This window comes from Coptis chinensis, chromosome 7 (genome assembly GCF_015680905.1).
Source record: "Coptis chinensis isolate HL-2020 chromosome 7, ASM1568090v1, whole genome shotgun sequence".
NCBI lineage: Eukaryota > Viridiplantae > Streptophyta > Magnoliopsida > Ranunculales > Ranunculaceae > Coptis > Coptis chinensis.
This window is the reverse complement of record NC_141462.1, coordinates 29,663,341-29,733,678: the sequence shown is the minus strand read 5'-3', so window position 1 is coordinate 29,733,678 and position 70,338 is coordinate 29,663,341. Positions and strand designations below refer to the sequence as shown.

The 70,338-nt window shown below is 37.6% G+C and overlaps 4 protein-coding genes and 1 pseudogene across 15 annotated transcripts; 3 read left to right on the top strand and 2 right to left on the bottom strand.

Annotated features, from left to right (window-relative positions):
* Window positions 1-7,255: 7,255 nt before the first annotated feature.
* LOC147487045 (zinc finger BED domain-containing protein RICESLEEPER 2-like) lies at window positions 7,256-8,320 on the bottom strand. The gene has a single exon (XM_086573921.1). The coding sequence runs from the start codon at window positions 8,318-8,320 to the stop codon at window positions 7,256-7,258; it is 1,065 nt and encodes a 354-aa protein (XP_086430047.1).
* Window positions 8,321-16,503: 8,183 nt separating this feature from the next.
* Window positions 16,504-17,079, bottom strand: LOC147487044 (4-hydroxyphenylpyruvate dioxygenase pseudogene; annotated as a pseudogene).
* Window positions 17,080-20,848: 3,769 nt separating this feature from the next.
* On the top strand, window positions 20,849-33,723 carry MGT10 (magnesium (Mg) transporter 10). 2 transcript variants are annotated; one of them, XM_086570297.1, is made up of 15 exons: window positions 20,849-21,074; window positions 21,193-21,720; window positions 21,783-21,855; window positions 25,135-25,205; window positions 26,481-26,566; window positions 26,672-26,762; window positions 29,125-29,193; window positions 29,392-29,472; window positions 29,601-29,766; window positions 29,946-29,991; window positions 31,316-31,396; window positions 31,840-31,922; window positions 33,029-33,072; window positions 33,277-33,392; window positions 33,473-33,723. In XM_086570297.1, exons 2-14 carry the CDS (start codon window positions 21,388-21,390, stop codon window positions 33,370-33,372), a joined length of 1,320 nt encoding a protein of 439 aa, XP_086426423.1. In that variant the 5' UTR covers window positions 20,849-21,074; window positions 21,193-21,387; the 3' UTR covers window positions 33,373-33,392; window positions 33,473-33,723. The 2 variants fall into 2 exon arrangements, with proteins under 2 accessions (XP_086426423.1, XP_086426424.1); XM_086570298.1 differs by lacking the exons at window positions 20,849-21,074; window positions 31,840-31,922; window positions 33,029-33,072; window positions 33,277-33,392; window positions 33,473-33,723 and adding an exon at window positions 31,535-31,659 and having other exon boundaries at window positions 21,254-21,720.
* A 976-nt stretch (window positions 33,724-34,699) lies between these two features.
* On the top strand, window positions 34,700-37,648 carry VTE5 (phytol kinase 1 VTE5). Of its 2 annotated transcripts, XM_086570301.1 has the most exons (6): window positions 34,700-35,221; window positions 36,500-36,567; window positions 36,662-36,793; window positions 36,926-37,041; window positions 37,114-37,228; window positions 37,311-37,648. In XM_086570301.1, exons 1-6 carry the CDS (start codon window positions 34,913-34,915, stop codon window positions 37,492-37,494), a joined length of 924 nt encoding a protein of 307 aa, XP_086426427.1. In that variant the 5' UTR covers window positions 34,700-34,912; the 3' UTR covers window positions 37,495-37,648. The 2 variants fall into 2 exon arrangements, with proteins under 2 accessions (XP_086426427.1, XP_086426425.1); XM_086570299.1 differs by lacking the exon at window positions 36,662-36,793 and having other exon boundaries at window positions 34,773-35,221.
* A 2,622-nt stretch (window positions 37,649-40,270) lies between these two features.
* On the top strand, window positions 40,271-46,846 carry LOC147487041 (trans-alpha-bergamotene synthase-like). 10 transcript variants are annotated; one of them, XM_086571168.1, is made up of 10 exons: window positions 40,271-40,599; window positions 40,673-40,868; window positions 40,996-41,067; window positions 41,472-41,984; window positions 42,085-42,447; window positions 42,601-42,792; window positions 44,441-44,532; window positions 44,614-44,655; window positions 44,745-45,005; window positions 45,325-46,846. In XM_086571168.1, the coding sequence occupies exons 7-10, from the start codon at window positions 44,509-44,511 to the stop codon at window positions 45,364-45,366; spliced, it is 369 nt and encodes a 122-aa protein (XP_086427294.1). In that variant the 5' UTR covers window positions 40,271-40,599; window positions 40,673-40,868; window positions 40,996-41,067; window positions 41,472-41,984; window positions 42,085-42,447; window positions 42,601-42,792; window positions 44,441-44,508; the 3' UTR covers window positions 45,367-46,846. The 10 variants fall into 10 exon arrangements, with proteins under 10 accessions (XP_086427294.1, XP_086427293.1, XP_086427292.1 ...); XM_086571167.1 differs by having other exon boundaries at window positions 42,075-42,447; XM_086571166.1 differs by having other exon boundaries at window positions 42,071-42,447.
* The last annotated feature ends 23,492 nt before the right edge of the window (window positions 46,847-70,338 follow it).

The following is a 70,338-nucleotide window of genomic DNA, read 5'->3' as shown; positions in this document are numbered from 1 at the left end:
TCCTTTACTTATTGAGGGATAATTAGGTTTTGATACGCTTCTCTTTTGTTCAACGACCATCATCTATCTACACCATACCACATCTACACACACAAAAAGAGAAAGTGTCAGCTTGGGCCAAAATTTCAAGTTCTTTAAAGAGGCACGTGCCATCAACTATTTAACCCATGCGACCGCCCACCTTCCCTTCTTCCTCCTCGCAAAATCCCCAACCCTAGCCACCCAATTCAACTCACGATCGCCCCTATCCAACTCGCGACCGCGACCTCACCTTAACATACCTCTACCCAATTTTTTTTTTACAGCTTGCTCCATTTTCAACCCCCATTCCAACAAGAAACCCCAATTTCATCAATTCCTACTCCAAATGGCTCGAGTTCTTCAAATCGTGCCGGAGTAAAATTTTCAAGACCTCTTCTATTCCAATCTGTTTGAAGTGCACTTCAAAGCTGAGATTAAAAGAAGAGGATGGGAACCCTTGGTTTTGTTGGAAGGTACGACGTATTCTCCCTCTCTTACTCTGTCGTTTTATAACTGCATGCTTAAAGGGGAAGATGACCGCATCACAGTTGTCAAGGATGGCTGCTCGCTGGAGCTCACCAAGGAAGGGGTGAGTGGTGTTCTAGGGATTTCTCTGAAGGCTTATGTTCAGATGGAACAGTCCCCAGACGGATAGACCATCGACATGATGATGGTAGAGATACTTCCTGAGGGGGTTAAAAACCCCAAGTCTCACTGCGCCTTTCAAAGTTCACTACGAAGGAACCAGCTGGCAGTATCTCAGTGGACACCTTACAACCTGCTAGGCTCAGCCAAGCCTTCGGATATAGGTAAGGCGATGCTTCATCTTTTATGGATTCTTCAAGAGTAAAAGAACAGCTTCTGTATCGTCTTTTTTATCTTTGAGCAACTCTGCAAACCGAAGAAGTCAACCGCCCCTCTGCCAGTGATGGTCACCAAGATCATGCAGCACTGGGGATTCCAAGCCACAGACGCCCTAATGGAGGTCAAGGACGCTACCACAGGTCCTATCTATGCCCACTATGCCCGATTGAGAAGGTGGATTACTTCGCTGAAGATGTCACTCGACAGTTGACTCAGCCCATGGGTGGAATTCACTTTCTCCATGGTGGCCAAAGGATTCTGCATTCGTATCTCCACCAAGTACCAGCTCAGGGAAACTCAGGGTAACATTATAGCAGAACAACAGACCCTCAGAGAGGAGCAGCAACGTTTTCAACACAGTGTCACTAGAACACTGCAGAGCATCAGAGACGCGCTCCCACATTGTGATAGACATGCCAGGTGCCGACGTCAGCAAGGAGAAGGATCTTTTAGATGTCGAGACAAGTCACACATGGATTCTGACTAGGATTCCTAGTGTCCGTATAGTTGGATCTATTTATTTTTCTGTTTTTTTTTTTCTTCCGTGTATGACGTAGTATAAGTTTAATTTTATGCTTAATATTATTTGCTTGTTTTATTTTGTGTTTTCTTGTGGAATTTGGTATATGAGTAGAAGGTAAAACAGATACATCATGCCAAAATTTTCCATTTTTCTTTCATGCATTTCATATATGTTTTCAAAAATACAAAAACCCAAAAGATTTTATAGTAGAATAAATATCCCTAGTATAATAAATCATGTATTTCTCATTCTATATCAAATAACCCACACCCCAAACTTATTTGGGGGTGGCGTATTTTCATCATGAAGAACTGAATATATGTGTATTGCCGTTTTTGCTCATGTTTCAATGGTAATCTCTTTCTTTATCTCTTCATACTTTGAGGAAAAAACATAGTTCTATTTAGGGGTGGTATAGTAACATTTTGCAAAAACTAAGCATTTTCTATGTATTATATATAATAGTATATTTCTTTCTAGAAAAAAAATCGAAAAAGAAGAAAAATATTTTTCCATTTAGTATTAAAAAGTCTTATTCTTTTTTCTAGGATGAATAAAAAGTTTAGAAGTCTCATCATAGCAATAGAGTAAGGACTTGTTCTTCGTACTTAGACTAATATATGTACAATAATTTCTGCATCTTTTCATGAATGGCATGCATCAGCATTTATTTGTATATAACAGTGAGTTTCAGAAGCCAATGTTAGAACAATTAAGTTCCATATCTTATGAGAATCTAGTCAAAAGCTAAGCCTCATCTGAATGATTATTAAGTGATGACACAAAAGATGTCCGGATAGAAAAACCACACGTCCACTTGCTTGATCACCACACCATATCCTAATAGAGAATTTAGACCCTTTTTGGATTGATATAGCCAAATAAACGTTAAAACCCCAAAAAGATAGTTTTCCTCTATTTACCCCTCTTGAGCTATAACCCTTCTAAAAGCCTTTTTATTCTTCACCAAAAATTCCTAACCCGTTATAACACACAATAAAAAGCTTACCCAGCTGACAAGTTGAGAACTTGATGGATATCAAAATAAAATAAAATAAATAAATAAAAAATAGCATTCCTCCTATAGCTGTGGGCATGGTTTGGCACCGTTTGGTCTCCAAGATTGCAATGAAAAGAGTTTCCAAAGATGTGGTAGGGTATTTACAAGATTTTCAGTATGGGGTTTGTGTTTCTGGTGGAGCGGAAGCGATTTTGCACGCTGTCAACCATATAGTTTATACTAACAGTGACAGTACCTCTCTTTCGATGCTACTGGTAGATTTTCAGAATGCTTTTAGCATGGTTGATCGGACTACCATTTTAAGAGAGGTTCATATCCATTGCCCAGCTATTGTCCCTTGGGTCGAGTACTTGTATTGTCAACCTGCACGGTTATATTTGGGGGACGGCTACATATGGTCTGCTACTGTGATCCAACAAGGCGATCCTTTGGGTCCCCTTCTCTTTGCAATAGTGTTACATCCCCTGATTCTACGAATCCATTCTAGTTGTCAATTATTACTATAGACTTGGTACCTAGATGATGGGACTCTGATCGGAGATACAAAACATGTGGGGACAGCTTTGGGTATGATTTAGGAAGAAGGACCTTCTTATGGGATGGTTCTTAATGTGGTTAAAACTGAGATATTTTGGCCATCACCGAATCCACGTCACTCCACTCCTGGTCTCTTTCCTTCAGATTTGTCTCATCCTCAGCAAAGGGTCAAGTTGCTTGGAGGTGCGGCCAGCACTGATTCATCCTTTGTCATGGGCCTTGTTCGCAAGCGTGTTGAAAAGGATATGAGTTTGATAGACCGTTTAGCTATTTTGGAAGATCCATAGTGTGAGTTAGCGCTCTTACGAGCTTGTGCTGGGCTCTCTAAGTTAGTCTTTGCGATTCATACTTGTCCACCATATCTTTTTAGAGAGGCAGTTAAGACTTTTGATCGACATCTCCGCAGTGTTCTCCAGGGTATTGTGGTTTCTGATGGTCCTGGCTTCGGTGACTTGCAGTGGCGTCTATCGACACTCCCATTACGTCTGGGTGTGTTAGGTATTTATTGTGCCACTGATGTCTCTACTTTTGCTTTTGTGGCCTCCCGTTGTCAGACTACTGAGCTTCAGAACCACATTCTTAGGAGTTATGGCACAGTGCCTTTGGATGAGATTCTTAATGTTGTTAGCAGTGCATTGAGTCTCTGTCTACCCGATTTTGACGTTAACTTTCTGGCTGTGAATGCTACCGTCCTCTCAAAACCACAAAAAGTTTTGGCGGAAGCATTTTACGGTAAGATTGTTGCTGGTCTTGAGAGGGAGTTTGTGTTATCTACTCGCCAGAAAGCAGTTATTGGATGCTTGCAGTCAGAATATGCAAAGGATTTTCTACTATCTATTCCAATGGAGGGACTTGGACAGCGTATGTCGTCGGTGGAGTATCGTTCTATTCTTCGGTACTGTCTCATGATTCCTTTGTACTCTGATGGTGGTCTATGCCCTGTTTGCAAAAAGAGTAGACTAGATGCTTTCGGGGACCATACAGCACATTGTAGGTATTTCCCAGGTTTCAAATACCGACATGATCATGTCAGAGATATTTTATGTGATGCATTTTGGAGGGCTGGGGTACAAGTGAAGAAGGAAGCTCCTGTAAATTTTCTCACTGATCCGAATGAGGGAAGATCGACACTTCGACCTGCGGATGTATTGGTCTACAGTTGGTCTGAGGGGAGGCATGCGTGTGTTGATGTAACTGGAGCCTCTCCGTTGGTAGGGCTTAGGAATGGAGTCTTTGAGGTGGGAGAATCAGCTAATAGAGCAGCGGCAGGGAAAATTGAGAAACACGAGGAGGCTTGTAGAGCTAACCAGCATTGTTTCATTCCTTTCAGTTTGACACCTTTGGTTTCTTGGCACAATAGTTTGTTGAGCTCCTTAAGAGATTGTAGAAAGTTATGGACTGCAACGTAATGACAGCTGGTTCCAACGAGTTTGCATTTAGGAGAATAGGATTTGCCATTCAAAAAGGACTTGCGGTGCAGCTTGTTGCGCGCTTGTCCTAATTATTTGTAAAACTCGTTATCTTTATCAATAAAATTTCCACTTAAAAAAAAAAAAAAAAAATTACAAAAACAGAACAGTTATTTGTTTCAAAAAGAAAGTAAAATAAAGACCCATCAAAAACCAAAAACTCCAAAAAAATCAATGGAGTCAAATATTGAATCTCCCAAAAGTTCAAAAATCAAAAGGAGGCGATATCATAAACAAAAAGAAACAAAAGCAAAGTTAGAACTCCCAAAATTCAAAATCATATGGAGTCACAAAGCCAAAGGGCTAAAAGAATGTATCACAATTCGGAAGCAAAAGAACAAAACGAGGTTCTTCTCTGGTTACAAGTATCTTGAAGACCTAGTTTCTCGACTTATTAGATTTTATTTTTCCCTTCCTTTTTCTTTCTAAACCATCACCCTAGCCCCGTAACTCCTAATAAAATACATCTAGCTCGATTAGGAATAGGATGGTGTGATAGTAAGTGGCAAGCGTGATCAATTGACCCCGGTTTCTTTGGACGTCATTTGAGTATACGAGGAATATAAGTGCCCGCTGCACTTGAGAGAACGAACCTTGAGTGAATCTATTAGAGAGTTGTGATTGCAACACACCCCTGTGAGAACCCACCTTAAGGAAGCTCTCCAAAAGCCTCTGAAACAACTCTGCTTTTGCATTTCATTGCTCATATTTTGCACATTTATCTTTAGATGATTAAATTACTGTATATATGTTATTCTAAATTCAAAGGAGCTTGTCCTTATTCACTGCTAATGAGATGTATGAACTTCTGAGAATAAATAAGAAAACAAGACCCTTTGTACTAAATAAAAGAAGTTTGTGAGTACTTCACTCAAAAACTCTCACGAGGCTTAAAGCTCGTCTACTAGGGAATTCCTAGTGGTTTAAGGCCTTGTTGTATACGGTCAATGCAATCGCACTCTGTGAAATGAGATTAGTATAACTTATAATAAATCACTCATTTGTGATCTTATTTTTTTCTCTCATCCTTGCTTGAAGACAAGCAAGATGCTATTTGGGGGGTAGTGATCAGCTCCTAAATGTGCATTTTATTACCCGTATATTGCCGCATTACAGCCTTTCTTACGTTTCACGAAAAGACAACTCATAGTTTTTATCATATCGTCTTTTTCAGGTTATAGAGTATTTCATACCACTTATCATAAAAGTTGCATCTTAACGCCAAAAGGAGCATTAATCACGCTTATTATGAATACCAGAAGCTGCTATGGAAAATTGTCAAAAAAAGTCAAAGTCAACTCAAAGTCAAAAGTCAAAGGTCAAAAGTCAAAACCCTCAAATGAGAAGACCAAAGATGGAGGCCCTTATCTCAAAATATGATGACTTTCTCCCTAAACATATCTTGGTCAAGAAGGCACCAAAAAGCAAAAGCAAAAGTGAAGTGTGAGGTGTCTAGTTTGTAATGGAGAAGGACAAATCTATAAAAGGCAAAAGTAGGGGTATATAATCAAAAAGCAATGGAGAGAGAAACCATCTATTGTCTTAGGATCCAAACTATTTGGTTTGTTTAATTTCTTGTCTTGTTTTTCAATTCATGTTTTTACTTTATATTGTTGTCTTTTTCCTTTCAATCAATCTTGTTTACTTGTTCTTATTTCCTTTCAATCAATCTTGTTTACTTGTTCTTATTTCAAGTTTTAATCAATCTTCCTTCCATGTTTTCAAGTCATTTCAATACGAACAATCAAAGCTTTTAAGTTTGCATTAACTTAGAACTATTCTAAATCCATACAAGAGTCTACCTTTCTTCTTCACATCTCCCTCACTCAAACTCTAAACAATTTAGGATAAACCTCACTTCTAAAAACAAACTCTTTTGAAGTTACTACCACTATCTAAAGCTTCACGCATCTCAACTCATAATATTTGGTCATTCGTCCATCCCTCCAATCCTCCATGACGATTTGATTGTGATCAATTGATCATGAAATGATGAAAAAAAAAGTAAATTTCTACGGAGGTAGTGAAGTATGTAAGATAAACATTTGAGGCCAGTAAAAGACACCGATACCGTTCAACAAAGCCCAACCTGACATAAGTCATAGAGGTCCACCTTTTTGATAATCTACTTTTAACTGTCCAAAAAAGCGAAAATGTGCCCCAATTAGGGGTGTGTTTTGGCCTGATCGGATCGGATTAGGACAATGCCGATCCGATTTTTTTTCAAAATGCTATTATGCCATGCCGATCCGATTTGATTTTTGTTCGGAATGCTATTATTTTTTCCGAAATCAGAAATTCAGAAAATTCGGCTAAATTCGGCAATCGGATTTTTTCGGATGAAATTCGAAAATTTTCAAAAATAAGGAAATCTTGATATTCAGTGTAGTTACTCTAGTCTGTAACTATTTCATAACTCGTACAAATACCAAAACAAAAAATAATTCACATCAACAATTTAGTAAGCTTTTTCATCAACAATCCACATCAAGAACAAAAATTAATTAGTAAGATATATTCCACATCCAACAACTAACTACGAAAAGTTCCAGGCACACAATATAAATGTTCCAGACTTCCAGTAGCTAAAAAAAGAAACATGAAGTAGAATGGCCTTGTCCACTACTCCATTAGCCAATATCAGCAATCTCCCATAGCCAGCAAGTCATTTTAATCTACATTTAGTAGAGTTAGTAACTAACAACAAAAAAAATGTTCAGCATAGAGTCATGGGCACAAAAAACTTAAATGATAGCAAGATTAGTGGTGCCATCATTTGAAGTGTTTGATTCATCAAGTGCATCAAGATATAAGCATATTCTATCTTGTAATGGTCATAAAGACGTTCCACAAATCCTTCAATTTTTTAGTAAAAGCTTCCACTTCTTTTTCCCTTTGCTCTTTGGTAAGTATGCCAACTCTTTCCAAGTATGAAGAATACCAAAACTCCATGTATTGTAATTTGTACCGAGGATCCAAAACAATTGCAAATATGGTTGATGGACTCAAACTTGCAATACTTATCAAACTTTGAATCCATCTTTCGGGCCATATCACGAAAAAATGCATCATATCATCACTCTCTAAAAGATCCATAATAAGGTCTTTCACTTGTGTTAACTCATCGAAATAAGTATTGGAAATAACATACTTAGAACCGGACACACGCTTTGTGAGCTCATAAAATTCCTCCAAAAACAAGTGCAAAGCTTTAAGTTTCTTCCAATCAATTTCCCCCATTACACCCTTGTTCTTCACATTACACTCGAACACAAAATTTATGTCATGCTCACTAAACTTATCAAAAGCCTTTTCAAACTTCATCGCAGCATCTATCATTAGGTAAGTTGAGTTCCACCTAGTCTTGATATCTAAGCATAAACTCTTCTTAGATTTTATCATCTCTTCCAAAGCACATTTTTTAAACATTTGCAAATGTGATGGACTACTCCTCACATTCTTGACACTTGGACATAGGCGTTTAACTGTGCCCTTAACCTCAGCAATTTCATCTCCCACAATAAGATTAATGACATGTGCAAAACATCTAACATAAAAATACTCACCTCCTAACAACACCCCATTTCTTCTGTTCATTCTTCTTGTCAAATCTTCAACACACTTGTCATTATTCTTTGCATTGTCACGGGTGATAGTCATTACATTCATTAAACTCCACTCCATCAAACAACTCTCCATGGCCTTCGCAATGGCTTCACCACTATGTGGATGTGGAAGTACCCGGAAACTTATAATTTTCTGGTGAAGCTTCCACTCCTTATCAACGAAGTGAACTGTTAGAACCATGTAACCAAGATTTTGAATTAAAGTCCACAAATCCGTCGTGATGCATACATGTGAAGGCAAAACCTTAAAATATTCCATCAATTTATTTCTTCCGTTAAAATACAGTTTCAAGCAATCCTTCGTTATTTGGGTTCTACTAACCACATAAAACTTAGGTTGCACATCTTCAAAACCCTTATTTTCAACAAAACAAAACGGGAGTTCATCAATAATTATCATTTTTGCAAGAGAAAACCGACACTTTTCTTGGTCAAACCTCCAATTAAGAAGTTGACCTGCTTTGAAAGAAATTTGGGTTTGTGTCTTATCTCTTTCAAAACCAAGAAACTCACTACATTTTTTTCAGATAGTTCCATAATATATTGGTTCCACGAGCAGAAGGTGCATCGATATTTCGGTGACAATAGTTGCAAACAGCTTTCCCATAATACTTTTTTGTCCCCTCTACGACTCTACTAGTTGTTTTGCAAAATGATTCCATACCTCAGAAGCTCCATGGTGTCCCACTAGCCCAGATTTTGGACCGGTTTTATGCCTCTTTTTACTAACTTCATCAATAACTTGTGGAGTATTGTTCTCATCCATCAAAGACCATTAATACTGAGTAGTGGAAAATGCTCCCAGTGACCCACGTCAGCCCCCCTTTTTTCTCTGAGACTGACACATCAGATTTTACATAAAAAAATGAATTCTACGCCCTTTTTTGGCGATTTCAATTGTTCGTAACCCAAAATAGATAAAAATATCTTTCTATACTTTTTTTTCAATTCTACAAGACACTCCTAACTCTCCAAAACAAAATCATCTCTTCAAACCCTCTCTCTTATTCTTCTCTTCTTCCAAAATTAAACGAGGTCAAAAAGTATGATGGCGAAACGGATGCTTTCTTAATATTATTCTCAGTAGAAATAGCACTATCAGAACTTTGCCCAAATGTTTTAATCGCACTCCAAAATCTATCCCCACCCCAATGATCCCCACTATAATCTTCATCAAATCCAGGTTTCCCATTACCACAATACAATCTTTTCGCCGTCCGTAAAATCACCCCTTCACCCCAATTCCCCTCAAAGTAGTACCCTCTATCATCAATCAGAAGTATCTTAATAGAAAAAATAGATGGATCTCCATGACCCGATTACTATGAAAACAAAGCGAAACATTACCATCACTTACAAACACTATTCCTTCTGTAAATGATTGATCATCAACTTGACTCCAACCACTATTAAGTGAATAAATTTGAGTACCTTCTAACGAAATATCAAAAAGTGGCTCATTATCGAAATCAGGTAATTTTATTAAACCAAAGAAAATTCTTACTGAATACATATGACCTTGGGGCACTCTACCAATGTTGTAACAGTTTGTTGGCCCATCTGAAAGTGGGAAATAACGAAGTGTGTTCAAAGGTGGTGTTATGTAACTTGAACGGCTTGCATTTGCTGGTATTCCACTTGTATATGCAAAATCTTTAAACCAAAGTGTATTTGTTGGTGGTGTTTGGACATTTGTTCTTGCACCACAGCTTATTCTTAGTGCAAATGGCTCTGGAACAAAAAAGAAACAATCTTTAGTAAGTCTAAACAGAATGTATTGTTAAATAAAAGAGTTGGTGTTTGTTTTGTTTGTTTGTTTGTTTACCAGGTTTGGAAGATGAAGTTGAAAGAGTAGTGAGTAGAATGAGCAGTTGCAGAAGCATTGTTGTTGTGGGGTTTAATGGTTGGTGCAACTTGCAAATAGTAGTGGTCTGCTTTTCATCTTCTACAGATTTTTTTTTTCTCTCTTTCTCTTTTTAGTTTTGTTTTCTTTGTTTGTTGCTTTGTCCTTTTTAATGGTGTTTCTGTTAGTTAGAATAGAAGTTATGTCACAGCCCCATTTTCTAAACAATTAAAAAAAATGAATATTTGAAATATAAATATCTCAAACATCACTTGGTTCAATTGTCTAGAAACCCAGGCTATGACGGGGTGGATACAACACATGTCAAAACCTAAAACCCACATCATAAGAATCTTAACAACAAAAATCTCCAAATTCCTCAACTATCACTTTATTAAAAACTTTCTTCCATCCCAATACAAACATAAACAAACCCTAAGAATAACAATTTCCAACATTGTATTCTCATGTCATATAAAAATGTAACCTACGTTATTACATCCTTCCAATAATAACAGACCTAATAAAAGAACTAACGGACTGCTCCAGGCACGAATCCCAATCACACGCCGCGGTTCCACTGCCTTCCACCTATGTTCCCAAGAACACACCCACGTTGCCAAAACAAAGCAAACATGGGTCACAAATTGAATTTGTTTGGTATGAGTAGACTAAATACATATAAACATTTCAAACTTTACTTATCCAACTAACACTTTAAATCTATCATAACCTAATCATTCTCATCTTGGAAGATGTGGTTCCGCTCATCTCAACCAGCATAGTTTCTTCCCAATCAAAACTTCCATTTTATTAACTCATTCTAATAACTCCTTTTAATATCTAAATAATTGAATTACACTTACCGATGTCCGCCGCTGTATAAGGGTAGGACCGCGTCCCTACACAAAATATTATTAAGTCCTACCCTCCTGCAAAAGAAAGTTAGAACTTGTATATAACATATGTACATATCCTATATGTATTCAAAAGTAAGCCCAAACACACTCGCATAATCAAATAAATTTCTCTTATCACTTAATCAATTACTTTTCTTATACACCCACCCTTTAGTACCTACTCCACGATTTGCACTACACACATTTGCCAAATCACACATTCCCTGTGTGCCTCTCTCCCAATCAATACCACAATATCATAGCCATCTCGGGCTTTCATATACATATTTCACAGCCTCTTTGGGGGCAAAAACTCGGTCATTCATGGCACATTCAATGAATACCTTAGGTCATTCCCCCACATTCAAGGAATACCTATCATATCACTAACGGGCCATTCATGGCACATTGAATGAATGCCCCGGGTCATTCCCCCCACATTCAAGGAATACCCAATCCTACATTCCCGCATACACTCGAGGAATATAACTAACCCAAAGGCTTAATACCTTAGTTCCTCTTTTCCTCATTCATGGCACATTCAATGAATACCCGGGTCATTCATGGCACATTCAATGAATACCCTTATATAACACTAACGGGCCATTTATGGCACATTCAATAAATGCCCACCTAACATATGACTTCATCAGTCATAAATCAAATTCCAAAACTTGAGGCGTGGAGAGTTCTAAAAGAGTGAAGTAAATTGTTTACGCATTATTGAACTTTATTTCATATATTATTTCAGATAATGAAAGAGCATCTTGATTCATGTAATTTTGGTTTACGCGTTATTAATTATATGGATGTCTAAGTGTTATAACGTTGCATATCATAAAATACTACAAAAACACATAGTAGTTAATACACATACACACGTATATATAAAGGTCTTAGCCTAAAGTCAAGTATACTAATAGTCCTAGACCTATCTTAATAACTCAAATCATAATCTGAGTTAAAAGGTCAAATTGGGTCAACTGGTCAAAGTCAACCCTGGTCAAAGTCAAAGTCAACCATCATGGTCGAAGTCAAACTGTCATTTCCATGTTCAACAGGTTCGGGGTCATAGCCATGGTTCATGGCTAAGGTCAAATTGCATGGCTTATGGGCTCGTGACTAAGGTCATGGTTCGGACCCAACTGGCCAAGCCCAAACCTTAAAACCCAAAAGTCTAAACATTTAAAGACCCAAATTAGATCTATTTTAAGTCCTATGGACTGGCCCAAGCAATATTAGAAACTGGCCCAAAAACTTATACTGAACTGGCCCAAAACATAATTGGATTCGGCCCGAAAACTTTAAATTAAACTGGTCCACCAAACAAATATTAGAACTGGCCCAACAATTTAGAACATAATCGAGCCCAACTAATTACCAAGGCCCCAAAAACTGAACTCGGCCCAAGCAAACAAAACAAGGTCGTCCCATATAGCAAGTGGATTCGGCCCAAGGCCCAACCACAGCTACAGTGCATCTTCTTCCCCAAATTTTCTCCTCCACCAGCCACCAAAACGCGCCGGCCACCCACTCCCATTCCATTAAGTCGGTTAGACTCCCCATCCAAACCCAACCAACTTTAATGAAAACAAAAACTCCAATCATTCAATCCCCATTTATACATCAACCTAGATCTAAAATTCGACCTCCATTAAAGCTTGTTTCAAGCTCCAATCGACAGCCCCACACAACCCTCAACCACCACTAACCAACCAATAACCAAACCTAGTTCAAACAATTCACTAGGATTTCGTTCATGGCTGGGCGATTCTCTGGCCGCCATTAATGGTTATCCCAAGCTCCCAACAGCCCAGTAAACCAGCCACTCGATCCCCCTCACGCCTACTACACTACTCCCTCACCAACAATCCATCAAACCCACAAATTTCCAAACCAAATCAAACCACGAAGAGTTCACACAATCATCATGCTAGGCAACGCCATTAGCGCCTGTTCAAAGCTTGAACAGAGCTTCCACAGTTCAACAACAGTTCAAAGTATAACAAAATACTAAACATTCAAATAGAGAGAGACTGAGCGATTTCTTGCTGTGGACTCGCGACGCCGCCATTGACGTCTGTCGAGCTTCAACAGTTTCAAGTACAAAATCTAAACATATGGACAGAACTAAAAATTTATATAAAAACTGGTCGGAAACACTCGACAGTAAAATCCATAAATACTAAACCGACGAAAATCATAGTTTTAGTAGTGGTGAGAGATAAACTCTACTCACCTGTAGCGCTCTCCGATTATCAGCCAGCTACCAGAAAAACCTTTCCTTTTCTTCTTTCAGCAAGATCCCATTTTTCTGTGTAAAACTATCGCTGTGTTTTTCCCCCAGAACTCTCCTGAGAAAACTCTATTCTGTTTTCTTTTTGGTTAAAAACAAAACCCCCGAAATAGGGAAGAAGGTTTATCCCATAAACCCACGTCTCCTATTTCTACTAACACTTATCCTATTTTATTTAATCTATTATCTATTAATATTATTATTAGGAAAATAAACGAATAAAAACACGGGGTGTTATAAGTTATATTGACATGTGAGTGTGTGAGTGTAAGTTGACAGAGTGTTTAGTTTACTTTTATAGTTTATTTTGGTTTTGTTGAAACGAGAGTAAGTCTAAACAGAATGTATTGTTAAATAAAAGAGTTGGTGTTTGTTTTGTTTGTTTGTTTACCAAGTTTGGAAGATGGAGTTGAAAGAGTAGTGAGTAGAATGAGTAGTTGCAGAAGACTTCTGCATTTTGCGTAATGTGTTAGGTAAAAACAGGCATGCTTCCTTCTATTGGTGTGGTGAAGTTGTTATGTCACTGGACTTCCCGATTCAAGGTTTGTGCTGTTAACAAGTTGGTTGGTTGTATTGGTTCTTATCTGTTCTGATATGGTCGTGATTTGAAGGCAGCTTTAGTGGTTGATCCTGTAATGGTATCTACAAGTGGAGATATATTGGCTGATCCATCTATTCTAATTGCGTTTCGGTACGTTATTTAATTATGTGAGTATGCTTTAGTTTGGCTCCTAAGTCGGTTTGAATTATTTGTTTCTTTGAATTTAACGATGAGTTGTATTCATTACATGACGTCATCGTAATTATCAAATTGCATTATCAAGACACTGAAAGGTTAAGACAAAATTTAATAACTGCAATAATAGAATTTTTAATGAAAAATTGATGATGAACATACCTAATGGAAGAATTGGTTGTTGGGCATTACCGGAAGAAACTGGATGTACCTGGCCTTGATTGCTATTATCCGTGGGAGACGGCATTTGCAGGACTTGCTTTGAAGATGACGAGGTGAACGCAAAAACAGCTTTTGTTGTGATGAGCTTGAGGGTTGAGGAACCAATGGTTTACTCGGCTGAACAGGAGTTGAGCCTGAACCAGAAAACAAACTCTGACCTTGCAACAGATGCATGACTTGCTCACCTTTCTCACCAACTTGATTTCCAGCAGCCATAGTTTATTTATTTATTGAGGAACTAAGTTTATGTTGGACAATTGTGTTGGACAGGTTGGTGATGCTAATAAGAACCATGCTTGCTGAGAGAGACCAAAAGATATGGACACATGAAGATCAATATTCAAGATAGACAAAAATAGTCCTAGGTCAGATGTAGCTACTGAAACTGCTGCAACACTAGCAATTACTTCATTTGTCTTTAGGAAAATTGATCCCTCTTATTCCAGCCTTTTGAGCAGAATAGCTATCAGTGTAAGAAAAAATGTCTTTTCTTTCTCATTTTTTTTTTTTTTTTGGTTCTGTTTCTGACTTTCTTTAAAACTTTACTCATTATAAGTTGGATTTCAATGTGGGGTTCATAGGTATGTGGATTTGCTGATAAGTACAGAGGAGCTTATAGTAATGGTTTAAAATCATATGTCGCCCATTTCTTGCTCTTATTATGGTTACAAAGTAAGCGACTATCCATCCATAGTTTATTGAATGTAGTTTCGAAGGGTTTTGTTCTAATTAGTTTTTCAATTTATTGAAGGATGAGTTGTTATGGGGTGCTGCATGGTTGCACAAAACTAAAAATTCAACTTATTTGAATTATATTCAAGTTAATGGACAAACACTTGGTGCTGACGAGTCTGATAATATATTTAGTTTGGATAACAAACATGTTAGAGCAAGATTCTCCTCTCTAAGGTCCAAATGCCTTTTCAAAGAAGTCGATTTGTGGATTTCATGATATTCTTTTTGAAATTGGGGATTGTTATGTACATTTAGTTTTTGAATTTGGGTTTTGGGTATTGCTTACAACATGTAGTTTTTGAACTTGGGTTTTGGGATTGAATTAAGAAGTAGGCACTTTGGTAGACTGAACGCAGCCTTTTAACTTTTGAATTATCACAACACTTGGCAGGTGAACTAGAAAATATGTACCAGCAGTGTAAACTTACCTTATTCAAATTGTGACTTTCGAAGTTAGAGAAAACAAATTTTATCTGGACTGCTTCTACTGCAATCTGTAACAATCATACCAATCCAGTCCAGTTGAAGGTCTCTGTGGCACAGCTAGAATCTCTTATGCATCTTTCTCCATGGAGTTAAAGTGAACTTACGTGTTCTACTCTTCATGTAATCATTGTGTTTTTGGTTTAGCTGCTAGAGCCATGTGATTGAATGTAGTTGCCACTTTTAGTGCTAATACACCAATTTTTCTTTTGCCCCACAGTTACCATGTAGGCACAGATCTGTTTTACGTCGATGGCGGCGTCGTTGACTTCGGTTTGAAATTGCTTTGACACCATCGAGATGACATATTCTGCTATTTCTTGAAGGTACCACCGCTCTGTTCTTAAGTCAGAGAACAAATTAGGCAATGTTTTGTTTTGCAGAACATAGTAGAAGCAGTACTAGGAGGAAAAGGGATGCAAGTAGTTGCATTAAGAATAGTTGGTTAAAGATCCATGTTTTATATGGTTAACATTGTAGGTTCACAGGACACTTTGTTAGACTTGAGTGGAGCACATTACTTCTACCAGTGTTACATTCAATGATCAATTGATTTCAGTTTTTGGTAATGCAAGATCACTCTTTGAGGTAAGGTCCCAAACTCTTTGAAAAATATAATAGTTTTTGCTTGTTGCTGTTTTTCAGTTTTTTCTCGCAATTTTTTGATATAGAAGGTGGTTTCTGGAATCAGGAGTGCACGCTTAATTCAAATGCCTCTGAGGATCGGGAATCAATCGCAGCTTCGCATATGAGTTCGGTTGTGGAGAGGACACAAGGTTTTCTTTTGTAAAGTGTATAATAAACGGGACTGGGACGATATACTTGGGAACAACTTGGGGTATATTTTCAAGAGTGGTATGTTCCTTCTGTGACTTGGATGGCATTATAAACCCTTCGTTGGATGGATCGGGAGACCCTTCAAGGAGAGGGTAATGATCCTTCCCTTAATAAACTTCGGGGAGTATAATTTATTTTCCGAAATTTCGTTCAGAAATTCTTTTTATTAGAACTAATCTCTCTTAAAATCTACAGGACTGTGTGGTTAGGGGAGTACAAATGCAAGGGAAGAGGAGCCGATTTAAGGAGGCAAGTGCCATGGGCCATATCATTCAGAGATGAGGAACCGAGACCATTTCTGGACAGGAACTTTAACAGGAACTTTATTAACGGAGACCGATGGCTACAATTGTAGTCCTTTTTCATGGTGTCACATTGAAGGGGTGATTCATTAAGTCTGGAGAGCATATGGAACCTGTGGACAACTCTGGTTTGTGTTTTCGAAGCTGAGATAATGAAGAACAACATCTCCGTATAGCCAAATCTCCGAAAGAACTACGCCTTCATCGAGTTTAACCGGAGAGGACGATGGTTTCACGCCATTCGTGACACTTATATTATACGCCAACTCCGCGTCCTGGACTTCAATTACGATAGCGTGTACCGCGAGCCCATGCGTACTAGCGAACAATTGCGCGAGGTTGTGTGAATAAGTTGGAATTGAAGCAGTCTGAGTTAACGTATTTCCAGCTATTGAAGGTGAATAAGGTGCAGTGAATAGAAAATTGAGCTCACCTGACCAAAGGAGGTATGAGGCATGAACCATGTTACCTGTTGAGAGGTCTGATTTTGCGACCATAGGCATATCGAGACCCCATGAGAATCTGCGAGCAATGTTTGTAGCATCAGTAGACCAAAACTCAATGTGGTGGAATTTTTTGACATGGAATTTGTCTGATTTTGGATTATTGTGTACAAAATTTGTGTGGCCGACTAGCTTGAAATTGGAAGCTGTGGTGGTAACCATTTTTTTTTTTTTCAATCTATGTCTTTTGTGATTTCTTTTTTTTTGATAACTATCTCTTTTGTGATTTCTTCTGTACTATTTTCTCAATAAATGGGAGCATGTCAATTGTTATGATTGGTTTGTTAGCCATAGCAATCAGCATGGTTTTAACTGTTAGGGGGGCAATTGGTATGTAATCCTAAGTGTAATACTACAGTATACTGAAATTGAAGCAACGACCCTTCTTATTCAGGGGGTGTTGATGTATAATGAAAGGGTACATGACATTTGAAGAAATTAAATATTACTTTTGATGTTGTACTGTGTACATAATTTAGCTGATAGAATGGATATGATCTAAGCCATGATGAGACAAGGTAAGAATAAAATTGTTTCAGTTTAGCAATGCGGTATGAGTTTATGCATGTACCCAAAGTAACTAAGTCTAGCTACGCCAAAAATTATGAAATTCGACGAAGATGCATGACTCCTCAAAGGCTAAAAGCATTGTTAAAGTAGAATATGTTTATTTCAATGCGTCATTAAATCATTTATTATCAAACTTTTCGTTTATTCTTCTGATTCATCTATCAATTTACTCAATAATAAGTCATATAGGTAGTTTTTAGGTGGTCCTCTTGAATAATTAAAATAAATTATTTATGATTCACGCCATTCCGATATCCTTAGATATATATTATAGCTATACCATCTTGGCTTTACAAGGATCCTTTTATTTGTTTATTTTGTTCAATACCATCTATCTGCAATCTCTTTTTTCCTGCTTTAGGGTTTAAAGTCAATTGGTTTGATTTGTTGTTAGTGACTGCTTTTACAATGGTCCATGTTTGGTGTATGATAGGAAAATAGCTATATAATTGCCAAGATATAGTGATTTGTATTCCATTATTTGTAACACATTAGCAATGGCCTGATGCTTTGCTTGCAATGTTGATGGCTTCTCAGTGAGACCTCAAGCAATGGCTTGAGCTTTGCTATTATTGGTTAAATTTCAGTATTTACTCATTGATGTTTTGGATATAAAATTTCTATATATCTCAATATTCGCTTATTGACTCATAGTTAAATATGACATAGGTTATGTGCAACTCAACAACAAGATGATCATTGTGCGCAATAAATATAATTTGGTTATCGCTTAAACATATAGTATGTTTTGAGTGTTTTATTCCTTGATTGTTGCGTTATATTTTGATAGTTTCTAAAGGTGAGGATGATAAAAAATGTTATTTAGGACAATAATAACCCAAAAATAGAATCAAAACCTTTCAAAAAAAAATTATAATAACATAAACCCTTCAAACAAAGTATACATATATTATAAGCAATGAATCATTAGCTATCAATATACATATATTATTTATTCAAGTGGACTTTAGGCTTTTGAGTCATTAGCTATCTATGTAGTAAATCCGGCTATAGGCCGGGCCAAATGGCTAGTAATTAACATATGTTACAGTTAGCATGGGGTGTAAATCAAACACAATAGTACAATACAGCTCCAATTAAACCCAACGAACTAACATTATTTTGTATTCTATAATGTAATCTTATAAAGATTAAAAGCAAGAGTTGGGCTTACATAATCCACAATATGGGCCGACACAAGTGTGGGCTTAGATTACATGAAATCCACTATATCATAATTTATTTATTTTTTCGAAAACCCACTATATCATAAGTTTGAGTTTACTAAGTGTGAAAAATTGGAAATGATAAAATTCGGCACTATCGGATATAAATCGGAATTATCGGATCGAGAAAATCGGATTTTAAAATAGCATCTGATGCCGATCCGAAATTAAATCAGATATTCGGCAATCGGAACAGATATATTAGTGCTAAATCCGAATATTTTTCGGATCGGATTTCGGAATTTTGGGAAAAAGTGGCACCCCCTTAGTCACACAAACCGCCAGGTAAGGGTACCGATCTCTCTCCCAATCCGCGCTCTTACGGATTTACACCCAAATCACCCAGAAACCGCGCTCTGCATCTAAATCCGCGTTTTTAATTTTTTAGTCCGCGCTCTCCACTTTTTTGGTCATTTCTACATCTATATTGCTTTCTAGTAATAGTGTGTTGTTTCAATATTCTAACAAATTGCAATCTAGGATTCATGTTTGAACTAATTTAAAGATTTTTTTCAATTAGAAATTCTAAATTGCATCCAATTTTCAAATTTGGTATTGCAAATGCCACCTTCAAAGTTTTAACTAATATGGATGATCAATTCATTAGAAAAAGGAATAGAATTGAAATAGAAAAAATTGGCAGTTGGTTTTCATTAGCAAGGGGAATTTGAAGTTGCAAAGAGAAGAAGTACATAACATAACTTATGAGAGTTCTCCAAGAATGAAAAGGAGAAAAATAATGTATTTTGAGGTTTTTTCAAATGGAGCACACCTCTGTTTCACACTTGGCCCAAGAAATTGATTGTTATTTGTTTAAGAGCATTTGACACATCACTGTATTTTAAGGTTTTTCAAAATAAAGCAAGGGAAATAAAAATTATAAAAAAGTGGTGTAGTAACACAGAAATAAATCGTGTATGTATAATGCATATATATATTTCTATATCTTAATATTAAAGCTCCCACAAGGGGTATTTTTCGAGCTCTATTAAAATTCCACATCATCTCCTATTAAAACGGAAATTTCTTTCTTATTTGAAAAACGGTAATTTTTTTTTTTACAATGGAATTCATCTCCTATTATAACGGGAATTTCTCTTATATTAAAACAAATTCTAACACTTCTAATTAAAGCGGGAATCATTATTCTATTAAAATAAGAATTCCTCTCCTATTGAAAAGAGAAAATCTAACATATTTAATTAAAATGGGAATTATTTTCCTTATTAAAACATGATCTCTCCCCAATTGAAAAAACGGGTTTTTAAAATTTAATTAAAATTTTATTTAACACAATTTATTAGAAAATTAAAACGGGTTAGCGACTAAAACGGTGGTTCAATTTTTTTAAAAAAATCTAAATGTTTTCAAAAGAGCCGATTGAAAAATGGGAATCTTTTTTTACAACGGGAATTCCTCTCCTATTATAACGGTGATCTCCTATTAAAACAAATTCTAACAATTCTAATTAAAACTGGAATCATTCTCTTCTTAAAATGGGAATTCCTCCCCTATTGAAAAGGGAAAATCTAGCATATTTAATTAAAACGAGAATTATTCTCCTATTAAAATATGATCTCTCTCCCAATTGAAAAAAAACGGGTTTTTAAAACTTAATTAAAACTATTTGTTAGAAAATTAAAAAAGGTTAGCGACTAAAACGGTAGTCCCAATTTTCTAAAAAAAATCTAAATATTTTAAAAAAAACCGGTACGTATGCATGGCCTACAAACTAGTGTAATATGTATATCTACACATGCTCTAAAAGTGGGAGCTTTTCAAGTTAGCCGCTTTAACGCTTTCGCTCTAAGATCTGGTGACTAAGGGCACCTCTAGTCTCACTGGTCGAAAAAGAAGGACAGGTGTCACAACCTACAGTGCATGCATCAAGTAAACACTTGATAGTTGATACTCCGGCGCCAACCCATTGTCCTCATCAACAACATATCCGATTTGTCCAACTAGAACTAACACGTGTTTAAAATATTGACACGCGTCATTTACCATGTCCAACACACATCCAACGTGTCACTTGTATGAATCTCTGAATTTACCGCTTAAGCAATCTCAACTGTCTTCTTATAGTAACGAGGCAGCTCAAGAAGCATAATCCAAGTGTTTGTTTGTTGAAACTTGAAAAAAGAGATGGCATCAAGAAGAGAGGGCTGATGTGAATAAGCAGAGAGAATATGAAGACAGTGAACAACAAAGTTCAGGTGGTGGTATTCTCGTGGTAGCCTAGGCCAATCCTTTTTTCAATTTATATACCAGTTAACAAAGTGAACAACACTGGTGAGAAAGATACTACTACTGGGAAATTGACTGACATCGCAGAAAGAAGAAGCAAAGGAAAAGAGCAAGGCATGTCATGTCTACTTCATTGCTCATATTTCAAATTTAATTTAATAAATGTTTCTCAAGGAATTCCTTCTCTTGCATCTAAATTGAAAGCAGCTTAACGATCCTGGAAAGATAACAGGTGACGAAGGTGATGCAGTACGTGGAAGATTGAAGAAAAGTATTTAATCAAAATCTACTTTTCAGTGGGCCTCCACAGTAGATCAATGCGAGCCACAAATATTCTGGTTTGAACTTTGAATTACTACTAATGACGTGATCGTAACGATATCATCTCAACCAACTCTTTTGTCAGACAAACTGAAACAAACTTACTATGGTTGTTGCTTCACTTTCCTATTTCCCACCCTCCATTTCTTCTCCTTCCTTAAAAACTCCACTTCTTTCATTACCTTTCTCCACTTCTCATCACTTTCAACCATCATCATCATGGTTACAGACAACTTTTGCTATATACCCAAGTACAAACAAGTTGAGATGTGTTACAGAATCCACAGAGGAGAGATGGAGAGACGGGGAAACTCTAAGTAGTGAAGGAGAAAGCGACCTGGATGAATGGAGTGATGGTGTGGCTGTTGTCAATTCAAAGAAATCGTCTGTGTTTGCCACGGATTCTTTATCTAGTGGACTTAGAGAGCCTGTGTATGAGGTAAATATTTCAATATATGTGATGTTTAGATTTTAATTGTGTAATGAATTATGATTTTACAGGTGGTAGAAGTTAATGCTGATGGAGTTATGTCTGCAAGAAGAATTAATCGCCGTCAATTGTTGAAGTCTAGTGGTGAGTGATAAACTTTAACAAATTTGATTTGTATTGTTAGTTAGTCTGGTAATGTTCATCAGCTGTATACTATGATTATTCCAGTTGGAGATAATTTAGAACAATAAGGAGGGTGGGGATATTAGATACTGAGTAGTCTGCTTAATTCCAAACAATGGTGCAATTATATCATTTTGAAGTTCAAATCTTGGATATACGCATTGAAGTTACTCGATAAGAATTAAGAAATGTACTGAGGAACTACTCCTTGTACAATAGTCTCTTGAAGCTGTAGAATATTTGAGAAGTTTGCTGCTACCTCAGGGACTTTGCACTAGAGGTGGAAAATTTACTACATGCTGCTCCTATTGGTTAGAAACAAATGGCACCTGCACCATAAGACCTGCAACCATCAAAATATATATATATCTCTTTGTCTAACAGTGTAGATGATTCCACCATGTCACCCCATATGGCCTTGTGATGGTCAATAGAGATTAATATATGAACTTTGTGATCTGGATCATAGGCTTCTAGAGTCTTGTTGCAGTGAGTAGTAGTGGAAAGTATGATGCTATACATGCTGATTTTCCTTAAGAGTCTCAAACCGGATTTGATTCCTATTGATAATCCCAGATAGTAGCAAGCAGCAATATAGTCCTCTATAGGCCGATAGATGAGCATCTAGACTAAAGCACCATATCATATCAGATTGATTAACTCCCTGCAATTCAAACCTTGTTAGTGGTTCACTTTGACTCATATCGGTGATTTAGACCATAAACATCTGATCCAGTTGCAGTGAAGAAAAAGATGATTATGTGACTCAGACTTGATATGCATTAAATCCAGGTCTAATAGGAGTTTGAGATTGGATGGGAAAATTTATTGTATATGGAACGGAAGTCCCAAATTCCCAATTGTGGGAGCTGGGATAGACTGGGGTTTGTGATTTCTAGTGCAGTGGGTTTATTGTTTCGATATAGTCCAAGGCACCGTGTTCGGGGATATTTGAAGCATCTCCAATCTTTCATATAAGACCAGTTTAGCAAACATCCATGGCCTTCCAAATACCTTTCCACCAGAAGGACGCAATGGTGGGGGCCTGGTTAAGTGGACTTAAAAATATTTGACCGAGTGGTATGGATTCGCCAACCAAGCTTAGCTAATAGAGAAACATTCATATCGTTTCTCTATCTGAATCCTATACCTCGAACTTTTTTTGGATTATGTCCTAGACCTCCAACTGATGGTGTGAATGCTAATATAAATTGATGAGCCATTCCACCAAAATCGGCATCAAGGGTTTTGTTTCAGAGTAGATCGGTACTCATGGCATAGGAGGGGATTACTTGTGCCACATGTTTGATAAGTGGACTTCTAGCAGCTTGCCAGCTTGCGAGACCAGTTTAGCCTTCCAACCACTATTATTTCTTTGGACTTAGTCGGATAGTCAAAATTTGACCTTGACTTTCTAGGTAAAAGAACAGGAGCACCAAGGTATTTCTCTCTAAAGCAGCTTTTGATGCTTGGGATGGACATTAGTACTAAAAAGACGCTGGATTTATATGAAGCTACCTGACAGATATGAGTGAGCAATATTGATCCTAGATGGTTTTCTTTCAGTAGCTTCGTGTAGAACTCTAGATTGGCATCAGTGGCGGAGCCAGGGGGGGCCCAGGGTACGCCCTGGCTCACCCTCAATTTTCAGCCAAAAAAAAAATATATAGTTTTCCTATTTCCAAGTTAAAGACCAGGAAATAGTGATGATATTTAATAGCATGAGACTTAGTGTTGCTGCGGATTATTGGTGTCAATGAGCTGGGCCGGAGCCCCACGGGCTTATCGTGTTGGGTAAATAACTTAATATTCTCACTGATGGATATGTTAACTTGGTTTATGGTTTTTTCTTAAAACAAATAATTATGTCAAGGTATTAAATCTCAACTACGCAACTATTTTTTACAAACTAGAATTCTATAATTGCAACAAAACATGTAAATTGTTTTCATTGACATTACCACTCCAATTAGCATCAAACTAGGCGCGAAGTTGTATCGATGAGATACAAGGATAGAAGCCTGGTTAAGTTGGAACACCTATGTTCACAGAAAACTTCATATTGTAAGCATCCCGAATTTGTACCCAAAAAATACACGGGTATAGATAAACAAGAAGAAGAAACCAGTTTGGATAAAGATATATAAAAATTGCAATTCATGTTACGTGAAATTCTTTATGAGGTGGAGAAAGATGCTATTACTAAGAAAGATGAAGGTTGGGAAGAAGTCTCATTTAGGCCTAAGAAAAATAGATGATAAGGTAGCTAATAAGGAAGAACATTACACCTTTGGATGGTACTCATGCAAAAGAGAAGAGGATACAAGCTAGTGAGACAAGTCCAAGAAGGAATTGAGGTTTATGAGCACTTCTCCGGCAAGAATCCAAATCGGTAATGGCTCATGTTCCACTGGTAAGGCCGGAAGATCGAATTAAAATGTTTTATAGCTTTTCACACTGTAATGGCTCATGTTCCGCCTCTTTAAAATCTAAATTGTATTAGTCACATGATAAATGTCTTGACTTGTCGTGGACTTAAAGCAAAAGCGATATGCACTATGGATAGTTGATCCAGACACTATCTTGGACCTAATGATTGACTTGTAATTCTAGAGATGATGATTGAAGTTCCAAATTACTATTTATGACCTTCCGGTAAAAATAATTTCAATAGTCATAATTCCTGAAGAACTTGGAATAATTCTATATATAGTCCCGAAACCAAAAACAAAGCCCCTTTTAAACAATTGCATCACTCAATGTGATTAGTAAAACCTAATCATATCTAGAACACCTTTAGGAAATAAAAATTGTAGATGCACAAGAATTGTTGAAATTATTCATAAAAATCTAGACATTAGTACATAATAACATTAATGGGTCTAGAGATTTGCACTACCATTCAGTTTTGATTTTTTTCATTTCATGTGACAAATAATAATTTCAAATAAGAGTTGTGAATAATTAGTTTAAAAATTGAGTTTTTTTTTTTTTATGTTTGGTTGGGTTGGGGTTGGCTCACCCTCACTCAATTTTCTGGCTCCGCCACTGATTGGCATTAAAGAAAAGGAACATCATCAACATAGAATAAACGAGATAATAAAGATGGGGCCTGTGTAGGGAGTATTATTCTCTGTTTCACTAATAAAGTAATAAATGAAATTCAGTCCTTGGTCATATTTTATGATTTACTACTTACATAATAACATAATGAAAGTTTTTTCATGTATTCATTGGCAGGTCTTCGTCCTCGAGATATTCGGAGTGTTGATCCCTCATTATGGCTGACAAATGCAATGCCTTCTTTACTGGTATTGTAACTGCTCATCTCCATCCATGGTTTAAAACACTGGTTTTCTTTGCTGGAAAAAATGAATTTATGGGCATTAAACTATTGCCAATTTCACCGGGCAACCAATTTTTTTTTTTTTTTAACACTTTGGGCATTTAATTTTTCAATTTTAACAATGTGGGGATTTCGTCAGTTTTCCATCCAAATACACTTAACAGTTGCTTATGTGGACGCTAAATTACGTACATGGAAACAAGTTTATCATTTGCCTTATCATTATAATTTTGCCATGTAGATAAATTTCTTAATTTTTGATGATTTTTTAAAAAAAGAAATACAACTGTTAAGATGGAAAACTGATGGAATCCTCATATTGTTAAAATTGAAAAGTTTGATACCCAAAGTGTTAAAAAAAAAAATTGGTTGCACACTATGTGAAATTGGCCATAGTTTGATGCCCATAAATTCATTTTTTCCTTCTTTGCTAGTTAAGAAAGAAAATACATTAATGATAATAGAATAAAAAAGTTACAAGTGCACTAGGAAGTTGCATTTCACTCCATCTTTGTTGGTTTTAGACCTCTCTAGTATACTTCATGCCAGTCACCTCCCATGTATAAAGCCATGGCGGTCGACCTTCATACAAGACACTTTAATCTTTTTCTAACCTAGCACCAAATTTTGCAGTTGAAAAATTAGGCAATAGTCAAGTCTCCTCTTGCATTATTGCCAGCTTGCTGTAAGTCTCAATATATGTTGCCCTTAACCAAAAGCCTTCACAGCAGCTCTAGAATCCGATACCACCCAAACTGAACACCTATGCTTTGTTTATTGCTTATTCTATACTCTCTACAATCACTTAGCATTCTGCAGTGTAGTTGGTTTCGACGCCAATCCCTTTGCTGAACACCATATGAATTTGACACTGGTTTAAAACATGGGTTTGTTGTATATATAATGCGTATTCATTTGTCTTGAACATCTTTTTTACTAAATTTATTACGGAAGTGTCTCTGACTGGTATATTGGTATATTACGGAGTCCTCAAATGACTTTTTTCTCAAGTAGTTAGTTCTGCAACAGCCCCAATTACTTTATTAGCTGTATACCATCTATCTTACTTTAAAGCTATGTTACATTGACACACCATATTTCAAAAATAATCTGTGTCGGATACATATCCACGGACACGTGTCCGTATCGGACACACGGGTGTCGGATATGGACACACGTGTCCGTGTCAATGTAACTTAGCTTCAAAGTAATCTTATAATTGTGGTTTCGTGCTCTGTAGGTCAGGGAGCATGCTATTTTGTTTAATCTTGGCTCGTTACGTGCAATTGCCATGCAAGAACGTGTTCTTATATTTGACTTTAATCGGTAATTTTTATCTTTTCATCTGAAGGTTCATAATTCCATAGCCTCACATTGGTTGGTTTTATTTTGAAGAATTGTGCTAAACGTATTGTAGTTAACTATCTGCAGTAAAGGGGGGAAAGCCTTTTTGGATCATTTGTTGCCTCGCTTGAATCCAAAAAACATAAATGGAGGACCGTCAATGCCATTTGAGCTTGAGGTTTGTTTTTCTTAATTAAACCCTTTCATGTGATAGCTATAAAAAAGCTCCTGTTGTTTTGTTATTGTCTATTTCATGTAACTTTAGCTCTATGGACTACTCTGCCTTAAGGTTTAATCAAACATTTTCTTATTGTAGGCCACAAAGATTATTACGTTGTTTGCTTCAGTGCTCAAGTAAACTGGGAATAAATAAGTTTTGAAAACTAATGTAGTATATTTCCATATTGACAAAGTTGAAATATATTTAATAGGCGAACGAAAAGAACTTTTAGGACAAGATATCTTGCATTACAAAGTAAACATGACATATAGACGAGAAAATATGGAAGATAGTGGAAATACGCAGTATGTAACTCCAGCTATCTGCCCGTCAGAGACCATCCATACAGAAGTTTTCACATGCTCTGTCCCTCCACTCCCTCCTGAATCTTTACCAAATTAAAAAAAAATATGTCCTCTGTGTCCGCTGTTTCCTTGTAGGTCTATATCTATCCTCCAGGTATCTACTATTCCTCTCAAACCAGAGGTTTCGACATGATAACTATCATTGTGCTTTACAATTTTCTCGCCATAGATGAGTGAACTCTCAAAATTCAGGAGACGTATAGATCCTTAAGTGAATGGGGCGGCGCACCTGAATGACCCCTGCTATTTGACAAAATAGCACCAAACCTTCATGAATAGTGACAATGCATAAGGGTGTTATGTTTTCCCTCACGAAGAAATAGCACCAACCTCCCAGCTAACATTCAGAGGACAAAACTTCATAATCCTCTTTCTCTTCCCAGTTAGGTCATCAATGGTCAGTCGCAACACACCAAATTAAAAAGTAACCTGAGATGGGACTTCGGATTTCCAAATACAATTATTGAGAAATTCAAGGATAAGTCTAGTATGACTAGACTCTTAAAGAAGGAATCATTGAGCATTGTAAAAAGACAAAAATGAGGACTTCCATGCTTGCCAATAGCACAAATCCTACTATTTATACATGATCTTCACAGAAGGAGTAGTCCTTGGTTATTTCGGGTGGAGTAGATGGCAAAGGATGGGTCACCTTGAAAAGAAATTTGCATCTACAATTAAGCCATCTTTTAGAGTCTAGAGAGTGTATTTAGGAAAGTGAGGGAACCGAACCCCATTAATAGAACTGATGAATACTCAGCAACATTCATTTCAGGAGACAGTGAACATGACATGAGTGGTTCCATCGGCTAAGTGGATCTCTATTTGGGTTTTAAACACAGATACTTGACTCTTTCCATGTTGGCGAATTTGTGACAAGAATTTCCTGGTGCTAAAAGCATCATCCCCATCATTTCAGACCAGATTGAGTTGTTGGAAGTGGTAGAGAAATAAGGTTATGTGAGTCATTGTTCAAAGTATATGGTAGAGAATATAAGATTTTTTGTGGATATTGACCCACCGAGAGTGTTCCTTGAGATGCTTTGACAGGTTGATGATAAAGACGTGCTCAACAAACATGTGCATGATTTGACAATTTATAATCTCATGCAAAGATCCTGATTTTTGTACTTGTTCATTGTTGATTATGATCAAAACTCAAAACACATCCCCTAGATAAGAAACCAACTCCACGCAATGCATTTCCAGCAAAAGTGGTGAGGAGGGGCCCATTGTTGGAAACTAATTTTGTAATTTAGTGGATCAAATTTTAGAAAGTTCAAGGTTCAAAGAACTTCCTAGAATGTACCAAGTCAAAGTGTCTCTAGATGTTTCATGTATGGTCGGATGAGTCTAGGTGTTGTAGGAATCTCTAGGATTTCATGTGCGTTCCTAGATTCTAGAGTGTTCCATAGGCTATACATATAGCCATATGAATTGTTAGATGTGATCTGCTCCATCCACTCTATAATACAAAGTATTTGTTTATTAACTTGTTCTTACTTCATTAGTTCCCAATATGGTTGTGCATCTTTAATCCGGCTCTCTCCACCATCTAAAGTCTCTATGTTAAATACTATAATACTTCCTCTAGCACTCTCCACCATCTAAAGTCTCTATGATAAATAATATAATGCTTCCTCTAGCACTTTAACACACATGACTATCTGTAAAAAGAATGTCTCCATTTTTTCTATCGATTTTGACTCTGTCCGTAGTTGGCAGAAAAGTCTTGTATCAATGTAAACCGAACTACCTACAATTACAAAAAGGACTGTTTGTGGAATATTTAGAAGTTGGTCACACATACTATGAGCTATTATTCATTTTAAATTTTTATTTCTTTGGTATTAATTTTCTTGCTGTCTGCAATTTAAATTATTAATGGATGTGGAGCCTTGTGTGAATTCTTAGTTCTTTCAATTCAAGTTTTGTGGTTCCATATGTTCTTTTAGGTTGTTGAGGCTGCTTTGCTTTCACGAATACAGCGTCTGGAACGAAGATTAATGGATGTGGAACCTCGTGTGAGTATGTGAACATAGTGAGTATGTATTTGTTGAATTGATCTTCTTACTGTAAGATTATTACGAAGCACGGAAGCAGTGGAGTAATTTATAAATTTACTGAGGGTACTTGAAATACATGGGTAGCAACAAAATGTGTATTCATTGTGATCATCAACCACTTTGTTTGTTACAGTCATGTTATCTTTTCTGTTTTAGGTTGTAGCATTACTTGAAGTTTTGCCGAATCGTTTGACAGCTGACATATTGGAACAACTTCGTCTAAGCAAACAGACATTGGTATAGTTGTATAAATTGCGGATCCTAATCACAAGAATGATATCTCTGAACTTCTTTTTCATTGGACAGTAAACTGTTTCAATTCAGTTGACATTAATTTGGTCCTTTTTTTCGTTGTTGTATGGAAGGTTGAGTTGGGTTCACGGGCAGGTGCTCTCAAACAAATGTTACTTGATCTTTTAGAAGATCCCCACGAGATACGTCGTATATGTATCATGGGCAGAAATTGCACGCTGAGCAAAGGAAACAATGACATGGAGTGCTCTGTTCCCTTAGAAAAGCAGATTGCTGAAGGTAAAGTGGTGCCTAGATTGTTTGAAGTGTTGTCTACCTATTTTATACTCAATGATGCTATCTTCAATTGGCTGTGATAAGACTTGATTTAAATTTGTTTTCTATGCCTTTCTTAGCCGTTTCTCAAAAATCAAGTGTACTGTATATCAATTTGAAATAGCTTTTAATTTTTTTTTCAGAGGAGGAGGAAGAAATTGAAATGCTCTTAGAGAACTATCTGCAAAGGTCAGATACTTGTCTGAAGAAAAATGTTATTTTCAGTTCACTGGCTTATACTCCATTTAATAGACCCTGCATATCAAGGTCGAAAGTTTTTCTTTTTTTTTGTGCTGCTTTGGTGTGCATTTGACATTAAACTCTTTTGACGGAGATAAGACTTTGGTAAACCTTTGCCTCTTTTGCATGGCTGACGGAGAACCAATCACTCATTTCTTGCTCCATTGTTCCTTTTCCTGACCAATCTGGAATGGTTTTATATTTAACTTTGTGTTGTTTGTGTCGGGTTCTATGGACTTTCTAGCATCATGATAGACATGGACATTTTCCCAGATGGTGCTTGGTTGTGGAGCATGATCACCTTCTATCCTTGGAAGGGGCATTTGGCTATAGTTGGATAGGCAGCATACTAAGGGCGACCATTAGAAACTTAGTGACACCATTAAAGATATTATTAGGTTTCTTTTCTCGTGGGGATAAGTGTTGGGGGAGCTGCAATATACACCTTTTTAAATGGGAAGCTGGTCTGGGTGTGAGGTTTTCTTACTGTTGTGCGAGATTGGTTTTAGTTTTGGGCCTTTTAGGTTTCCACCTTTCTTCAATTTTGCTTTGTATGGTAGGTTAAATTGACCTGCCTGAGTTCCTGTTTTTCTAAGCCTGTGTACCTTGCTAAGTGCTAGTGCCTAGTGACATTCTAATTATGTAACTTTCTCTTTGACGGACTGAAGTAGTACTCCTACCAATTAAAAAAACATTAAAAAAGCTATGTTACACGGACACACCATATTTCAAAAATAATCTATGTTGGATACGTATCCAAGTGTCCGTGTCCATGTCGAACACATATTGTATTGTGATATACCTCAATTTTTTATATTTCGCCGTGCCAGACACTTTGTATCCATGTCGGATACAAACACACGTGTCCGTGTCAATGTAACTTGGTAAAAAAGAGAGGAGAGTCGTGTAGGTTAATCTTTGCAAAGTTCCCTGTCAATAACATTATATGAACTTAAATGGCGCCACCCGTAGGTAACATTAATTGGGTAGTAATGGCTAAAATAGTATGAATCATGTGTATATAGCATGTATTCAATGTGGTATATTGTAGCCTTTCCATTACTTTGTATTTACTATTAAAAGACAATTTTTTTTTACAGTAAGGGAATACGTTTAATTTATACTGTGAGGAATATACAAACATAGATTGCTTTACATGATGAAGATAGGCTTGACTCTACTGCACTGAAACATATCAGTATCCTTTCAAACTATGTTGAAATATATTATCTAGAGCAACTCCATACCTCATGCCTTGGTTCGTTATTGCCAGATGTGAATCTTGTCATGGTCATGCAGAAAGGCTTCTTGATTCCGCAAGGGAAATGGAGGATTCCATTGCTGTCAACTTAAGGTTAGGACTATGTATGCTTTTTTTCTTCTATTTACAAGTTTTATCTTGTGAGAACTTCGATCCTTTTGTTTATCATCTCACTTTACCAATATTTGATTGTACTCTTCCTGGTTACATGTGTGTTCCGTCGAAATGTAGGTCTGTTACGAACTGAGAATTCGTAAAGTTTTAGTTCTTCTGTTCCAGAGAAAATTATCCAACTTCGCAAAGAAATACTTACACACCTGTCATGAATGAAAATTGATCAAAGTATGGAACTCCTCAAATATTTTGTAAATCAATCTTGACCTTATGTTGGTTTTCTAACTAGTCGGTGCACGTGGAACTTTTTTTTTTCTGATTTTTGTTCTTCTTTAAATGCTCAAATCATATAGCACTTGGGAACTGTGATTGAATCCTTATTTCATAGTTTTCTTTGCTCTTTGTCTTTTCTGTATTTTCAGCTCCCGGAGGCTTGAGGTAAGCAGAGTGGAATTGCTTCTACAGGTTGGGACATTTTGTCTTGCAATGGGTGCTCTTGTAGCAGGTATTGTTTTCTTTTGGCACTTAAATGGGATTACTTGATGTTCTTTGCGCATGTTTTTAAATTTTAGCTATGGAGTCCTTTGAGTCAATTTGAGCTGTGTAATTCTGTTGGTCTTTTAAGCACCTATCCAAAAATAGATTGAGTAGTCCACGCTAAAACCTATGGTAGGATAAAGGGTGAGCCTCACTTGCAGAACGAATGGTTATTGATATATTAGGGGTTAAATGAACTTACAGAACGAATGGTCTTCGTAACTGGAGTAATGATGCATATAATTAGATTTATTGGGGAATGAGAATTGCTTGTCCTGACAAGGACCATTCCATGCTTGTCTTTTGGTGCTTATGGAACTATGCTTTAGTTATTCTTCTGCTCTGTGAGAATGTAACTAACTAATTCTTCTGTATTCCTACCCTTCGAGAATTAAGACCACCAGTGGCGGTTTATTTTTATTAGTGCTTTTTCCAATACCCACCAATGATGATTCCCTCTAGCAGTGTTTCTGAAAGCAAGTAAGGGAAACCTCTCTTTCCACACTCACTCACACAAAAGTAATAATGTTCATTTTTCTCTTTGATGAATAACTTTCTTAGCAATAGTTTATCTTTTCTTCTTCATGGTCTACTTTTTAAACTAAAATTTTTAATTCAAAAGATTTGGTCTTGAAAGTCAAGTTGCAATCCCGAAGTACTTACTGATATGCTTGCAGTTTGAGTAGGTTTGACGTAAATCCAAGTTGCATGATGTTGCACTGATGTATGATTTGGATGTAGCTCTTTCTAGATTTGCCCCAATTACCAATTACATTTTAGACAAGAAGAGCTTCTGTTACGACCAATTTTTAACATTTTTAAATGTTTTTGCTTAAAATGAAAAATGAAGGAAAGTAGGAAACTTAAGATTAACATCAATGTGTCTACATCTGTGGTTACTGGTTGAGTTGCGTCATTTGAATAAATTAACTCTTTCATGTTCTCATTCTTGTATTTACCATTGCGAAATTTCTCCCTAAGATGTGGACTATTGGTCTCCTTTGTATTGCGAAATAATATGGAAAACATCTGTGCCTGCATGTGACCACCTGACATCCTGTTTTTTTGTTTCAGGAATATTTGGGATGAACTTGAAGTCCTATCTGGAAGAACTTGTGGTATGTCCTCCTAAATATGTATTTGTCTCTTATGGTATATCTTGCTCCCAAACTATTTCAGCACGTTGGAACCTATTTCATCAACCTGCACGCTGCTTAGCTTATTGCTAGTTTTCTTCAAAGTTTTATCTTAATCTTGGTGCTTTCTTGTAAGTCGTATATGTCATGCTAAAATAGTTGCATGTGTCCTTTATGTTTGTGCAGTTTGCATTTTGGCTGACAACAGCTGGGATAATCGTCGGTTCTGTTGTCACATTCTTTCTTATGTACTCTTATCTCAAGGCAAGGAAGATATTATGATTCTGCAGGATAATTCTAAGGTAGGTCAACATTTTTTCTTGTTTACATTACTTTCGTATGCTATAAGGTGTGCCTAAATATTGTAATTGCTCTTTTCCAGATGACATAGAGTATTCAGCATCAACACCCTATATGGTAGGGGTTTTGAAGATAGTAAAATACAAATTACTGTTGATTACTGATTGTAAGGTTGGTGAATACATTGGGCTATTGGCATGGTTTGCAATTACTTGCTGGACTTTATACTGAATGCTTGAAAGTGTTTATACTTTTTGCACCGAGGCTTGTCGAGACACTGTTTGTAACATGAAATTGTTGTTATTATTCATAAATAATTTGCATTTGCGGAAATAGATGACTACTGTTTATAGCGGGATTATATTTATTTTATTTTTTGTAAAACACGATTCTCTTCAGAGACTTTAGCGTCACTCATTAGAAGCAGATAATCTCTTTTTTAATACTCCAGGTCCACATGGTCAGGACTCAGGATTCCATTTGCAAGAGTGTAACTCTACCAAAACACGAGGTTTAAGACTTGAGATAGATATCCCCATTCTGCCTCCCTCATTAGAAACCTGATGATCAATATAAAAAGTCCACTAGGCCAACCCAAGCCAACGAAGAATTTGATCTGCACTCTTTTTTACTAATCTATATCAAGGTGATGTTGTGGTGCATTACATTGTTATGTGTTGAATGTGTGGGAGCATAGGGTAGTGGGTAATATTTGTTGTAAATGGGTTGTGGTCATTATATGTTAGTGGGTAGTTAGTGGCAGTTGCAAATTAGTATGCAAATCTTATAAATAATTGTAACCCAAAAGAAAAATATTATTATAGTTTGCACTTGTGTGTGGATGTAGAGGTCAAAAGGTCTTTAATAAACTTTAATATTATGTGTTTTTAATACAATCACTTCAAGATTGTATCATACATCCACATCCAAAAATGAATTTATAAATCGTTTATGATTTTACAAAACGGACGCACAGCATTGGTTCAATCTCATTCAGCCTTTTTTTCTCGATAATGTACAGTTATTGGTGGTTTCATCTTTCAATTGCCCATTTTGTACAACTACAAAGACTTTTTACTTTTTTAGCGCCCAACTTGTCGCACACAAAAGTGAGCAACTGCAGCGAATGTTTGGACAAAGTGATGGAGACTACCCCTCCTGAACTTTGTTTACTCAGTTATTGCAGACTTGCAGTGGAGTATTAGTAGAGGGCACACGTGACTGCACCACTCAAGTGATTAATAGTCCTGAAATTCTTTACCGCCCAAAAGAGGCTGTAGATATCGGCTTGTTTTGAAAATTTTAACTTGCCCAATATATTACAGACAGAGGAAACTTCAAAATTTTGTAGCCCCCAATTTTAGATAAAATCTACAGCCTCTTTTCTTTTATCTTTTGGAATGTAAAGAATTTCAGGACTATTAATCACTTGAGTGGTAAGTATGTGGTCAGTGATGCAGTCACGTGTGCCCTCTACCATACTCCACTGCAAGTCTGCAATAACCTGATTCAATCACTATCAATGAGCTTTGGAGCATCAACACTCTTCTCCTTCAAACCTTCACTCCACCCCCACCACTATTCCAGTTCAAGATTTTCATATGTTCAAAAACACACCAAACATCGACCCTTCTTTCATTTTCAAAATCTAGTTACTGCTTCATTTCCAGATTCTTTATGTTCCACTTCGTCCTTTAAACCCTTGTGTGCAATGGAAGCCGGCCATGGGGCACTTCTGCAAGATGCAGTAGCAGCTGCACTTGTTAGTGGTGGTGCGTATGTTCTAGTCCGCCTTTTCGATAGTCTCACTGAACAAAAGCTAATCAAGCAGGTTAGTACATTAGCATTTGATGGTACATTAATTATTGGCTGTACATTATTAGGCTGTTTCCGTTCGCACATTTTTAGTGAAAGAAAAGGGTACAAGCTATTGAAAAGAATAGATCCACAGATTTTTGTGCAATTCTAAAGTCTACTATCTAGAAAACTGCATTGAGATGGGAAAACAAAGACACATCTCTAAAAGTTTTAATTATGTATGTCCATCATCATAACGATAGGAATCCTTACATGGAGTAAGTCTAGTCTAACAATTCTCCATGTCCAACTGCATTAAGTGTTTTATATATTGTGCATTTCTTAAGTGTTACAGTTTAGTAGAGCTGCTGAGATGCTGTTATTTATTAGCCAGACTTCTGATTCTAAGTCCTTTTCTTTCTTTCTCCCCTCTTAAGTACTTTCCTCTTTTTCAGCATTGTTGTAGCAAAGCTATTATTGGCAATATGAATCGTTTTGTACTTTGTAATTTTCTTCACTTTTAGAAAATACATGTTATGCAGAGGGTATTCACAGGGGTTGCTGGAGAACTTGTCTGTACCAAAGCATGTGGTTCAGTTGGTAAAAATTGTGGGAGTTGTTACCACATAAGTTTTAAATCCGCCCAGCACCTGGGAGAGGGTCGGGTAAAAGAGAAAAATAATCACAAAAAAAACAAATATGCATGTGTGTCTCAGAATTGGACATTTTATCGACCATAAATAGATAGACATTTACTTGAATAGAATTTCAGGGGGAAAAAGGGAACTCATGACATAATATTTTGTTTTGCAATCTTATGCGCAAGTTTTGATTATTACAAAAAAATTGGGTCATAATAAATTATGCTGTAGCTAAACACAAAGCATGACAAACAGATGACAATTCTTACTTATGCAAGGACATCGCGTACTTGCACATGCACACATGGTGTAGAACTCAAGATTTTGAAAAACCGGTCAATTACTTTTACTTTTATATATTTTCTCACATTTACCTGAACAGTGTATATTTCTCGGTTGCCGACTAAATGGAGCTTAGACTGCTTCTAAGCTAAACTTACGTATCACAAACAAATTTGATTTACATTGATTAAGTTTAAAAGTGTTTTCTTAAGAAAAATGATTAGCTAGAAAATGACGCTGAGTTGCTCAGTCGCAAGTTAAAAAATTTGATTATTAATGGCAAAAAAAAACTGCGAGTAGAAACTTTATAGCAATATTCTCTCTCAGTCATATTCATTTAGAATGTATTTCTCACAATGATTATTTGTTGTCTCTGTTGCTTCAACCAGAATTTGAGCAGAAAAATCGTCCATATTTTATCAGGATTGCTTTTCATGCTTTCTTGGCCAATTTTCAGGTACATCCCTTTTCTGTGAAACTCTTAGTGTTTTCCTGAGGTCACTTGGTATTGTTTTTGCTTAATTCAGTTAATTATTTTAATGCTAGAGTAGTGCATCGACAGGAGCACGCTATTTTGCTGCTTTTGTTCCTCTCTTGAATTGCGTAAGGCTTATTGTAAACGGACTATCACTGGTTACTGATGAAGGTCTTGTAAAGTCAGTTACACGTGAAGGAAATCCAAAGTAATTTCTCTAGTCTTCATCCATAGTAACCCTCTTCCTGCTGTTAATTGTGTCTTCAAAGAAGGGGTCTTGTTTAATAATGTATGTGCAAACAACTATTGGTAAAAATGTTTAAATTGTTCAATTGTGCAGGGAATTGCTTGGAGGTCCTCTTTATTACGTTCTGATCTTGATTTCCAGTGCAATTCTATTCTGGCGTGATTCTCCAGTTGGAGTGATCTCATTGGCCATGATGTGTGGTGGGGATGGTAGGACCTAGGTCTTGGCCAAGTCACATATTGTAACTATTTGTTGTGCTCTTCTGACACGGTGTTTTACAGGCTTTGCCGATATCATGGGAAGGAAATATGGTTCACTAAAGATTCCTTATAATCCACAGAAGAGTTTTGCTGGGAGTATCTCCATGTTTTTATGCGGTTTCTTGATTTCCATCATGTAGGTTTTAGCTTTTGGTCCCTTTTATCAAAGATATTTGAGCACTAAAGATCTTATATTAATTTTGGCTTTCATGTTACAGGATGCTTTACTATTTTTCAGCTCTTGGTTACTTCCAATTAGATTGGACAACAGCGGTGCAAAGGGTGGCTTTAGTAGCCTTGGTAGCAACAATAGTCGAGTCTCTTCCCACTACAGAGGTGGTAGACGATAACATATCTGTTCCTATATCAAGTATGCTAATTGCATTTATGTTTTTCAGTTAGCAGGCTCTCGTACCGAAAAACTCCTTTTTAGGGTGTTTGTTTTTTGGTTTTTGTAAGTGTTTGCTACTTATTTTCATTGTAAAAAGTGGTTGACCATTTTTTTTTTTTTTGTATTTGTTTTTCAGTTACTTATACGTAGTACACTTTTTTTTTAGAGCATGTCTTCAGTGCGTGAGATGTATGGGCCTTTGGATCAGTATTTCTTTGTTGAAATACACCCTCACCTCTGTGTATGAGTGGCCCAGATTTACCCTCACTTTCTCTCTCCTGCGCACCCTAGATTTAACCTTTTTTTTATGGTATATTGTTGCTACTTGTAAGTGTCAAAAGTGTAAGTAGGAAAATTTTACTCATAGAAACATATAAGTAACAAAAAACGAACACCCCCTTGGCTCCTTAAAGCAAATCCAATGGAGAGCTGCTAAATGCTAAAATGGACTGCATAGGATTTTTACTTTTTTAGCCTGCCAACCAAATTTGGCATGTCAAAACATGAAAAACCTGTCCGATGGGTTCTTTTTTTAGCATTTTGTGGAATTGGTGGACGGACGGCAAAAATGTCGTTTGTCACTATCCACTTAAAAATGAACAGTGACCATGAACAGTAAAAAGTGAGTGACTGTTAGCAGTTATAACAGTGGTCGTCTGTTATAACTTAACGCACGGACGGCAGAGTTTCTGTTGTCTATCTCCTAAAACTTATTCTTAGCAACTGGACAATGCCACAAATTTAGTTAGGTATATCACACCAGCCAAATTTAAGACCCTTGCCCATTGGAATAGTTATTTTGTTTTTGGGGTGATATGCCACACTCCGAATTTCGACAAAATCGGAAAACAATATTTGTTCCCGACTTTTCAATTTTTTAGGTGTGCAAGCAAACCCAATTTCCAAAAATACACATATTTTATTTATTTCAATAATTTGAAACCAATAATTTTTTTAAAATTAAACAAAGTCATCTTCATTATAAAAATTCACAAATTAGGATTAAGTTACAAATTTCCCCTTAAACAACGTTTCAATTTTAATTACGACCGAAAATACAAAATATTGTCTCAACTGAAAACTTATTACACCTCAAGTGAAAACAAAACATATTTTTTAATGCAATACTAACGCAAACCACGTGCATCAAACAATCTTCTTCAATATCAATCTTGTCAAGACTTATCGACTATGTTCATATATAAACACACCTAATAAACAAACATGCAAATCGGGTCAGTATTATAAATAATCTGGTATGAGTAGCTCTCAATAAGGCAGTTAGTTCTTCTACCGAGGCGTCTTAATTTCCAACTAATCACACAACAACCATGCGTACAATAGTTAAAGCAAATACGTATTTCCTCCACTGAGGCGTCTTAGCTTCCAATTCAACAATAATAAGGCATTTAGTTCTTCCATTGAAGCGCTTTAGCTTCAAACTAGATCAACTGTATCTAACAATAACTAAATGACAAAAGTAAAATTTACTCTATACTTACACTTGTGTAGGTCTTATCACATAGTGGGTCATACCTGCATATATAATTAATTCTACCCACTTTTCTGCAAAACCAATGTGAGTGCAGATAAAATACACTAAAACATAATATGTCATATACAAAATCCCAATAATTCCATCAAACCAAGGAGAACAAACTCCACGACAAATTTCACAGTCATAGTCAATCATTTATTATTATGCCAGCATAGACTTTGACAAATAACAATTATTATTTGTTCAACAATTATTATGTCAACATATTCAAGTGTCCCTAGAATAATGTCGTCTCTATGTTTTACTTAGTTTTCTGTCTAGTACAATCGTTCTCCTCTATCGAGCCGAACATGTACATCCGCATGCCTCACTCACATAATGGACCACGCCGGCATAGTTACCCTAAGCGAGATCGATGTCGCATACAAGATAACCCCCACACGGGACGCCAAAACTATGTGAGTATGCCTTTATTAGGCATAAAATATCGCGCATCTCATACTGAATTAGTGACGAGATAAATAAAACCATCATTTGGCGCCTACAAGGGCTCCAAGTTCTCTTGAAACAAAATCACATTCCCTTCACAACGGTTAATCATATAATTAAATGAGTTGTGGTAGCTAAGAATTAAGATTTTCATTACGTAATTTATTCAGGTATCATACATTCGTATCTCATAATCATTTCACTCCATCACGTGCCAAATAAATCATTGCACTAAGCCACAACGTTTGGAATTATCATAAATTCCATTTTATCACGTGCAAATCAAATATATTGCACTATACCATGTATTTATATCATCCTCATTCTTTCACGTGATTAAATAAACTATTGTACTATACCACAATATTTGAAATTATCACAATACATCTCATGACCATAAAAATCTTTTAACTCATCAATGTAAAGGCCAACGAAACATTTCCATTTAAACATGTTTCAAATTTATTCAAAGACATTGTCATATTATTTCATAGCAACTCAATTATAAACACGATGCCAATTTTATTACGCAATCATTCATCCAAAAATATTACATAATAAACGGCCACCTTAAATATCAAATATCACAATTATATCATTCATAGATAATTACAATTATAACACCTATTAAAAGTTATAAATGAGTCATCAAAAATATTGGAAAAACAATTCTAGCAATTAATAGCACAATTATAGCTTTCACTAGATACTATAATCAGTTTTAAAAGTGCTGCAAATACTAATATAGCATATCTAACAACATTTATAGAAATGTCATTAATCAAAGACCATTAATACTGAGTAGTTGAGAATGTTCCTACGGCCTTTTTTTTTTTTTGCCGAACTCAATTGTTCCTTACCGAAAATAAATAAAAATCTCTTTCCATACTCTCTTTTCCCAATCAAAACAAGAGTTAGAGAGAAGATCTTCGTTACTCACGTTCTCTCTGTCAAACAAATTTGTTCTTATCAAATCAAATCAATTCAATCAGTAGTTTTTGTCTTCTCAACAGAAAAAATAAACCCCCGAATCAATTGCTTACCGTCTTTTTTTCATCCTACCAATTTCTCCTTTTTGAATCACTAAGAAGAAGAGGAAGAAGAAGAAGAAGAAAGTAATTAATAAGAGGTAAGAAGACTGCTTCTTTAATTACTTATTCTTATTTGATTGATTCTTTCATGTTTGTCAATTGGTCATGAAGGTGATCAAGATGACTCAAATGACGAGGATGATGCTCAGGAGATGGCAGTTGAGTATGTGAGGGAGAGGCCAAACTTTTTAAGCCAAGAGTATCGAGGAGAGGGAGACTCTTTATGATATAAAGATGGAATTGTTGCATGAGGAGGCAGAAAAGAATGATCAGCAGCTAAGCAGCTAGGTCAAGAGCAAGGAAGCAGGTGGGTTTGTCATCTGTGGAATTACTGAGTTATTCATAATCTTGCTCATTCTGAACCAAACAAGCAACGGTCTCAGCCTCTAACGCTTTTTATTTGAATTAACATCAGTATATTGTGATAATGACAGGCCTATACCAACCAACTGGAACATGAAGTAGCACAACTGAGGAAAGCCAATAAGATGCTCATGAATGAGAAGGTATGTTTGTACTTTAACTAGCAAGTTAGAAATGTCGAATTGTTCTTCCATCGAAAATGCAACCATTATTGTACTAAGTATACAATTTACTGTGGTGCAGAAGTGTGAGCTCTATTCTATATACAATATACTTGGGTAGAAAAACTCCCAAACTACAATGTCATGCACGAAAAGTTTGATTCCTCTTGATTTTAAACTAAGTTCAATCTACGTTTATAAAGTTACAATGCTTTCAGCTTCATGGTATCAGTAGTCTTCTCTAAATACAGATTGTTTTTCATCAAATGTGGTCATTATCTTTTCCAAGCTCTCTAGAAACCGAAGGAAGGATGTACGGATAGTGCCCCAGGGAGTTAGCGCACGGGATTGTACATGATTAACTTATCTTTTGATATTGTTGACAGGAGCTTGCGGCACTATTTCCTTTGGATCCGGCAAATCCTAAACACCAACTCCGTCGAACCAGCTCAGCAAAGTTTTGAAAGTATCTATTTGCTTACAGTCATTCAATTCTTTAATTCTTTTTGTTATTTCAGTCTCAAGATCTTTGCAAGAGCATTAGCTTATTGGTAAGTCGTGTCTTCCCAGGAAGCCACATCCACTCCGCATTTCCTTCATAAATCCTAAAACAAGTTTTAAAACCTACAGCTGATATATGTATAGACTCCTCTGTTAATAATAGAAATGATGTGCGACAGTGCACATTCTCCCTCTTTTTTTACTAGCCCGAACAGTTTTGATGGGCATGGAAATTGTAGCATTGGTATGCGAGATTTACTTTTGACCTTACAAAAAGGGGGGCTTCGGGATTATTGGAATTTCGGTGTTTGAATAGCTAATTGGATTTGTCACTGTTGGGGTTTTCAGCTGCTGTATAAATCTGTAAATTTGGGTAAGTTGGGGACAGTGGGTTTCAGGTATTCCTCTTTATCTTACTGGTGAATTGAAACATTTGAGGCATTCTATATGCTTACTGGTGAAACTAAAGATACTATTGCTGAAGGAAGGGTCGTTCAGGTGACAGTTCGTAAAGTGCTACCTCATAAAGCAATCTGTGAACTTGAATCTCGAGTGACTGGGATTCTTACGGCTGATGATTACTCGGATATGAGGCGGCCTGATGACTTGAGTCTAGAGTTGAATGAAGGCGATGTTCTAAATTGCATGATCAAAAACATTCAAACGAACGGCATCAGGTGTATCTATCCTATAAAGAAAGTGAAGTGAAGGGAGACCAGTATCGGAATACTATTTTGGATCCCTTCTACCATCTGGAAGGTGATCTGTATACAGAGTGAGCAAGAGAAAGCTCGCAAAGCGAAAGAGCTTGCAAAGAAGAAGCACTAAGAAGAAGAAGAAGAAGAAAGTAATTAATAAGAGGTAAGAAGACTGCTTCTTTAATTACTTATTCTTATTTGATTGACAAGATTTAGTAAAAAAAAAATCGACACAATAAAACCAATATGACGTTCCATATATATTCATTAATTGAAGGACCTATATTTGAATATTCTTAAATGTTTTTGTGTCTAGGATAACCCCTGCACTAAAAAGTTACTAAAGCTTGAGTGCAAAGATAGGACATCATCAGCCCATTCAGTAAGTATACAACTGAGGTGACCATGGGTTTACCATGATGAAGTCCAACTGAAGTGAAGTAGCAGCTTATATTCAAGAGTAAGCTATGGGTTTAAGAACTCTTCTTCTTCTTCCCCTTTCAACCAGGTATGTCTTTCAAATCGTTTTTTGTTTGCATAATGATAATACCCCTTTGGTCATATTGGCGTATTTGATCGATGATTGTTTTTGATTGATTTCTAGATATTTTAGGACACAAATTTCTAATTTTGTTGATGTAAGAGACACCTGAGTTAATAATGATAGTATCCATTTGCCTGGTAATATAGTTTTTGAAACTAAAGCAATATTGTTGAACCTAGAACAAAGAAAGTAACCCAATTTCAATTTCCCCAGCAAAAAAATCTTAAACTATCAGTGACAATTTGTTGTTGTCAGCCAGATCACCTCACAGTCCGATAAATTAGTCTCAAGTAGCTGAATGCTATCTTCGAACTTGGATTCCGTTAGAGAACTCAGCTGCCTTTTAAACATCCAACTTCCTGATGCATTTTCTTATACGATGTCCTATAACAGCAACACTACTAAGGGATTATCTTAGATGGACACCTCACTTTTTATAATGATTCGGAAAAAAAAAACAAACTCACGCCCAGTTTGGGGAACTGTTCGCGTAACAATCCAAAGTAAAAGAAAAAGAGAAATAAACCTTTCGTCAAAACAGACGAACTCTGAAGATCTGGAGAAAAAGAAAAAACTTTCCAAAAAAAACAATAATGAAAGTTGTTATTAATTTGTGCTTTAGAGTTTACAGAAACGAAAACAACAAAATTGTTATTGAGAGTTGAACTCGAGACCTGTATGCACAATGTCACAATTCAATTTCCATGCGACTGAAAGATTATGGAATCTTTTAAAAGTCCGCATTGTGGTCTGTGGATCCCTCTTTTAAAGGTTCTCCACGTCAATTTCCTCCTTTAAACTTGCCTTGAAAAGACTGGTGTGGCCCTCAATTTTGAGGGCAATGCATTGGTAACTAACTTTAAAAAAAGACGAAAACAAATGAATTTTGGGGAAAGATTTTGAGCTTGGTTAGGTTTAGTGAGGCTGAAGAATTTTGGTTCCATTTTCTATGAAGGTCAAGTCTATTGTTTGAATGGGCTTCTACTTGCTTAGAACACGAAACTACGTATCTATGCAACCACCTAAGATACAATGCTCCTCACGGCTAATGTTCATGCATCACAATACACTGGCAGCTATAGTAGTAGACATTGTAACATTGAGCCTGTTCTACTATGGGTCGTGTATTTGATTGCTTTGATGATTCAGGCTGATTCATCAACAAAAACAGGATGTTTTGATCTAATCTGCTCAGGATTTGTTCAAACTAGCCTTGAGATAGGTCTTTGTGCCAGTATTGATCCTGTTTCGTCGTAATTTGACGACCAATATAAAATATCCATTTACCTCTAGCAGGAAAGACTCTTTACTCTTTAAACCCCTATTTGATGGTTGATGGTCTCTACTCTGATATAATGGCTCAAATTCTGAAATCTGAATGAATTTTTTGTTTGTCAGCAAACTCATCCTAGAAGACCACTAAACCAGTGAGGATGCACAAGTGCTAATTAACCAAAATTTACTCGAGTACCTGCGCATAGTGAACAGTTTCTTACTTGGTTAGCGTAAGGAGAGGTTAACTAGAATAAGTAGTTTTCTAGACAACACAAATAAGTTTCAGAATCACTATGATACTTGCTGTTGATGCTAAAAATGAATTCTACGCATGCAGTTGTCGAGGCACCAGTCATTAGGCGATCTGCAAATTTCAAACCAAACTTTTGGGATTATGATACCATAATGTCACTAACAAATGATTACACGGTTGATAATTTAACAGTTTTGTTAGTCTATATTGTTTACTGTCTTGCAATGCTAATTCACTAAAAAACGGTTTGCCTGCAGGACGAGATGTACAAGACAAAAGCTGATCGTCTGAAGGAGAATGTAAGGCAACTACTCAACAATTCTGTAGGTTCAGTTATATTGTTTACTGTCTTGCAATGCTAATTCACTAAAAAACGGTTTGCCTACAGGACGAGATGTACAAGACAAAAGCTGATCGTCTGAAGGAGAATGTAAGGCAACTACTCAACAATTCTGTAGGTTCAGTTCATAATCTTGAGTTAATTGATGCCGTCCAGAGGTTAGGAGTGGGGCATCATTATAAGGAGGAAATTAAGAGAACTCTAGATAATATATATATATCGACAACGATAGCTGCTTCTATGGTGATTTATGCACGACAACACTCTGTTTCAGGTTACTTCGACAGCATGGTTATGATGTACCCCAAGGTACATGCACAAACTGTACTATACCTTTTTTTTTTTTGAAAGAGAGTAGGGGGTTCCTAGATTAGAATCTTTAATAAATCCTCCCATTCTTATCCACCTCAATTATATTCATGAGAGTTAAGCATAGGGGAGGTACAAAATAATTAGTTACATACTGATTTTCTTGGGCAGCAAGGAAGTCTGCTGCTCTGTTAGCTTCCCTAAGGACATGTAGAAAACTAACAGTTAAAAAATTGTACTATACTTGGTGTTATAATATAATGTGTAAAACTTTTTACTACAAGGTACATAATCGAAATTGTGATTGTGTATCAATCAGATGTTTTTGACAGATATAAGGATGATGAAATGGCTAGTTTGAAGATGTGCCTTTCTGAGGATGTTAAAGGAATGTTAAGTTTGTATGAAGCTTCATACTTTGGTTTAGAAGGCGAAGATTTCATGGATGCACCACACAATGCTTTGCACACTTGGGTTGGAAAGGCGTTGAATCGATACAGAGAAAATTCGGCATGGAATCAGGAGGATTTTTGCACAAAATGACTCTATGAGTGTTATTTCTTTTTAACTAAGAAGAGTCGACATCCTTGGCAACCAGAGAAGATGCTCAGAAAAGCATTGACCGCACGAAGGAATTGTTTGAACATTTTAGCTTTATCCGTGCTTTTAGGGAGTCCAATAAGATAGAAATAAGAAACTGGACGTCGGACTCCCGTGAATGTCCAATCCTTTAACAAAATCCGTATCTTTGCTTGGCATGGCAATATTCTGATTCATACCAATTAGCACAGAAACAACGAAGTTGAGACTCACAACATGCATACACTGACACTGAGAGCGTTCCAAATGCAAGGTGATTTTGTTAGGTGAGGGAGTGAAAATGCACACCTAATCGCATTGTGACCATGTTAGGTCACTGCATGGTGACAGTATTAGGCGACTGCTCCCCTAACATACCAAACGGAATGGGGATTTCAATACCGTCAGTTTTTTTCACAAATTAAACAAGCACGGTGGAATTTACAAACCGGGATCTGACATACCATCCGTGTTAGAAGTCACCTAACACATTGGAATGATTTAACATGGGTAAGCGAGCGATTTTTGCAATTGGCTGGGTTTGGGTGAGTTTCTCCAATCTGGGGCTGATCTGTAGGTTACAATCATTCAGAATGCTCGAAGAGTCTGAGTGCAACTCTTTGTGGAAGATGAAATTTCATGTAGCAGATGAGCACTTGAGCTGGAAAGACCTATGGATCTGCAGATTAGGCCATTTCATATATTCTGTTTTGTGGACTTGACTGCCTTCTGTGGTAAACAATGGCCTCTAAATTAAGAGTGAAAAACAAATACAAAGGCATTTACCCCCAAGAATAGCGCAAGTCGGCATCTTCATTAAATCATGGTCGTATACTTCAACGAAACAAAACCATATCCTATATCCATAAGCACCAATATCAGTCAGCTTATGCACCATTTGGAGCCTTTAACAATTATGATGCCAATTCAATGTGAAATGCATGCGCAATTACTCTTCACCTCAATATTGATGCGGTTTATCTGTCCTAAATACAGGTTTAACGCAGGCAACGTTCTAGATGGCAGCAGAAACAAGCGTATACTTTTTGCTGATGATTCAATAGGGGGTAGAAACTATTCAAACAACTTATGTAGAGTTGGGACCAAGTTCTTTTCTCCGAACATATAAAGAAAATTACTCTTGATGATGTAAGGGGAAAACAATATGTGTGAGAGAGCAAATGTAACAAAATTATTATTTTTATTTTCTAATGATCTTTCTCGAGTTTTGAATTGATTTGAGAATATTTTCCACTTGGATATATCGTTGTCCGTGCAAGAGATCAAGCCCAAGCCCACGCGGTTTTCGGTAAACCGCGACACATTAAAATTTGGTGTTCGAAACACTACGAGACAAAGGCCCAAACTAACACCAAAGCCCTCGCGGTGTTCGCAAAACTGCACGGTTTATCCAAAGCCGCGAGAGAGATTTGATACAGCACCAAAACCAATACCAAATTTTCGCTGATTTGGTGTTTACTTTGGTGTTTTTTCATCTTTAGGAGAGATTGTTTGATGTTAGGATAGTGTCTCTCCTAAAGATGCTCTTTACTACTCCTTGAAAGAATCATTATACTTACTCCTCAAAAGAATTAGTACAAAGGAAAACTAAAATTTTTGATGCTACTGATGCATCAATTATATTTCAGTGGAAGAAGGCCAGTCAATACTCTGTCAATGATAGGTAATGCAGCTAATGGCAGGTAACGCTAGGTAATGTTGTATTGCAGTTGTTAATAGTTTAATAAAAGTAAAAATAGTTCATTGTGAACTATCAATGTAGCATGCCCCATTACCCGCCAGCCTCTCTCTGCAAATGCACTAACTTAATGTTTTGAACTAAAAGTTCTTAATGGCTTTCATAAAATACATATATATTTAGAAAATTTATTCAACCATATTGATAAATAATAGTAGATAAATAATAGTTCAATTAATAATAATAAAAAATCGTTCTAATTCGTTGATTCATCTTCCATCACAACTTAACGTTTTGAACTAAAAGTTCTTAATGTCTTTCATAAAATACATACATATTTAGAAAATTTATTCAACCATATAGATAAATAATAGTTCAATTAATAATAATAAAATCGTTCTAATTCATTGATTCTTCTTCCATCACAACTTAACGTTTTGAACTAAAAGTTCTTAATGGATTTCATAAAATACATACATATTTAAAAAAATTTATTCAACCATATATTCAACTATCAAGTTAGCAGGCCCGACCATAGGTCGGGCTTAATGGCTAGTAAACAGTAAAGCTACAGTACCAAACATTGACACTACATACAGTACTGAACATTAATGCTACAGTACCTAACAGTGACGCTACTGATGAACAGTATGCTATAGTATATATATCTAGTCTTTTTCGGAAAACAAATCTATAGCAAATATTAAAGCAATGTAATTTACTACTAGAGAAGCAAAATTCGTTGGTCCTTAGCCATTAAGAAATTCTCACCATTTATTAAAGATTTAATAAAATCTAAGACAACAACAAAATCAAGAGTAACTCAAATTAAACTTGCACTTACAACACCTTGCATTAAATTATAAATCTAATCCGTATTCATAATTTCATTCACATACAACAAACAATAAAGTATTTCTTTCATAATATACATATAATATATTTAATATCACACACAAATATTGGCAACTCACATTTTGTATTAGTAAAAAGAATGTATGTAATAGAAACTATATCACACCACGCCAAAAATCCGAACAAAAGTCAAATAAAGAAAAAGATCCGCCCTTTTTCTTCTTTTTTTGGGTTATGTTCTACTCATTCTAAGCAAAAATCATTCTTTCCTTCATTCTTTTGTATTCTAAGCAACATTCCCCTTTTACAAGATATCCTCATTCATAAATATAGAATATTATTCTCTATTAAAAGTACTCAATCCTTGATATATGACATTTAGCAGCTCACATAGCACCCCTACTGGACTTGCTCTTAGAGTTTAGTTTGTCTTAATAAAAGGTGTTTCAGAGTTCAGACTTGCTGCCATGTATAAGTTATAATTTTGTTGTTAAAACAGGATTCATTTAGCTAAATAACGTACAGTTGGCTGCCGTATTATTGATGTAAATATTCCATGCCCTTAAATTTTATAAATTAACATATATAATCATGTTCTTGTGAAATCTTGGCGCTGGTTTATTCAAATTTTATTGAGCAAATGTTGATTCAAATTGTATCTATTGTGAATATAACACTGCGGAAACAACGTTACCCACTACAATAGATCAATCATACACAAGGATCAATCCTTCTTACTAGACAAAACTTCAACACCCTCCAAGCAATATCCCAACACTTCTCAATATCAAATAACAAGCATATAAAGTAAAACAATTAATGTAAAAGAAGAACAAACCACAAGACGAGATATATCGTGGTTCGGCAATTTGCCTACTTCCACACTGCAAGTTCCAAACTTTACTAGATGTCCGGAGTAACAGATTACAAGTCTCTCAATCCACTCACAAAGAATGAACACTCGACTCACAAAGAATTGCTCTCTTATAATCTCTCTCTTTCTTGGTTTTGGAAAAGTTAGGTTTCTACGGAAAAAACCTATATTTATACTATTTCAGAAAACTTTCGAAAAATGGCAAATTCATGCTGAAATAGGGTGGGTCGCGCCCTCGACTAGGCAAAGTTGGGCGCGGGTCGCGCTGAAGAGCCTGTAAGTCACGAAAGGTATGAGCGCGGGTCGCGCCCTTCACACCAAAATGAGAAAACATCTTTTTTCTCTACAATTCTCCACCTCGGTGAGGTTTTAACACATAAAACCAAGCCGAACACATCCATCAAGAAACTCGCAGTCCATCCGCCCCTAAGGGCCATGCCCACAAAGCGCTCTATCAAGCAAGCATGTAGGATTTAGAGCAAGTCCAAACAGTGTTGGAACTTAACTCCGGTGACAACCTTAGTCAGCATATCAGCAGGATTGTCATGGGTGTCCACTGTAACACCCGTATTTAAAATACGTATTTTATTTATTAATTTATTAATTTAATTATTATTTAAAAATCGGCTGGATTGGATTTGGGATACACGGGCCTGATTTCTGGGCCCGAGTCTGTGTTGGGCTTGGGTTTCAGACCCAAGTATATAATCACATTGTTCTAGAGAATAGGGTTCTTGGAGAATAAAAATAATAAAAAAAATGGAGGCAGAGGAAAAAAGCTGGATTGCTGGAGGGTGGAGCGCGACGACTCGGACTCCGAGGAATTCGTAGGAGCTGTTAATACAGGTGAGTCGTTATGTTTTTTTTTTCATCGAACATATATTTTAGTTTTACGGGTATACAGACCATTTTTGTCTGTCAAATGTTTTCGTCCATTTTTACTGTTCATTCTCTGGTTATTTTCGGCGTCGCATCGTATTATTAGATTAAACTCTATTGAGACTCGGAAACTCGACATTTAACTGTAGAAGCTGATAGGCCGTTAATGGCGTCACCTGTCCGGACCTTTTTTATTTGAACCCTTGTCTTTAGTTTTTTTTTCTTTGTGGATTTGAGGTTGGTTATTGATATTGGGGGTGGCTGTGAAGCTTGCACGGTTCATAAATGACGTCTGCGCGATTTGGTGGAGGGTGAGTGATCGATGGTTAAACTGTCGAGATTGAAATCGATGGTGAAACTGTCGGGGTGGATGGGTGAAGGGTGTTGATTAAACTGTGATTGGGTCGTGTACTGAAGGATGGGGGTTGCTGAACCTTGGAAGTTGTTAATGGCGGTTCGCCCAAACACTCCAGTAAAAGGTGTTGAACTGTTTTTCGGTGGTTTGTGTGGTGAATTGATGATTGGTTGAAGTGGGGGAGTGTAGTAGAGTGAGGGGGCAGCTGTTAAAGCTTGGAGAAGCCATTAATGGCGGCGGAAATTATTTCCAGATCTAGTTGTGGTGATGTTTGGATTTAAGGATTTGAGATTTTTGGCTTTATTAAAGAGGTAGGGGTTTTTGCCGGGAGTAAAACCGCTTAGTTTAATTGGGTGGTCATGTGGAAGGTGTGGTGGTCGGTTTGGTGCTGGTGGTGGAGGAGAGAAACTGTTGGAGAAGATGAACAGTAATTCGGTTTGGGCTTGGGCTTAATCGGTTGCGCCAAACACCTTATTTTATTATGTCATCGGTTCTATTTCTTCTTTGGGCCAAATTCTAATTATTTGTTAGTTGGGCCGAAATGTTTTAGTTTTGGCTGGGGCCTAGCTTGTTTAGTTGGTTGGGCCGGAATCCAATTTTCTGTTTTGGGCAAATATTAATCTTTTGAGTTGGGCCGGTTCTATTTCTTGTTGGGGACCAGTTTTAATTGCTTTTCTTTGGACCAGTTTCAAGTTAGTTTTGGGGGCCGGTCCATATAACTTAAAATAGATCTAATTGGGTCTTTAAATGTTTAGACTTTCGGGTTCTAAGGTTTGGGCTTGGCCAGTTGGGTCCGAACCATTACCTTGGTCATGAGCCCATGAGCCATGCACATTGACCTTAGCCATGAACCATGGCTATGAACCTGAACCTGTCGAACATGGAAACGACAGTTTGACTTTGACACTAACAGTTTGACTTCGACCATGATGTGTTGACTTTGACTTTGACTTTGACCGTTGACCATTGACCGTTGAATTTGACCTTTGACCGTTGACTGTGGAATGTTGACTTTTTCCAGTTTTTCACATATTTAAGAATATGGACAAATATAGTAATAAAATATTGTCGAAAATTATATAACGTTGTTTGTCATTATCTAATTAAGATTTGACGTGAGTAGTGTGTAAAGCATATATATATTGGGCTTTGATTGTGGACTGTGGACTGTTTAATTGTGCTGCAATTTTATGTTGTAAATTGTATAGACAAATCAAATGCTAAAATGTTGTGGAGGCTTGTATAAATTTGGTGGTCATTATCTAATTAAGATTTGACGTTGATATTGTGACATTATATATATATGTTGGGATATATGTATTAAATGCAATAGTTTTGGAGAAATAAATGTATAAACACTCCATTATTTTATATGTGAGATGCTACTATGAGATAGTATAGTATGTGTGGATATTTTCCCACGGGATTATGGCTTAGTGCAATAATATATTGTACGCGAAAAGAATGAAAGTGGTTATGAGATATAATTGAGATATTTCTAAATATTGTGGCTTAGTGCAATAATGTATTTAACATGCACGTAATATAGTGAAATGATTATGAGTCATAAATGTATGACACCTGAATAAATTACGTAATGAAAATCCTAGAACCTGACTACCACAACTCATGTGATTTGCCCTGTGTGGGCATGTGTAATTTGATTGGCCCTTCTGGGGTTTCAGTGAATCTGAATGGCCTTCGGGCATAAGTAATTTGATTGGCCATTCTGGCGTTTCAGTGAATCTGAATGGCCTTCGGGCGTAAGTAATGTAATTGGCCCTTATGGCGTTTCAGTAAAGCTGAATGGCCCTTCTGGCGTAGCCGAATAGTGGCTTGATTATTCCGTTTGCAAATATTGGAACGAGACGCGCGATATTTTATGCCGAATAGTGGCAGTACTTGCATAATGGCTTCCGTGTGAGGGTTACCTGGTGTGCGGTGTTTCGACCCCCACCTACGTGGCAAACGTCCATTAGTAGGGGTCTCTATTTTATTCATTTAATCAACAGGGCTAAAGCCCACTTCGCAATATCATGGATCAATGTATAGGCCCATTAACTCATGTGTCTAAAGTCAACCTTAGCCACATGGCTTGCCACCAATATACGTTGATTTATGTCCGATTCATTTCTCATCAAAGAGATAGTTATCGGTTAGCAGGTTATACTCTATCACAATTACTCAAGATACAAGATTACTTGAGCTACAAGGACTCTCTACTCTACCTCTATAAATATCAAACTATTTTTCATAAGGAACTACGTGGAAACTTGATCCCTAGAAAACAGATCTTGGAGTGCGTAAAGCCCATTATTTGGTTCGGTTTCATCTCCCCAACATCAAATTCCTCTGTTTCTTAGTGCGTTCTTTACCATTTCTCTCGTTGTGTTGAAGCAGTTTTCTGCCGAAACATAATTGGCGCCGTCTGTGGGGACAGAGAATTCATTATCACGTGAAACAATCAAGATGGTAAGCACGAAGTAGACCAAATAGTCAACATATTCCTCCTACTAACAAGAATCGCAACCCTCGAATTCAAATCGGCCGATGCATGAACCGTTGAACAATCAAGTTGCTCCTAGTAGTAGGATCAATTCTCAACATCCGATCAGAAGTAAGAATCCGCCTCCGCCTCCGCAAAAAGCGGCAAGTAGTGTGCCACCCTTAACACCTTTGCAACAAGAAAATCGACAAGTCAAGAATCCTCCATGCGGTCCGCCCGTCCATGTCGATCCTTCACCGACATGGATATGGACGTGGACATCACTCTCATGCCAACTAAGCGGAAAAGGTGATAGTAACAACCAATTCACCCCTAATACGGTTGAAGCGGGGAGTTAAGACGAGTCAAAAATTTAAATAGGAATTTGAGAAGGAAGCCGGCAAAGAGGCAAAGGCGGTGGACGATGTTGTAAATTCAACAACATCAAGGCGACCACGGGGACGCAGCCATTCCAGTGTATGGGACCGTCTTTGACGATCCACTTCGTCGTCCTCGAAACGTGCTATTTCTCAAATAAATCAACCAGTCACGCTTCTAGGAGTAATGACCCTATTACCCGTACTTATGGGAGAATCGGATTGGCGGGGATAACTACTACCCCGACATGTCCGATCTCAAAGGGAAGATTTTCCCTCTAAGAAGCAATTTCGGGAAGACCGCCATCCGAGATATGTCCGACACGACCGGAAAGGCGGGCATCCCGCATAAAGCAACAAAACATGGAGAAGTGGTATAATTATTCCAACCACCCGCCAAGGGGTGACTACCGCCTAAACAGGCTGGTTACTGAGGATAGACAAAGACAATCACCGGGTCGAGCTGATTGGGTACCGCCAAAGATCTCTAACTCCAATAAGAGATAATGGAAGGTATCCGTCTCCACATGGGCACGACCCGGGCGTCCCAAATGTTCGAGCCAATACTTTAACTCTAACGTAACAACAAATTGAAAGAGTTGATTGCAAAAAGAACTTAACGATAGAGAGTCAAGGGATGTAAGAACGAAAAACTTGATATCGATGATGGCGCGTTTGATAAGTTTTCGGTCGACATTCAAGAAGCTTACCACCATCCCGACTTCAAACAACCCGATTTTGAACTTTATGATGAGTCGGAAGGAGATCCCGGCTTGCATGTTCTATCGCTCAAAAAATAAGTTGGTGTTATGGGGTGGAGATGATCCGCTCATATGTAAGCTTTTTCCATCGACTCTAAAGGGAGAAGCATACTACCGGTTTAGTGAGTTGCCTTCAAGATCAATTCACCAATTCAATGAACTAGAAAATCAGTTTGTTAATCGTTTCCGCCACAATTGCAAGGCGCCAAAGGATGTCGACTCACTTCAACATCAAGCAACAACGTGACGAAAAGTTACGTACTTTTGTTACTAGGTTCCGAAAGGCAAAGCAGCCGGATGTTCGAAGTTTTCGATGGGATGCTTCTTTTCACCTTTAAAGAAGCATTATATTATGAAAGAGACAGAAGTTCGAACTTCATTGTAAGGGATCTTTACCACTCTCTAATTAAAGATGTCCCTAAAACTCGATCACGATCGTATGTTAGAATTTGAACAACACATCCGTGTCGAGGAGAACCTATCGGCCGAAAAGCAAAGAATGGACAAAGATATTCGAGATAAAAGATTTTTCCGAGAGCAAAAATTTTAAGCCGGGCAAGCGATACGATCGGATCAACAACATAACGATGGAAAGAATGACCGATCGAAGCAAGTCAATTTCAATCGCGGATGGAAAAACTCGACTGAGCTAAAACCCGACCCATTTCGCCAAGTACTCTGTTATATATGAGAAGTTGAAAAATGGGAATCTTCTTTCCCCGCCTTATCCACTTTCGAAGATACCAAAGCGACAAAGGGACAAAGCTTTGTGGTGTAAATTCCATAATGACTATGGCCATGAGACGAAACTTTGTCGCTCTCTCCGGTCGGATTCAGAAATTAGTGGAGAAAGGACTTTTAAATGAATATCTTATTAAAAACTCTCAACAGTTCTTTGCAACTTATGAGCATGTCATTAATGTTTCCCATTCTCATGTTGAGTCTCTTTCCAAAAATCGAGTAAGAATCAAAAGCGTTTGAAAGTTAGTTATGTTGGTGAGTTTAACCGTATCAACAAAGTCGATTTTGTCAAAGGAATCCGACACCGAAACTTCGAAGAAGAGCCCTCCGATTCATCGATGATGATCTCCGTGGTGTATATCACCCTCACTATGACGCAGTTATAATTTCTGTGTCTATAAGTGCTTCTCGTGTTCAACGGATAATGATCGACACAGGGGCCACTTCCAGCGTCATTTTCAGTGGATGTTATTCTCAGATGCAACTTCGCGAGGGTATGATCATCGCCGAAGACAATCCTATCATCGGTTTTGACGGTACAACATCTTCAGCGGTTGGAAGAATTACCTTACCAATCAAATTAATGAACAAAGAAGTTGAGCTCGATTTCTTATTGATGGACTGTCGATCCCACTATAACGCAATTTTGGGTAGAGATTGGATACATTCCATGGGGGCTGTAGTCTCCACATTTCATCAGTGTGTCAAGTTCCCATTCTCTGGGCATATTTGCAAGGTTCGTAGTGACCAAGTATCTGCCCATTCCTGTCATGACAAAGCAATGGATGACTATAAAAAATCTGAAGTTCGAGGTAATACGATCCTTGCAAGTGCCCTACCCAAGTTACAGTTACCAAGCGGCGTGCCCTCCATCTATAATATTGAGGCTCATGTGCAAGGGCCGCCGACAGTGGATCGACTTTTGGAAGTGCAAGTAGGAGATTCAGCAGAAGAAACCACCTTTATTTCCGCTGAACTTTCGAGCATAGAACAACAAGAGTTGGTTTCCCTTTTACAAATAAATAAAGCGTATCTTAAACTGGAAAAATTGAGGAAATGCCGAATAGACCCATACATTTGCTGTCATAAACTTGACATTGATCCAAGTTTCAGGCCAGTTCGCCAAAAACCAAGAAGAATGGCACCTGATCGGAAGCTCAAAGTTAAAGAGGAGATTGATAAGCTACTTGCGGTTAACTTTATCCGACGAGTTACTTACCCGAAATGGCTTGCTAATGTCGTCGCGGATGCCAAAAGAAGAACGGACAAATCAGAATTTGTATTGACTTTACAAACCTTAACGCAGCTTGTCCGATTCATCCGTATCCATTGCCACGAATTTCCGAACTAGTGGATGCCACTTCGGGATTCCAACGCCTATCTTTCATGGATGCTTCTTCAGGGTACTACCAGATCTCTTTGAATGTTGATGACCAAGAGTTCACCGCTTTCATTACCGACCAAGGCATTTTCGCTAATTAATTATGCCTTTTGGTCCGAAAATGCCGGTGCAACCTACCAAAAGCTTGTCAATACAATTTTTCCGATCTGGCGGGGATAATAATGGAGGCTTATATTGATGATATAGTCGTTAAATCGAAGCTTACTGGTGATCATCTTTCCGATCTTCAACTTGTTTTTGATAGGCTTAACAAGTATAACATGAGACTCAATCCCGCCAAATGTTCTTTTGGCCTCTCTTCTGGAAAATTTCTGGGATACCTCATGACTCGTAGAGGTATTGAGGCTAATCCTGATCAGATACGTGCCGTTATTGATATGCCATCACCAATAAATAAGAAGGAAATTCAACGGCTTACTAATCGGCTTGCCGCTCTTCATAGATTTATTTCTAAATATTCCGATCATTGGCATCCCTTCTTCCAGACTTTAAAGGGGGCGGCAACTTGGAACATTGATTGTGAGATGGCATTGCAACAAAATTGAAGAAATACTTGGTCATCCTCCTATATTGACAAGTCCTTCAACGGGTCAACCAATTGGCATGTACCTAGCAGCTACAACTCAAGTTTTGTTAGTCTTTTACGTTCTTTTCGTCGATGATGGTAGACCCCGCTTTTTTATCGATAAGACGCTAACCGGAGCCGAGTCTCGTTATTCAAAGATGGAAAAATGGCACTTGCATTGGTTCATGCCGCCGTCGGTTAAAACCATACTTCCGTGGAGGTTGGTCAAAGTTTATATTGAGTATCCCCTTTACGCAAGATCTTTCGTAATGCACCAATAACGGGAATCAAGCGGATTAATTTAATGGGAAGTTATCTTAGTGCATATAGCATTGTCTTTGAAAGTCGTGATCGCTGAAAAAGGACATGCTCTAGCTTCTTTGATAGCTGATTTTCCGATTGATGATTCTCCTATTGACGATTTCTTGCGCCAAGAAGAATCTATGGAAGACATTCTATCGCCACCAATAACCGGGGCTTAATTTAAGACCAACTTGCAAACGCAATTCCTAATCCAATTGACCTATGGATTGTTTATTCGAGATGGCTCCCATAATAAATCTGGTCCGAATTGGATCGCTTTTGTTAAACCCGGTGGAGAGAAGATTGAGAAATCATGCGACTTGGCTTCCGCCCGCTTCAAATAACGGCCGAAGTATGAGGCTGCCGTTTGTGCCTTGAGAACGACTTTTTTGAAACTGGGGCCGAAAGCTCCAGCTATACACGGATTCTCGCCTTGTAGCCAATCAATCCCTATTGGCGGGTCCTTTGAAGCAAGAGATGACCGATGGCGGCTTATCTTGGTTTGATACATAGCCTTGCTCGACAATTTGATAGCATCTCTATCACTCAAAGACTCGAAATGACATACGCCATGCTGATTCATTGGCTTATCTATCCACTTGCCGTTAGAAGCGAAGAGTCAAGACACATCAAAAGTTGTCGTGGAGTTCCGTGAAAGAGCCAAGCATTGACTTTACCGAAAAAGAATTGCATGACTTGTATGTACATGAAAGCAATTACTTGTTTTGTTTGTACGCGAATGAAATAAAATTGTCAACCCACGATAATCGCACCAATCATGACTTCGAAGCGGAAAAAGGGAGATGGAAAATTCACAACATGACCATACTTTGGATCTTCCATTAGAATCAGATCCATTTGTTCCTCATGAATTCGCCCCCAAAACGATAGTGATTTAGTACATGAAGCAGATGATAGTCCTGAAGTTCCCGATATGATACTATCAGAGCGAGTGATGATCTCCGATCGCAAGATTACGCGTCTTCTTTATATCCACTACTTGCAAATTTCTTCGCTTCGTTGTTTGAACTTTATTTGGTAACCAAAACTCGCTGAAAGAATCAAACGCGATGCATGGAAGTTTTTGGTGATATCTGTTACTGACGGAAGTTTGCAATTATATCGCAAAGGCTCAGACTTAAACCCTATGTTGCGATGCCTCTCAAAACAAGAAGGACTTCAAGTTTTGGAAGAGATTCACTCCGGCTTATGCGGAAGCCACTCCAAGGGGCGAAGTTTAGCTCATAAGGCTATGACACAGGGCTATTGGTGGACAGAGATGCAAAAGGATGCAAAACACCTATCTGAGAGGTGTGAGCCATGCCAAAAGCACGATAATATGAGTAAACTACACATTCGAAGTTGCATCCCATGCTAAGCCCGTGGCCATTTGCCAAATGGGGCTTAGACATTGTTGGTCCTTTACCTAAAGCTCCGTGTAGTATACGATTCCTTCTTATGGCAACCGACATTTTTACCAAATGGGTAGAAGCAAAGCCTTTGGTCCAAATCCATGCTTCCATTGTCAAAATGTTTTGTGGAGAAATATTGTTTGTCGTTTTGGCATCCCTCGCACTTGTATCAAATAATGGTAAACAATTCGATCTTTGAAGAAATTAATTCGGGCTTACAGTGCTAATTTGAAGATACGGCATAACTTCTCCGCACCTTATCATCCATGAGCCAATGGGCAGGCGAAACCCACCAATAAGGTGATTTTGGCCAACCTAAAGAGTAGGCGTTTGAAGTTCAAAAGGAAATTGGGTCAAGGAGTTACCACCGTCTTGTGGGCTTATAGGACAACACCAAAATATTCAACCTGCATTATCACCTTTTAACCTTGCATATGGTGTTGAAGCAGTCTTACCTTACCTCGTGAAACTTTTTCCATTCATCTCGGTCGATTCGCGGTTGAAACAGTTCCAATGACGCTTTGCTTTGGCTCGGATCATGATAAATTAAGTTGATGTATTTTCGGATGAAATTAAAGCTCTTATTGATGAGGTTAAGCTCGAGGGACTACAAATAATGCTTATTAAGTATCAAGTCGACATGAAACGGAATTACGACAAGAAGATCCGTCCTAAGTCTTTTTTGTCTTGAAACGAGAAACCGGGTTCTCTCAGAAACCCAAAGCTTATAGAATCGAGGAAAGTTTGGGGAAAATTGGCAAGGACCCTACATCATAGATCGTCCCAAAGATCTAAGGGTCATATTTCCTCCGTACTATTTCCTCGAAGAAGAATAATAGAAAGCCATGGAATGCTTACCACCTTCGCAAGTTTTACCGTTAGGAAATTTTTGCAATTTTACATTACTCCATCAATAACAAATCTATCCATCTATGTAGTTCGTTATTTTTATCCATCAATAAAGGCATTCAACATCCATTCTCTTCGTTTGGTTGTCATTTTATATTTCTCTATTCGTCTGTACTTTTACTTTCAACAATATCATTCATTAACGTTCATTCTAGGGAGGTCATACATATTATGCCTTTTTCGATCCAAGTAAGTCGCATTCATGCCTACTTGACGGAAATCCGAGTCAATAAGATGGTTATTCTTGCTCGGAACAATTATTGCAATACTCCCACAATACAATATCCTTGCTAAATCCTCTACTAAGGCAATGGCGTTGTGTTTTAGTTTGGTCCCAGTGCACGGGTGACAACTTTGAACCTGTGACAACTCAACGGTTAATGTCGCCGTGCTTCCACGTTAAGTACAAATATTTTAACACCTGAATAGCTAGGTTCATGGAGGACGATCATGTCCCCTTTGCCTTTCAATAACTTTCTCCAATGGTTCTATATTAGGAGGTTTTTCTCTCTACATGGGGGCGTCTCGTTCTTTTACATTTATAAATCAACAACACTAAGTTTTATACAGGTATGTTATCCGACATCGCAATAATATTCAATAGCCAACACATACTTTAGTTTTATTCTCATAAAAGAATTTTTTAGCTTTACGATATTACATACTCGCGCAATCACATGATCATTGGTTTGGGAAAATCCAATGGTTTCTTCCCAACTTTTCGCATATACAACTTCAAAATCCTTGTAATTCATCTTCTCACGTTCTAGTTCATCGCCCCCGTTTCTATTAAAGTCTCGTCGGTTGTCTTACGGACGATTCACAATGTGCCATTTGCACGCGATCTTGGCCGAGCCACTTTCGTTTAAATCATTCATTAAACTTGTTATTTTTCTCTACCTCTTTTTGCGCATGTTTAAGTTCCTGATCTTTGGTCGCCACGAGTGACTTCAATTCTATCACATCTGCTTTTAAGTGTTTGTGTTCCTCCATTATCTCACAGGCTTTCCCAAATTCTTCATACGATCTCTCCTCTGCTTCTTCCGTCCGCTCGGTTAAGTTTTTGTTTTCGTCTTCTAACTCTCTGATGGTTCCGCTCAACGCTTTGTTTGCCTCTTCCAATTTTTGGTTGAGTATCTTCACTTTCTCTATCTCTTCTAAGGCATTGACTTCATTCGTAACGATATTTTTCTTCGCGACTTTTTCATGAATTTCTTTGGCCCGTACTACCGCCGTTTTAACCTGCGGCGAAAAAATCTGGTTTCATCATCTTTCAGACTTAAACACAAGTTTGCAAATAACTGATAAAAATAATACTATCATACCTGGTTTATACTTTCGAAGATCATTGACATTGCTCTGTCATATTCTCCGATGTTCTCCGTATTCTGGTCACATTTTTTATATTTTTCGAGCCCTTCCATTGGCGTAATCCCGGGCGATTCCTTCACTTCGTCTTCCAAACTTGAACATATCTGCTTCAACTACCAATTTCATCGGATTAGTGTTGGAAACAAATTTCTTTACCGTCCTAACGCAATAGTAAAAATCAACGGTCAACTTCCCATTAACAGATTCTGTGGTTTTCCTCCATGAGTAGTATTACCCCTGACAGTACTTGCCAGTGGTTGTTGGATTCTTTGCTCCTGCATTTTGTTTTGCCGTTTGTTTTCTTTCACCAACTTTGTGTTCTTCGCTGCACTATCTTTTGTAAGTATCACTGTTTCGTTCTTTTCCCCGCCATTCTTTTCCTGTATATACCAAACCAGAACAAGATATTACATTTCACCACACTTTTACATATCTATGTTTTCTACGGTACATACCTTTTCCTCTTGATGTTACGTATGTATTATATTTCGTCTGGGATGTTTGGTGCATTGTAGTCTCGTCCCTCGAGGCATCATACATTGTAACGTTGGTTGTCTCTCTTGGTCTCCGTTCGCCCGTTTTCTTGTGGCGCATCTTCTTTTGTACAATTCACTTTTTTTGCTTGGCAAACTCAAAGACTAGTTCTCGGCCGTGTGTTAACTCCGTTCCATCTTCTTTTTCACTATCGTTGTCGCTGCCGAATATTGCATTTCTGAGACTCTTACTCTTCTTCGCCATTTCGCTATGTGTCTCCTTGGACCTATCGGGCCGTTGTTCGATACCCCCATAATGTCGGAAATCAACGATATCATCAAAGTAGCTCAGATCTACCAATCTTTCGTCAAAGCATTCATGAAAGAAGAAACGAATGTTGTTCTCTACTTCTTTGTCCAATTCAATATCTGGTAGTGTACTCGCGTTTTCTGTTAGACACAAAAATAACTCGTGTTAGTCAACAGTTTACTCATAGTACTATTTTCAATACTTATGTTTTGGCTTACCTCAAAATTTGTTCGGCACTTTAAACTCTGTCGGATTCCACTTCCCTCGCAAGCAAAGATGCAAATCTATCCCATCCGTGTATACTTTTTGAAACCCTTTAAAACTTCGTTTGAATCTTTGAATTCAACTTCAAATTTTATGTACCCTTTCATCGGTATGGCTTTTCGGTCATTATCAACGCTAAAGATTTCTTGAGCCCCGAACCTTCGTTAAATTCATTTTGTAAACGGTGCGCTCTCGTAAAGATTAACCGAACGATATTGGCGGTTGTCGGTGTAATTTACCACCACTCCGCAATTGCGCTATTTCTTTTGCTCAACGGAATTGCATTCCCCGCAGTTTAATTGTGTGTAAGTCATTACTACTTCATCTTCTTCGACTTTCGTTTCAAATTCGTACACACTTCTTCCATCTCAAATTTCTCCAAATTCTAGTATTTTTGTATTTCCTTTAGCGACCATCGACGCGGTTCCGTAGTCAGTCAGATTCGGTCACCTTCTTTCCACCTCACCAAGTCTGCGGTTGTCATCGAGTTTCCTTCTCGAGTATTTTTCGCCTATATAGTACAGTAGTTCTACCTACAAAAAACGAAGAGAAAAATCGGGTCAGATTGCTCGAAAACCGGGTTCACTAAGTCCACAAGGACGAACCAGGCCAACTCAATGGGACATAGGTACGGTGCCCTTCCTTAAAGGGCGTTTCACCGTATCATGTGTGTTGATAATTTCCGCATGCACCAAGCCAGGTTATTAAGTGCGGTTACGGTGCCCGTCCTTAGGAGGCGTTGCACCATAGCATGTTTATTCATATTGGTTTGGTTCAGCGCCATCATCGTCTTCCTCATGCCGAAGTCGCGCACCACATGCCGAAGTCGCGCCACACCGTCTTCCTTTTTGTATCGCCACCACATGTTGAATACAGCCGGCATCCTAAGGAAGGAATTCAACAATTCAACGCCCATGCAAACAAAAAAAAAAAAAAAAAAAACAAAACCAAAGCGATAACGCACAAAGAATTCTTGACCATACATCCTCATCGGCTTGACGGTTCGAGTTTAAGCGCCTTCCAAGCCCAAAGATGGGTCTTAACGACAAGGTGATGAAACTACCTACATCAACTAAAGCTCCAACGCCAAAACATCGTCAAAGTATAGCGGCTTCCATCTCCGACACACACAAACTTCGCGAATAAATGCACACAAAATTGAAAAAAATTTCCAAAAAAAAAAAACAAAAAAACAAAAGGTGAATATCGCGAATAACAAAAAAAGAGATGAGGAGGGGTTACCGGGCGCAGAGGAGACAACGAAGAGGTTGATTATTCGCTATAAGACCCGTATGTATAAGTAAACAAAGCAAAAAGTTTATTAGTGCTAGATCGTGATTTTTTTTTGCTAAGTATGTATTTCTCTGTTCATCTGTTTTATATATCTTTGGTCCAAGTGTTTAAGTTCGTATGTAATTCTGTTTAGCCAAACCGACTTCATGTGCAAGACTTGATGATAAGCATTATCCAATCCGGATTTAATTTTGGAGTCCTAGTTCTATGGTATTTTCGCGTTCACATCCTCTCGTTATTTCGGATATATTTCGAATTCCAATTATTTCGTTCACAGACATTCGCGAATTTTTCTCCACAGTTTTCAACGGTCTAATCCAAGTCTCGCTATTCCACTGGCATGCATTGTCGAATTAAAATTTCGTATTATTACGAGACGCGTTCGGTACAGTTTTAGACAATCGAGTTTTTTTGCAATTTTATTTTATCTGTGCATTTTCGGCTATTTTTTATTTTAACTACGTCATTGCGTCCCGTATACGTTACTTTGACATTTTTTCATTTCTGCTAATTCCCGAATTTTTTCCGATTGTCCATTTTCTTATCGTTTACGTTCACACGACACTTTTTTATACACTCAGCTTACTTTTTTCTTAATGCACGTTTTCCGTGATTTTTCTTCTCTTCTTTGCCATGTGACCTTTGTTAAGCGACAAAGAGGGGGGGCGTTCGACCCCACCTACGTGGCAAACGCCCATTAGTAGGGGTCTCTATTTTATTCATTTAATCAACAGGGCTAAAGCCCAATTAAAATATCATGGATAAATGTATAGGGCCATTAACTCATGTGTCTAAGGCTGAACCTTAGCCACATGGCTTTGCCACCAATATCGTTGATTTATGTCCGGATTCATTTCTCATCAAAGAGATAGTTATCGGTTAATGATTATACTCTATCACAATTACTCAAGATACAAGATTACTTGAGCTACAAGGACTCTCTACTCTACCTCTATAAATATCAAACTATTTTTCATAAGGAACTACGTGGAAACTTGATCCCTAGAAAACAGATCTTGGGTACGTAGGCAGCCATTATTTGGTTCAGTTTCATCTCCCCCAACATCAAATTCCTCTGTTTCTTAGTGCGTTCTTTACCATTTCTCTCGTTGTGTTGAAGCGGTTTATTGCGAAAACATCTCTGCGATCATCCATTTCGGGGGGTAGTTACGCCGAGAGTGGTACATTATGTAAGGGGAGGCATGTGGATGTACATGTTCGGCGTTGGGTAGCGATTGTGGTAGCCAAGGAAACTAGGTAAGACATAGATACGACGTGAATTTTAGGGACACACAAAGAAAGCCTTAATTAATCTAATTATGGTAATATGTTGGTTAATGATATATCTTTAGATAGATGATTGTATATGCTTGGCTAGTTATAGTTTAGTTAGAACCTAAGGCGCCTCGATGGAGGAACTACATGCCTTATTTATTATGAGAATAGTTGTTGTGTGGTTAGTGGGAAGTTAATGCGCCTCAGTGGAGGAACTACCGGCCTTAATTATTGTTCTTAAGGATGTTGTATTAATTAGTTGTTGGGAGTTAAAGCTACCGGTGGAGGAACTAAGCGCCTTATGGATGGTGTATGTATATATATAAGTATATGTTGTATTTTAGAGCTACTCACACCAAAGATTTTATAATCTTGTCAATTCGATTTGCATGTTTGCTTATCGGGTGTGTTCATTAAATGAACACAGTTGATAAATCTTGACAGGTTTAGTGTTGAAGAAGATTGGTTGCTGCTTCTTATTTAAAATGTTTATGGGTTTTTGGGAGTTGAGAGTGCGTCACACCTCGGAGATCGAAGAGTCGGGAACAAATAATGTTTTTCCGAATTCTTTCAAAATTCGGGGTGTGACATCCACTTTCTCAAGTGCAACATCACCATCCTCAACGACATCCCGTATAAAGTGATAACGGACATCAATATGCTTGGTCTGAGCATGATGAACCTGGTTTTTCGCCAAATGAATAACACTCTGACTATCACAATGTAAATCAACACTGTTCTGCTCAATACCCATATCATCTAGAAGACCTCGAAACCATAATGCCTCTTTCACTGCCTCTTCCACTGCCATATACTCTACCTCAGTAATAGATAGAGCAACTGTAGCCTGTAGCATAGACCTCCAACTAATCGGTGCACCATGCATCATAAACACATAACCAGTAGTCGATCGTCGTCTATCTAGATCACCTACATAATCTGAATTCACATATCCACTGATATAACAAGTGCCTCCACCATAAACTAATCCCACATCCAAGGTACCCGTCAAGTACCTTAATACCCATTTCACTGCCTCCCAATGCTGCTTCCCAGGATTAGCCATATACCTGCTTACAATACTAACGGCCTGTAAAATGTCTTGGCGTGTGCACACCATAGCATACATCAAACTGCCCACTACATTAGCATAAGGAACATGTGCCATATGCTTTTGTTCCTCCACCGAACTAGGAGAGAACTTAGCTGAAAGCCTAAAATGTCCAGCCAAAGGCGTATAAACAAACTTTGTATTCTCCATACCAAAATGACGAAAGTACTTTCTGAAGGTATTTCTTCTGAGATACAACTATCCGTCGATTTTGCCTATCTCTGTCAATCTCCATGCCCAGTATCTTCTTGGCTCCACCTAAGTCTTCCATCTCAAACTCAGAGCTAAGTTGAGATTTCAACTTGTCTATCTCCACCATATTTTTGGAAGCAATAAGCATGTCATCCACATAAAGCAGGAGATAGATGAAGTCATTACCACGAAGCCTACGAAAGTAAACACAACAATCATACTTACTTCGGGTGTACTCATGTTGCATCAGGAATGTGTCAAAGCACTTGTACCATTGCCTAGGTGATTGCTTTAACCCGTACTGTGACCGATTCAATTTGCATACATGATCTTCTTTCTCAGCAACGACAAACCCTTCAGGTTATCTCATATAGATCTCTTCCTCCAAGTCCCCATGCAAGAAAGCAGTTTTCACATCAAGTTGTTCTAACTCCAAGTCGAAGTGAGCAACTAAACTCAATAACACACTAATGGACGTATGTTTGACCACCGGGGAAAATACCTCATTGTAGTCGACTCCTTCCTTCTGTGAAAAACCTTTTGCTACAACTCTTGCCTTGTACCCAGTACTGTCGGACTCAGGAAGAACCTCTTTCTTTCTGAACACCCATTTACTGCCGATAGTCCTTTTGCCCTTTGGCAATAAAATTAGGCCCCATGTGTGATTTTTATCAAGAGATTCCATCTCTGCTTGCATAGCTACCAACCAATCTCTGTAATGAGCATCTCTGACAGCTTCCTTGAAGCTATATGGCTCATCATCGTCGATATTCAGTGCATATGCCACTAAATCCACCTGACCATAGTGTTTCACCGGCTTCTCGTGTCTATACTTGTGCACTTCTTTAACTTGTCTCTTTGGCCTAGGGTCAGCCACTACAAGTTGCGGATGCTCTTGCTCTTCTTCCTATTGTTGTGTGGTTGCATGATTTGGTACCTCATCATGCTCTAGCCAGTCATCTACTGCATCAGGCAACTCAAGCTCAGTAGCTTGAACTTCTATAGACTCACCATTCTGCCCAGCTACTTCCGGCTTACTGAATGATAACACGGAAGTCTCATCAAAGGTAACATCTCTGCTGACCAGGAACTTGTGGTCTTCTAGACACCACAATCTGTATCCCTTTACCCCATTTGTGAAGCCTAAGAATATGGCCTTCTTAGCTCTAGGATCTAGCTTGTTTTCTCTCACATGGTAGTAAGCTGTCGATCCAAACACTCGCAAAATACTATAATCAGCTGGGTTACCTGACCACACCTCATAAGGTGTCCTACAATCTATAGCTAGTACTGGTGACCTATTGTACAGGTAACACGCCATGGACACTACATCTGCCCAATACTCTTTGCCTAGACTGGCATTAGACAACAAACATCTCGCTCTTTCAAGCAAGGTTCTACTCATCTTCTCTGCCATTCCATTTTGTTGTATAGTGCCCCCCCGACCGGCCCATTAATCCGCAATTCCACTCATTCGCAAGAAAACTCTTGGAAAGGTCCATAGGTATACTCAGTACCATTGTCGGACCGTAATGTCTTTACCTTCATATCTGTGCAATTCTCAACCCTTGCCTTCCACTTCTTAAATGTCTCAAACACTCCATCTTTCGATTTTATCATATACACCCACACATAGCGAGTATGATCATCAATGAATGAGACATAATAGCGGTTACCTCCCTTTGAAGCCACCCTGGAGGGTCCCCAAACATCTGTATGCACATAGTCAAGGATACCTGTTGTCATGTGTTTGATTGACTTGAACTTGACTCTGCACTGCTTCCCATAGACGCAATGCTCACAGAACCCCATACTTGGTTTCTTCAAATTCTTCAAGAACCCTCGCTTGCACAACTCAGACAAACCCTTTTCACTCATATGCCCTAAACGCATATGACATATCTTAGTGCACTCAGAATATTACTACATGCACCTACTACTACATCGCCTATCACTGTACTACCTATTAGAGTATACAAGGTTCCATGTTTTTTACCCTTCATAACAACTAAAGAGCCATTAACAATATTTAGGACTCCACCTTCACCCACAAACTTGTGGCCTTTGAAATCCAAGGTACCAAGAGAAGTAAGACTTTTCTTTAGCTCAAGAACATGTCTCACATCGGTTAAAGTCCTCACTACACCATCATACATCTTGACCCGTATAGTTCCAATTCTTACCATCTTATAAGCAGCGTTATTACCCATCAAAACGGAACCACCATCAATGCTCTCATAAGAAATAAACCACTTTCTATTTGGGCACATATGATAGGAACATCCGTAATCAAGAATCCACCTTTCGGTCATATAGTCTTGTGTGGACACACAGAGACTGAACTCATCCTCTTCAGAGCCTAAAGTATAACTTGCCTCATTTTTGCCTTACCTTTCCTCTGACCATCTCTTTTGTTCTCTTTCTTCGAGTGAGGACAATTACTTACGTAATGTCCATTTTCATTGCAATTGTAGTATTGTACATGTTTTAAAGGCTTCTTTGACTTGGACCTAGAATTCTCATTACTTGTAGAATTCTGTTCATACGAATTTCTTCTTGCCACTAGCCCCTGACCTGCATCAATGTTATTCTCTACTCGTGTCTTCTTTATCAACTCATAAAAAAGAAGTGCACTCTAAACTTCGTCAAGATCGACGACTTCTCTATTCATAAATGTAGTCATTAGATGCTCATAGCTTTCTGGCAAGAAGAATATTAAACATGCAGCTTGATCCTCATTATCCATCTTCATACCAACATTCAAATAATCCGCTAGACGTCGACGGAACTCACTAACGTGCTCTTGCATCGTTGAGCCATCGACCATCATGTACCAATAAAGACGCTTCTTAAGGTACATCTTGTTCGTCATGCTCTTGGTCATATACATAGGCTCTAGTTTGAGCCAAATACCGACAGTGGTATTTTCTCCCATCAGACTATACATGACCTCATTAGCAAGACATAGCCAGATTGATGAACAAGCCTGAAGATCGAACTCTTCCCAATCATCATTACTCATATTCGCCGCCTTAGATTTAATTCCCTTTAAAGCCTTGTGCAAACCTTGTTAGATGAGGATGTCCTTTACTTGGACTTGCCAAATCCCAAAGTTATTCTTCTCATTAAACTTCTCTACTTCAAACCTTGCGTTTGACATCTTGGGAGCCATCTTTCAAATTACACACAATAACCCAAAAATAATTTCACTTAGGAATTTAATCGAACACCTTGTCTACACAAATTTCGAGTACTAAACTCAAAATCCTAGGTCGTAAACCTACGCTCTGATACCAATTGTTGTGAATATAATATCATTAAAACAACGTTACCCACTACAATAGATCAATCCTACACAAAGATCAATCCTTCTTACTAGACAAGACTTCAACACCCTCCAAGCAATATCCCAACACTTCTCAATATCAAATAACAAGCATATAAAGTAAAACAATTAATGTAAAATAAGAACAAACCACAAGACGAGATATATCGTGGTTCAAAAATTTGCCTACTTCCACACCTGCGAGTTCCAAGCTTTACTAGATGTCCTGAGTAATGACATAGTCTCTCAATCCACTCACAAAGAATGAACACTCAACTCACAAAAGAATTTCTCTCTTATAATCTCTCTCTTTCTTGGTTTTGGAAAAGTTAGGTTTCTACAGAAAAAACCTATATTTATACTATTTCAGAAAACTTCCGAAAAAGGGCAAATTCGTGCTGAAATAGGGTGGAGCGCGGGTCGCGTTGAAGAGCCTGTAAGTCACTAAAGGTATGAGCGCGGGTCGCGCCCTTCACACCAGATTGAGAAAACATCTTTTTTCTCTTTCTTTGTTGTCGAATTGTGTTGTTCTTATAATCTTGTTCAGGGACAATAAGTATCAGCAATGACCTTGTTTTCTCACATTCCCTTCTTATGTAACGTTCTTTAAAAACTCATGATGCACATCCGATGGAACTCGACTGTGTCAATTGCTTCAGGAGTTACATTATTGTTCCCTCCTTCAATAAATATAAAACTAACTCCCCGTTTGGTAGAGATATCATAGAGGGCAAATATCGTATTAACCAATATTTCAACCCTTAAAATCACTATATAAACCAAGATATCGACATCTCTAAATTCATGTTTTGCAGGAAAGAGGCGGGAAGGAGGATGAAGAAGATGGACACATCAACAAATGATTGGAGATCAGTTGAGAATGATGACTATATAAAGACCAAAAGAGGAGAGAGAGAGAGATTCATTTTGTTTTTTACAACTTTCATTCTTGTAATCAAAGAGAAAGAAGATTACTCTTATAACTCCATTAAAGATCATCAATAAAACTTCACTTTTTACATACTCAATTCATCATTCATTTCATTAGACTTGATCACTACAAATATGTTACTAGGTTGTGCTATCTGCATGTGCTTTGAGGAAGCTTGGTTGTATATATTGATCTATTATAGCCTAATTTATACCCATCAGGCCCACTAGCCCATGGAGTGATAGTTGAACGGGTCTGTGCCAAAGGGCACCAAGATAAGAGGAGAAAACACGTGGAGCGTTGGAGAGAGCAAGATGAAAAAAAGGATCGATGGTTGTTGAAATGAGAGAACAATGTGATGGGTATAAAGCAAAAGGAGGAAGATAGTTTAGGAAGAGGGAAAAAAAAAGAAACAGAGAGACCTAAAGGTGAGGATCCAAAAAAGACTTAGAGTTTAGGTCATAACGGGATCCAACTACAAAGTACTACAGAAGGTGAAATCTCGTCCATACTTTGAAGACCAAATTATTGCTCCTTACAAAACAACATGGCATAAGTTTTACTTACTTCCGAAGTTTAGTACTGTAGCTAC

Bases quoted from the DNA above. Each gene is read 5' to 3' on its own strand.
- LOC147487045 (XM_086573921.1), bottom strand. From the start codon at position 8,320: ATGGAATATTTTAAGGTTTTGCCTTCACATGTATGCATCACGACGGAT.
- MGT10 (XM_086570297.1), top strand. From the start codon at position 21,388: ATGGTTGTTGCTTCACTTTCCTATTTCCCACCCTCCATTTCTTCTCCT. The intron at 29,767-29,945 runs GTAAAGTGGTGC...TTTTTTTTTCAG, and splicing joins AGAAAAGCAGATTGCTGAAG to AGGAGGAGGAAGAAATTGAA. The intron at 31,397-31,839 runs GTTAGGACTATG...CTGTATTTTCAG, and splicing joins TCCATTGCTGTCAACTTAAG to CTCCCGGAGGCTTGAGGTAA.
- VTE5 (XM_086570301.1), top strand. From the start codon at position 34,913: ATGAGCTTTGGAGCATCAACACTCTTCTCCTTCAAACCTTCACTCCAC. The intron at 36,794-36,925 runs GTAATTTCTCTA...TCAATTGTGCAG, and splicing joins ACACGTGAAGGAAATCCAAA to GGAATTGCTTGGAGGTCCTC. The intron at 37,229-37,310 runs GTAGGTTTTAGC...TTCATGTTACAG, and splicing joins GGTTTCTTGATTTCCATCAT to GATGCTTTACTATTTTTCAG.
- LOC147487041 (XM_086571165.1), top strand. From the start codon at position 44,509: ATGTCACTAACAAATGATTACACG. The intron at 44,656-44,744 runs GTAAGGCAACTA...GTTTGCCTACAG, and splicing joins CTGATCGTCTGAAGGAGAAT to GACGAGATGTACAAGACAAA. The intron at 45,006-45,324 runs GTACATGCACAA...TGTATCAATCAG, and splicing joins TGGTTATGATGTACCCCAAG to ATGTTTTTGACAGATATAAG.